This window comes from Aegilops tauschii, chromosome 4 (assembly GCF_002575655.3).
Source record: "Aegilops tauschii subsp. strangulata cultivar AL8/78 chromosome 4, Aet v6.0, whole genome shotgun sequence".
Taxonomy (NCBI): Eukaryota; Viridiplantae; Streptophyta; class Magnoliopsida; order Poales; family Poaceae; genus Aegilops; species Aegilops tauschii.
Window position 1 is genome coordinate 7,444,825 of NC_053038.3, and position 72,089 is coordinate 7,516,913.

The 72,089-nt window shown below is 45.8% G+C and overlaps 2 protein-coding genes and 1 pseudogene across 2 annotated transcripts; 2 read left to right on the top strand and 1 right to left on the bottom strand.

Moving 5' to 3' along the window:
• Positions 1 to 2,100: 2,100 nt before the first annotated feature.
• Positions 2,101 to 4,323, top strand: LOC109761053 (transcription factor NAI1). Its single transcript, XM_020319849.4, has 3 exons — positions 2,101 to 2,778; positions 2,861 to 3,274; positions 3,661 to 4,323. Exons 1-3 carry the CDS (start codon positions 2,182 to 2,184, stop codon positions 3,736 to 3,738), a joined length of 1,089 nt encoding a protein of 362 aa, XP_020175438.1. The 5' UTR covers positions 2,101 to 2,181; the 3' UTR covers positions 3,739 to 4,323.
• A 2,391-nt stretch (positions 4,324 to 6,714) lies between these two features.
• LOC141021587 (uncharacterized) lies at positions 6,715 to 7,113 on the bottom strand. The gene has a single exon (XM_073497430.1). The coding sequence runs from the start codon at positions 7,111 to 7,113 to the stop codon at positions 6,715 to 6,717; it is 399 nt and encodes a 132-aa protein (XP_073353531.1).
• Positions 7,114 to 8,159: 1,046 nt separating this feature from the next.
• On the top strand, positions 8,160 to 31,166 carry LOC109761055 (uncharacterized; annotated as a pseudogene).
• Positions 31,167 to 72,089: the final 40,923 nt, after the last annotated feature.

Genomic DNA, 72,089 nt, shown 5'->3' on the forward strand with positions numbered 1-72,089 from the left:
GCGAAATAGCCTTTTAATTCATAGCAAAGCGTTCGTGGTGAATTCGTCAATCCCCCTAGCTCCTCATTAGAGTATGGTATCTATAAATAAATGTGATATGCCCTACATACATCCATGGAGAAAGGCAGAAAAGCGTGAGGATGGATTGGGCAGGACGCACCCAAATCTCAGCTGATTTGGATTGGATGGCTTGCTCTTCCTACTACGTCTTCATGCAATCATTTGCTCGCAGCCGGGCTCTCCGTCTTCTTTCCACGAGGTACGTAATTGTGGCCGCCGGTCGCGTCCTGCTACCCATAGATAAATGGGCGCTGATAGGCGCCGGCAGTCCGGCTGAACAGTTCGGCCGGACTAGCCCCAGCCGCCCGATTGGGTCAATTTGATCCGTTCGATACATCGTTGTCTTCGTCAACGCACTTGTACGAATGAATCTTTTCTGCATCTCATCGCTCCAGTCCATCTCATCGGCCATGCGTGTTCTCCCGTCACCGCCTCTCGCCAGCCATCCTCGCCAGCCGTCCTCGCCGGCCGCCCTCTCCGGCCGCCGCTGGTCGCCGTCCTCGCCGGCCGTCCTAGTCGCCGGCTGCAGCCCTTGCCGGCCGGCCTCGTTGCAGGCTTCACCCATGCAAACAGACGCATTCCTGCGGGTTATAGCTCCTGTGCGGGACGGTTGCAGCTCCGGTGTGCGACGGCCACAGCTCGTCGGCGTGCTCGCTGGCGCTCATGCCCGATACCCCCGACGTAGCTCGCCATCCCCCATCGCCCATCATAGCAAAAGTCCTCACTAGTTAGTAGCTTTTGCGGTTGTCGGTTGAAGCAAAAAGCAACGCGGTTGTAGCACGGGGTCGACGCCGGTGATGGTTTGTAGCAAAACTAGGCATCGTTCGCCGTCCCGGCCGGGTCGTATCTCTGTCATGAATAGATGTAGCAAAAGAAACAGCCGGTTCCAGCAATAATTTACTCTGGTTCCAGCAAAAATCCCACGAACATCAAACTCCATCAAATTTGATTGTAGCAAAAGAAACAGCCAGTTCCAGCAACAAATTACTCTGGTTCCAGCAAAAATCCCACAAAACATCAAAATCCAACAAATTTGATTGTAGCAAGAGAAACAACCGGTTCCAGCAACAATTTACTCTGTTCCAACAAAAATCCCACAAACATCAAATCCAACAAAAGTTGATTGTAGCAACAATAACAGGAGGTTCCAGCAACAAAAAACAGTCGCCGGTCGCAGCTACCCGCGATGACAGTTGCAGCTTAACGACGAGATCACAGAAAAACGTTGCATCCGCAGGTCGCCGATGCTGGAACCACGCAGTAGAAAGCTACAACCGTATGTCGCGGTGCTGGAACCGGCGGGAGAAAAAGCTACAACCGCAAGTCACCGGTGTTGGAGCCGGGGAGAAGAAAAGCTGCAACCGCATGTCGCCGGTGCTGGAACCAGGCAGTAGAAAGCTACAACCGTATGCCACCGATGCTGGAACCATACAGTAGAAAAGTTGCATTGCAGTACTGGAAGAAGAAAAAGCTACAACGGTACTAGGAGGTGCAGGAGCCGGGGAGAAGAAAAGCTGCAACCGCATGTCGCCGTGCTGGAACCGAGCAATTGGTGACGTGTTTTGCTCCGACGGGAGGGTGATTTGCTGCGACCGACGACCGTCTTTGCTGGAACCAAATGAGCTATTTGCTGTGACCATCTAACTACAATGGCTGTGTTCGAACCATGGTCGTCGTCTCCCTCGGAGAGGCTTCACAGCAGGCTATGGATGTGTGGCCCGCTCGCGTCGAAGAGGGGCAGAGGGCGGGCGGCCTACCTGGCGGGGAGGGAAGGGGAAGGGTCTGTGCCCAGCTCTCCCGAGAGAGCCGGGTGCGGCGGCGGCGTGTGCAGGTAGTGACACCCCCATGAGGAATGAAGGAAGTCCGAGGTAGGAGATGACAGGAGAACGTGTGGACCAGAGCGACTCACGCGTGAATAAGGCTGAAAACTGTTTCGCGTGGAAACGTCCAGCAGACATACGATTATACTAGATCGCACGGCTCGCGCTTGACCGGCCGAATCACTCGGCCGGCATGCCGTACAGAAACATTTCCCTAGATAAATAGAGCGGTCCAAGCTCTGCATTTTCATGTGATTTCTTTTGGTGCGCGCAGCTCCATCAGGTGCTAGCTAGAAGCAGTATGTATCAGCTGGAGACCATGGACGACTCCAGCTTGTTCATGCAGTGGGCCGTGGACACGCTGCAGCACGACCACCCGCCGCTCGCCGCTGCCTACGCCGCCGGCGACAACTTCCCATCACTCGAAGAGCTCCGCCGCTCGGCGTTGCAGCACGGCACGGCTCCGGCGGGAATGGCGGTACAAGACGGCCACCGTCTCCTATCCACCGACAGCTGGAGCTCCGGCGACAGCGCCGGCCGTGAAAGCATGTCTGCCGCGGTCGTGGAGAACGACGTCAACTGCGCGACGACCTGCAGCGTCGGCAGCAGCAACAACTACCTGCCCATGAGCTGGAACTTCACCTCGGCCATGGCGCAGCCGAGCAACGAGGCGGCGCCAAGCCCCGCCACCGCTCCCTCAGCTGGAGCGCTCGACGGCCCCGGCGTGGTGGAGCAGGCCCACGTGTCGCCGCCGTCGAGGAGAGCCTCCGCCAAGAGCGCCGCCAGGGCTGGACACGCGCCGTACGCGCAGGACCACATCATGGCGGAGCGGAAGCGCCGGGAGAAGATCAACCGGCGATTCATCGAGCTCTCCACCGTCATCCCCGGCCTCAAGAAGGTCGATCCGCGCCTCTTCTTGCACATTGATATCATATCCAACAACAAAATAATGTCAACTGACTGGCCAACTAATCGCTCAGATGGACAAGGCGACGATCCTTTCGGACGCCGTCAAGTACGTCAAGGAGCAGCAGGAAAAGCTCAAGGCGCTCGAGGACCGCAACCTCAGGAGCGTCGCCGTCGAGTCGGTGGTGCTCGTCAAGAAGTCGCGCACCGCCGTGCCGCAAGACGATGACGTCGGCGGCTGCTGCCGGTCACCGTCTGCAGGTCCCGGGGCAGCAGCTGGAAGCACCACGACGACGACCGGGAGCGCGCTGCCGGAGATCGAGGCGAGGATCTCAGAGAGCAACGTGATGGTGAGGATCCACTGCGAGGACGGCAAGGGGGTGCTTATCAGGCTGCTCGCCGAGGTGGAGGGGCTACACCTGAGCATCATGCACGCCAATGCCGTCCCGTTCCAGGCTTGCACTGTCATCATAACCGTCATGGCAAAGGCAAGTTCGTTTAACTTGATTAATTTACTCCCAATATGCTGCTCATTCTTATTACAGTTTATGTACAAGCTTAAAGAGGACATTTTGCTCTGCTGTGACATCTTATGGCTACGGCTTCGATTACATGCATCTTTGGACGGAAGTTACTGTGTTTTACACACACAAAAAGTACCAGCATTTTTTTTTCCAGTAGTTTGTACGAGACTGACATTGTGGTTCGGAGAAGCAAAGTGTGTTTATCCTTACATTATTAAACAAATAGCTGCAGTTGAAGTGTTAACAATGCACGTGTCATGCATATTCACCTGTCGAGATCGTCAACTGAACTGAAAAAAACTTTATTTGGACACCAACTGATGGATGGAACGACATTGTTATCTTATCAGGTGGACGAAGGCTTCAGCGTCACGGCGGAGGAAATTGTTGGGAAGATAGAGGCGGCGTTGGCTGCACCCACGTCATAGGGCCGGGATAACAATACTCCGGTAGAGATCAAGGTTCAAGGAGCACGAAGCCGTTCAAAGATGCTGGCAGAGTGTCCGTCGCGGCAATTTTATGCAAATAAATTAGTTCTCGTCATGCGCGCATGATTCAACAGTGCATCGGGGCTTAAAATAATTACTGCATCTTTCAAGACAAAACTACGCTGTCGTTCTTGCACAAAAAAAAACTGTACACTTTCTGTGCTACTTCATCCGTCTCATAATACAAAAACATTTTTAAACTATGTTAGCTTGAGAAAGTTCTTGTATTGTGGGGCGGAGGGAGTAGTTTTTTGATGCACCGGACCGGAGCAGAGAGATGCTACATTTACAGGCAACTTTCTATGAATTTAAACTTACAGGCTTAAATGGAATCATTAGACTGGGAGGAGGAGGGATGAATTAGGCGCTGGCACATCTGTCCGTACAACAGTTTCTGTAAGCATCGTCCGTAAGTGAAGCAATTTCGGACCGGGGCACACCTCGTGATGCAACTAATTAGAGCATCTATAGCCGGACTTGACAAATCCGACCCCTCAAACACCCGCGGATAGTGACCGGACACGTCTCATATTTCTTTTTCACATACAACTCTCTCATGTTCATCCCCTAAATCCATACAAAATCATGCAGAATATATATAGCTATCGTACTACGTTCTATACTAATCAAATTTCGTCGTTGTCGGAGATGACCTGAGTCACCGGAGCCGGAGCCGCCAGCGCCGGAGCCTGGGCCGTCTCCATATGTTGCCGACAGTGACGCCTTGCCTCCGCAGCCGACTCTGAGCGGATGGAGCTCAGGATGGCGTGCTGCTCCGGCCACACGCACACGTCCTTCTCCATCGCCGGCGACTCCTCCTCCCCCACATCCAGCTTCGGCGCCTCCTCCGCCAACTCCTGCTCCTCCTCCTCTTCCTCGTCCGTCGGCTCCGGCTCCTCCTCCTCTTCCTCCATCGCCGGCACCTCCTCCTCCACCTTCTCTTCCTCCTCCCTAGTTCCAGACGTAGCCCCACTTCCCTACGGATCCGGATCTGCTCAAGGAGGAAGAGACGGTGTTGGACCGTGTAGTAGCAGCGGCGTGGGGCATGGCTAACGGGCTCGAGTGGCGGCGGATGGAGGGAAGAGGCGGCTGTGCTAGGGCTGGGGGCATCGGCCGGCTTAAATAGTCGGGCAAGGCACTATGCGGCCTGCCGGAGCTGCGCCACACGGTGTTCACACCGCGGCGACGGACGCGGCGTCCGTCGGACGGCCGGGTTTCCAGGCGTTCCCGTGTGGGGCCCTTCGTCAGGCCGACGTGGCGGGCGTGTCCGGGGATGCCGGTCAGCTCTGATCGGGATGCCGGTCAGCCCGGACGTTTGAGGGCCGTTTGAGACGCCCGTCTGAATCAAAAAATCATGACCGGACAGTGACCGGATGGTCTGCCCGGACATTTAAGACGGATTTGAGAGGTCTGTTTGTAGATGCTCTTAACGCTTTGTGTAATTGATCGCTTGGACCGGAGCACGTACACATAAATAAATGATTCTCCAATCCCAATCGAGCAAATGTACGGCCAACCCTTCAGGCCCTGTACGTAGTAGTGAGGTAAGGCCAACTCCACCGCACGACCTCAAGCAGACATTCGGTTTGGCTGGATTTTGTTCCTTTGGGGTGATAATGGGTTCGCCCATGTCCGCGTCTGTCCGTTGGGTCGTGGGTGCGCCCAGCGCGCGGCCGCACCCCAAATCTTGTCTGTGTTGGACGTGATTAAAAAAACATAAAAACTTAAATAAAATGACTTAAAAAAAGTAAATAAACGCAGTTAAAAAAACTTAAAACTTAAGTTAGGATCATGGCCACAAAACGGCCCAGTTTCACGGTTCACTTAACGCCCCAGTGCCATTAATTAAACATAAAAACAAAATTGAGATGACTGTTAATTTGGGTTAAACTTAGCACAGACAGTGGGATGTAGCAAAATTGAGGTTGTCTCCAACAATGAAGAAGTTGTTAATGCTTTGAAGGAAGGCTTTTCCAGTTCAGTGGCAAGTGCTATATTCGATGACTGTTATTACATGTCGCTAGACTTTAATCACGTTTTGTTTGATTCATGTATTAGAGATAATAATCAGGTAGCCCATAAATTGGCCAAGTTGGCCAAGTTCTCTCCTCCTAGTATCTGGATGGATTCACCTTCGGATGAGATTATACATTTTCTTGTAAATGATACAATTGTGATTGAATAAAGGAGGAGATGATTTGTCAAAAAAACATAAAAAACAAAATAAAAACGGCCGCCGCCCGCGCGCTCCTGCCGTGCCCGTCGTCGCCGTCGCCGTCGCCGTCTTCAGTGGCCACCGGTGTCGTTGTCGTCGCTGACGAGGTCGACGTAGGCCGGCGGCGTCCAGAGGTGGGCCGGCGGTGCGTGGTAGACGGGGGCGGGCTGGACGGCGGGAGGTGCCCGCACCACCTCCTCCCGCGGCGACGCCTCCCGCTCCGGTGACCGCGGCGAAGTGACGCACCAGTTCACGCCCACGGCGTCGGCCATCTCCGGAGCAGTGCACGACCAGCCCCACCCCTGGCCCGCCAGGCCCGGGTGGAACGCGGCCACCGGCTCCTCCTCCATCGCCTCCTCCGCGGCCACCATCTCCAGCTCGGGGATGGCGACCTCGCCGGCGGCGGAGCGGGCCATCATCTCCTCGAGGCCCTCCCATTGACGCTCGTCGTGCGTGTGCATGGAGTCCTCCATGACACGCGCCATGAGACGGGCCTCCTCCTCCGCTGTCATGCGAGGAGGTGGTGGTGGCGATGGAGATGGCGAAGGCGACGGCGTGGGCGTGAGGCCGCGCACCCGCCTACGCTCGCGCTCCTGGGGAGCAGGCGCTGCGCGCTCCCGACGTGGCCGCCGCGGCCCAGACGCCGTGCCGGCGAAGAAGGAGGCGCGCCGCACGTCGTGCTCGTCCCTGAGCTAGGTGTCCTAGAGGACGGAGTCGGGGGCGTACCTGTCGTCGTAGTACAGGTCGTCGGGGAGGAGGCGGCGACAGCGCTCGATCTCCTCATGGCGCGCACGGCCGCTCGCCGGAACCGGCGGGATCGGCACACGGTCGGCGGACAAGTGCCAGTTGTTGGGGAGGTGGACGTCGCTCCAGGGGAGCGGCGTCCTCGTCTCCCAATAACGGCGGCACACATCTGCGCGGATGTAGTGCCGGTCGCGCTCACCGGCGGACGTGGGGGCCATGGAGAACGCGGGCGGCGCGGGGGCCCGGCGTGGTGGTGATGCGGGCTCATCCTTCTTCACGGAGCCGGCGCGGCGTCCCGACGAGGAGCCGGCCTCGCGGTCGTGCTTCCCCTTGTGGCCTGGGTTCCAGAAGCCCATGGCTGCAAGGTGGCAGGCCGCCGAGCTTGAGGACGGGGAAGGGCCTAGGGTTTTCGCGTTGTTGGGTTTCGAGGACACCGCGGGATGGAGTGGGGTAGTGTGGACGACGATCGATCCACGGGTTCCCCATTTAAAAAGGACGGCGACCTTCCCCTGGACCGATGACAGGTGGGGCCGGCCGCCCGTGCACATTGATGTTGACGGGTGGGAGGTAGGTGGCCGCCCGCCACGCGACCCGACGCGAACGAGCGGCGCGTCCGTTCGGTGTCCGCGGCGACTCAAACCCGGCGCAAGTTTGCGCTCGAAATGGGTCGACCCGGATACAAAACAGACCAGATAGATACGGGCCGTCGCGCGCTGGGCCGATCTGTTTGTCTGTTTTACCCCAAACAGACGGAACCGGATAGAATGGAGTCGCTCGGTGGAGTTGGCCTAAATAATTCTGATGCGATGGGCAAAGCTAGCGTGCCGGTGACCGACGTGAATCTCGGAGCCACACCTTGAATGCGGTGTCTTGTGTCGGAGCAGAAGCATGCATACACAGTGCAGTGCGTACTTGCACAGCTCAAGATAATAATTGATCGCTTGGACGATAATAGTATCACTCGTACTTGCACAGCTCCAGATATAATAATACTGTACTACCAGTAGGAGTACCATACACACTACAAGTTGCGAGTTTTCATGCAAGTTGATCATACGTACGTATGCTTATACTAGTAGCAAGGGCAAATACACTTTCTTTTGTTATGCATGCGAGCGGCCGTGTATCATACACGTCGACGGGCTAGACTTGATTAATTCTAGATTCAGACTGATCAGTACTACTAAACGTGATCGATCGCGCGGTTACCGGGTTGACGTACGTATCTGCTTACCAGACTTGTCAGTATATATGTACTGCTAGTCAGATCCGTCTTGGTGTGTCCAAAAAAAAAAATTCCCCAAAACCTAGGGCTCCCTGGCGGCGCTAGGGTTTCGACGTGGAAACCGATCGGCGGCCACGGATCTCATCGGCGGGCCGCCCCAAGGACTCGGCGAGGGTGATGGCTACACCACCCGCGGCGGAGACGACGCAGGAGAACTCAGGATCGAACAACACCAGATCGGCGAGGGAGAAACTTGAGGAAGCGCTGGGAAAGTTGGACATACCCGAGGAGGAGGCGACTCCTCTCGTGATAGATGACCGTCTGGATGGTGCTCCGGTGAAGTGGTTGCTGGCGGGTAAGGTTCTGTACCGCAATCAGTATCATATACACACCATTGGCAATGCTTTGCGACCGGCTTGGGGAAACCCTAGAGGACTGCAGTTCCGCTCGACTGGAGCGAATATGTTTGTGGCTGAATTTGAGTCTCAGCGAGATCGTGACAGAGTTTGGGCAGGATCGCTTTGCCACATCAACAAGAATGCGGTCATCCTGGCCGAGTTTGAAGAGTGCATGCGCCCAGATGAGGTCAAGTTCGATCGCCTGCAGGTTTGGGCTAGGGTTCTTAATCTACCCTATAATTTGAGAGATGATGCATGGAGCCTCCCAATAGCCCGGATGATTGATAAAGAGGTTCAGATTGCTAAGTTTGATCACAACGGAGGCTACCTCCGAGCTAGAGTTTCGGTGGAGGTCAATAAACCACTTAGGAGATGGGTGCATATTGATTCGGCGAGGAGGAAGAAGGTGGATTCCTATGACATACAATATGAACAAATTCCATACTTCTGTTTCTCTTGTGGGCGGCTGGGCCATTCGGATCTTTACTGCTCTAACCCAAGAACATGTGATGAGAAGGGAGAGCTTCCGTTTGGGCCGACACTGCGAGCTCCTGATGAGAACAGGTATCCAGCAGGCAGCGAAAATTCTTCCAGGGGCCAGAAGTCTGACCATAACAGCAAACAAGAGACGAGGAATTCTAGAACAAAATCCAAGCAAGATGCGGGGGAGGAGGTGGTCTCGCCCTTGAAGAACAAAGAGAACACTCGCTATAAGAGAAAGGAGGGACCGACCGCAGTATATCAACCGAAGCAGTTGCTTCTTACAAGCACTGCAGGTGGAGAAGATGATGAGGATCTTGTACGGGAACCAAAGAAGAAGAGGCCTACGCCTGACAACTCGGCAGAGACCGGTGATCGGTCCTGCCCAGCCCAATGAGTTGCCTCTCATGGAACTGCCGGGGGCTTGGGAACCCCGAGGCGGTTCGAGAGCTTCGCAGCATTGTGAAGCTAGAAGGACCCACTCTTCTCTTTGTCGTGGAAACAAAAATTAAGGGGAAGAGAGTTGAGGACTTGCAAAGACATCTAGGCTTCGGAGGGTGCTTTGCAGTGGATAGTGTAGGCCTTAGTGGTGGCATCGGGCTTTTTTGGTCACATGATGTTATTGTCGATCTTAAAAACTATAGTTCTGGACATATTGATGCTACTGTTAAATACAAAGATCAAAACTCCTTTCAGTGGAGGTTTACTGGTTTTTATGGAGCGCCTCGAGCTGAAGATAGACATCATAGTTGGCGTTTCCTATGTACATTGTATTCCATGCCGCATGCGGCCTGGATTTGTATGGGTGATTTTAATGAAACTCTCTATGCTAATGAACACTTCAGTCAGGCAGCTAGGCCTGAGAGACAAATGAGAGCTTTCAGAGAAGTCACCGATGAAGTGGCCCTCCAAGATTTGGGGTGGTCAGGCACAGCTTACACCTGGGACAATCGGCAGGCAGGTGATGCAAATGTCAAGGCGAGGCTGGATAGAGCCTTTGACAATGACGAGTTCCGGCAACACTTTCAATACATCAGAGTCAGACACTTACCTTCTGTTGAATCTGATCATTGTTTTGTTGTAGCGGAGATAAAGGAAAAACTTACGAACATGTCACGAGCAAAGAGACAATTTAGATATGAGAACGTGTGGTCATCGCATGTGGACTATGACCGTATAGTTGCTGCAGCGTGGCAAGAGGCAAACAGAGGTCCGGGCCTCCAAGGTATTGCGGACTCACTGCATCATCTGAAGGAAACGCTTGAACCTTGGGGGTCTCGCGAGTTTGGCTGCTTAACTCGCCGAGTCAGACAGTTACAGAAAAGACTCGACAATCTTCGGTGTCGTTCGGTGGGACGAGGGCCAACGGAGGAGGAAAAAACTGTGGTTCGACAGCTGCGCGAGGCCCTTCACCAGGAGGAGATCTGGCAATGGCAGCGATCTTGTGTTCCTTGGCTGAGAGAAGGCGATCGTAACACTGCATACTTCCAGGCTCAGGCAGCTCAAAGGAAACGTATTAACAAAATACAAGGTTTATGTCGAGCGTATGGCTCGGTTTGTGCAAATGAAGAGGAAGATAAGAGCGAGGTTCAAACATTCTATAGGAATTTATATGAATCCCAAGGTTTTATGGATTCTACCGAGCTGCTCACTCATGTTCCAGTTAAGGTCACGGATGACATGAACGTGGAATTAATAAAACCCTATACGGCGGCGGAAGTCAGGGCAGCCTTGTTTCAAATGGCTCCCTCCAAAGCACCAGGGGTAGACGGCTTCACTGCAGGGTTTTATCAGCGTCACTGGAGCTTAGTAGGTGAGGCAGTAACCGGGGCAGTGTTGGATTTTCTAAACGGTGGAGAACTACCAGTGGGTTTGAACGACACTTCCATCACTTTGATCCCCAAGGTACGACACCCCCAGTTTATATCGCAGTATAGACCCATTGCATTATGCTCGGTTCTATACAAGATTGCTTCAAAGTGTGTGACGAACCGAATGAGAACATATATGGATGTGATAATCAGTGAAGAACAAAGCGTGTTCGTCCCTGGACGGCCCATAACTGACAATGTCCTAGTTGCATATGAGAGTGTGCACACAATGAGAAGGCGGAAAAAGGGAAGAACTATGCTTGTGCAATTAAACTAGACATGATGAAAGCGTACGACCGTGTCGAATGGCATTTTCTTGAGGCTATTCTCACAAAGTTGGGTTTCAACAGGGTCTTTGTCCGGCCGATCATGAAGTGTGTATCTTCGGTACGCTTCTCAGTCCGGGTAAACGGTGAGCTGCTGCCCTTCTTTACACCCTCGCGTGGGTTGAGACAAGGTGACCCGGCGTCACCTTTCCTTTTTTGCTCTGTGCGGAGGGTTTCTCCTCTTTGCTGAAATTTTACAATAATGGGCACATCGACAGAGGTATAAGAGTGAGCTACAGATCGCCATGGGTGTCACACTTGCTTTTCGCAGACGACAGCTTGATCTTCGTTAGTGCAACCACCCAAAGTGCAGAGAGATTGAATGACATCCTCAGAATTTACGGGGAAGCATCGGGTCAGTGTGTTAATCGTACTAAGAGTGCTATTTATTTCAGCTCCAACACGCCGGCCCAGCTCAAGCAGCAGCTAAAATCGGTTCTCAACATCGACGTCGAGGCCTTTAGCGAGCGTTACCTGGGGCTACCCATGGTGGTTGGCCGCATCACAAGCGGTACTTTCGACCACATTGGGGAGAGAGCTCGCGGGAAGATACAGGGATGGTCTGAGAAACAACTTGCATGCGCAGGTCGTGAAACATTGCTGAAATCAGTTGTTCAGGCGATTCCCACGTACTCAATGAGTACATTCTTATTGACAAAGAAGCTGTGCAAGAGTTTGACTTCACCAATGGCCAAATATTTCTGGAGCATCTCTATTGACAAAAATGCGTTGCATTGGGTTTCCTGGAAGAATTTGGCTACACCAAAGTGCCAAGGTGGTATTGAAGGAAATATGCCCTAGAGGCAATAATAAAGTTATTATTTATTTCCTTATATCATGATAAATGTTTATTATTCATGCTAGAATTGTATTAACCGGAAACATAATACATGTGTGAATACATAGACAAACAGAGTGTCACTAGTATGCCTCTACTTGACTAGCTCGTTAATCAAAGATGGTTATGTTTCCTAGCCATAGACATAAGTTGTCATTTGATTAACGAGATCACCTCATTAGGATAATGACGTGATTGACTTGACCCATTCCGTTGGCTTAGCACCCGATCGTTTAGTATGTTGCTATTGCTTTCTTCATGACTTATACATGTTCCTCTGACTATGAGATTATGCAACTCCCGTTTACCGGAGGAACACTTTGTGTGCTACCAAACGTCACAACGTAAATGGGTGATTATAAAGGTGCTCTACAGGTGTCTCCAAAGGTACTTGTTGGGTTGGCGTATTTCGAGATTAGGATTTGTCACTCCGATTGTCGGAGAGGTATCTCTGGGCCCACTCGGTAATGCACATCACTATAAGCCTTGCAAGCATTGTGACTAATAAGTTAGTTGCGGGATGATGTGTTACGGAACGAGTAAAGAGACTTGCCGGTAACGAGATTGAACTAGGTATCGAGATACCGACGATCGAATCTCGGGCAAGTAACATACTGATGACAAAGGGAACAACGTATGTTGTTATGCGGTCTGACTGATAAAGATCTTTGTAGAATATGTGGGAGCCAATATGGGCATCCAGGTCCCGCTATTGGTTATTGACCGGAGACGTGTCTCGGTCATGTCTACATAGTTCTCGAACCCGTAGGGTCCGCACGCTTAAAGTTACGATGACAGTTTTATTATGAGTTTATGTATGTTGATGTACCGAAGGAGTTCGGAGTCCCGGATGAGATCGGGGACATGACGAGGAGTCTCGAAATGGTCGAGACGTAAAGATCGATATATTGGACGACTATATTCAGACTTCGGAAAGGTTCCGAGTGATTCGGGTATTTTTCGGAGTACCGGAGAGTTACGGGAATACGTATTGGGCCTTATTGGGCCATACGGGAAAGAAGAAAAAGGGCCTCAAGGGTGGCCGCACCCCTCCCCTTGGTCTGGTCCGAATTGGACTAGGGAAGGGGGGCGCCCCCTTCCTTCCTTCTCTTTTTCCCTTCCTCTTTTCCTATTCCATATGGGAGGTGGAATCCTACTAGGACTAGGGAGTCCTAGTAGGACTCCACACTTGGTGCGCCCCCTCCTAGGGCCGGCCTCCTCCTCCCTTGCTCCTTTATATACGGGGGCAGGGGGGCACCCCAGAGACACAACAATTGATCCTTGAGATCTTTTAGCCGTGTGCGGTGCCCCTCTCCACCAAATTACACCTCGATAATATCATTGCGGAGCTTAGGCGAAGCCCTGCGTCGGTAGAACATCATCACCGTCACCACGCCGTCGTGTTGACGAAACTCTCCCTCAACACTCGGCTGTATCGGAGTTCGAGGGACGTCATCGAGCTGAACGTGTGTAGAACTCGGAGGTGCCGTGCGTTCGGTACTTGATCGGTCGGATCGTGAAGACGTACGACTACATCAACCGCGTTGTGATAACGCTTCCGCTGTCGGTCTACGAGGGTACGTGGACAACACTCTCCCCTCTCGTTGCTATGCATCACCATGATCTTGCGTGTGCGTAGGAATTTTTTTGAAATTACTACGTTCCCCAACAGTGGTATCCGAGCCTGGTTTTATGCGTTGATGCTATGCACGAGTAGAACACAAGTGAGTTGTGGGCGATATAAGTCATACTGCTTACCAACATGTCATACTTTGGTTCAGCGGTATTGTGAGATGAAGCGGCCCGGACCGACATTACGCGTACGCTTACGCGAGACTGGTTTCACCATTCGGAGCACTCGTTGCTTAAAGGTGACTGGCGGGTGTCTGTCTCTCTCACTTTAGTTGAACCGAGTGTGGCTACGCCCGGTCCTTGCGAAGGTTAAAACAGCACCAACTTGACAAACTATCGTTGTGGTTTTGATGCGTAGGTAAGAACGGTTCTTGCTAAGCCCGTAGCAGCCACGTAAAACTTGCAACAACAAAGTAGAGGACGTCTAACTTGTTTTTGCAGGGCATGTTGTGATGTGATATGGTCAAGACATGATGTGATATAATGTGTTGTATGAGATGATCATGTTTTGTAACCGAGTTATCGGCAACTGGCAGGAGCCATATGGTTGTCGCTTTATTGTATGAGATGCAATCGCCATGTAATAGATTTACTTTATCACTAAGCGGTAGCGATAGTCGTAAAAGCAATAAGTTGGCGAGACGACAACGATGCTACGATGGAGATCAAGGTGTCGCGCCGGTGACGATGGTGATCATGACGGTGCTTCGGAGATGGAGATCACAAGCACGGTGCTTCGGAGATGGAGATCACAAGCACAAGATGATGATGGCCATATCATATCACTTATATTGATTGCATGTGATGTTAATCCTTTATGCATCTTATCTTGCTTTGATTGACGGTAGCATTATAAGATGATCTCTCACTAAAATTTCAAGATAAAAGTGTTCTCCCTGAGTATGCACCATTGCAAAAGTTCTTCGTGCTGAGACACCACGTGTTAATCGGGTGTGATAGGCTCTACGTTCAAATACAACGGGTGCAAAACAGTTGCACACGCGGAATACTCAGGTTAAACTTGACGAGCCTAGCATATACAGATATGGCCTCGGAACACAGAGACCGAAAGGTCGAGCGTGAATCATATAGTAGATATGATCAACATAGTGATGTTCACCATTGAAACTACTCCATCTCACGTGTTAATCGGACATGGTTTAGTTGCTTTGGATCACGTAATCACTTAGATGATTAGAGAGATGTCTATCTAAGTGGGAGTTCTTAAGTAATATGATTAATTAAACTTAAATTTATCATGAACTTAGTCCTGATAGTATTTTGCAAATTATGTTATAGATCAATAGCTCGCGTTGTTGCTTCCCTGTGTTTATTTTTTGTTCCTAGAGAAAAATTATGTTGAAAGATGTTAGTAGCAAAGATGCGGATTGGATCCGTGATCTGAGGATTATCCTCATTGCTGCACAGAAAAATTATGTCCTTGATGCACCGCTAGGTGACAGATCTATTGCAGGAGCAGATGCAGATGTTATGAACGTTTGGCTAGCTCAATATGATGACTACTTGATAGTTTAGTGCACCATGCTTAACGGCTTAGAATCGGGACTTCAAAGACGTTTTGAACGTCATGGACCATATGAGATGTTCCAGGAGTTGAAGTTAATATTTCAAGCAAATACCCGAGTTGAGAGAGATGAAATCTCCAACAAGTTCTATAGCAAAAAGATGGAGGAGAATCGCTCAACTAGTGAGCATGTGCTCAGATTGTCTGGGTACTACAACCGCTTGAATCAAGTGGGAGTTTATCTTCCAGATAAAATAGTGATTGACAGAATTCTCTAGTCACCATCACCAAGTTAGTAGAACTTCGTGATGAACTATGGTATGCAAGGGATGACGAAAGTAATTCCCGAGCTCTTCGTGATGCTGAAATCGACGAAGGTAGAAATCAAGAAAAACATCAAGTGTTGATGGTTGACGAGACCACTTCAAGTGTTGATGGTTGACGAGACCGCTAGTTTCAAGAAAAGGGCAAAGGGAAAAAGGGGAACTTCAAAAAGAACGGCAAGCAAGTTGCTGCTCAAGTGAAGAAGCCTAAGTCTGGTCCTAAGCCTGAGACTAAGTGCTTCTACTGCAAAGGGACTGGTCACTGGAAGCGGAACTACCCCAACTATTTGGTGGATAAGAAGGATGGCAAAGTGAACAAAGGTATATTTGATATACATATTATTGATGTGTCCTTTACTAGTGTTTATAGAAATCCCTCGGTAATTGATACTGGTTCAGTTGCTAAGAGTAGTAACTCGAAACGGGAGTTGCAGAATAAACAGAGACTAGTAAAAGTGAACAAAGGTATATTTGATATACAGATTATTGATGTGTACTTTACTAGTGTTTATAGCAACCCCTCGGTAATTGATACTGGTTCAGTTGCTAAAGAGTAGTAACTCGAAAACGGGAGTTGCAGAATAAACAGAGACTAGTAAAAGGCGAGGTGACGATGTGTGTTGGAAGTAGTTCCAAGATTGATATGATCATCATCGCACACTCCCTGTACTTTCGGGATTAGTGTTGAAACTAAATAAGTGTTATTTGGTGTTTGCGTTGAGCATGAATATGATCTGATCATGTTTATTGCAATACGGTTATTCATTTAAGTTAGAGAACAATTGTTGTTCTGTTTACATGAATAAAATCTTTATGGTCATACACACCAACGAAAATGGTTTGTTGGATCTCGATCGTAGTGATACACATATTCATAATATTGAAGCCAAAAGATGCAAAGTTAATAATGATAGTGCAACTTATTTGTGGTACTGCCGTTTAGGTCATATTGGTGTAAAGCGCATGAAGAAACTCCATACTGATGGGATTTTGGAATCACTTGATTATGAATCACTTGATGCTTGCGAACCGTGCCTCATGGGCAAGATGATTAAAACGCCGTTCTCCGGAACTATGGAGAGAGCAACAGATTTGTTGGAAATCATACATACAGATGTATGTGGTCCGATGAATATTGAGGCTCGTAGCAGGTATCATTATTTTCTGACCTTCACAGATGATTTGAGCAGATATGGGTATATCTACTTGATGAAACACAAAGTCTGAAACATTTGAAAAGTTCAAAGAATTTCAGAGTGAAGTGGAGAATCATCGTAACAAGAAAATAAAAGTTTCTACGATATGATCGCAGAGGTAAAATATTTGAGTTACGAGTTTGGCCTTCAGTTAAAACAATGTGAAATAGTTTCACTACTCACGCCACCTGGAACACCACAGTGTAATGGTGTGTCCGAACGTCATAACCGTACTTTATTGGATATAGTGCAATCTATGATGTCTCTTACCAATTTACCACTATCGTTTTGGGTTATGCATTAGAGACAGCTACATTCACGTTAAATAGGGCACCATCAAAATCCGTTGAGACGACGCCTTATGAACTGTGGTTTGGCAAGAAACCAAAGTTGTCGTTTCTTAAAATTTTGGGGTTGCGATGCTTATGTGAAAATATTTCATCCTGATAAGCTCAAACCCAAATCGGAGAAATGTGTCTTCATAGGATACCCAAAGGAGACAGTTGGGTACACCTTCTATCACATATCCGAAGGCAAGACATTCGTTGCTAAGTATGGATCCTTTCTAGAGAAGGAGTTTCTCTCGAAAGATGTGAGTGGGAGGAAAGTAGAACTTGATGAGGTAACTGTACCTGCTCCCTTATTGGATCACAGAAATCTGTTCCTGTGACTTCTACACCAATTAGTGAGGAAGTTAATGATGATGATCATGTAACTTCAGATCAAGTTACTACCAAACCTCGTAGGTAAACCAGAGTAAGATCCGCACCAGAGTGGTACGGTAATCCTGTTCTGAAGGTTATGTTACTAGACCATGACGAACCTACAAACTATGAAGAAGCGATGGTGAGCCCAGATTCCGCAAAATGGCTTGAGGCCATGAAATCTGAGATGAGATCCATGTATGAGAACAAAGTGTGGACTTTGGTTGACTTGCCCGATGATCGGCAAGCAATTGAGAATAAATGGATTGTCAAGAGGAAGACGGACGCTGATAGTAGTATCACTATCTACAAAGCTAGAATTGTCGCAAAAAGGTTTTCGACAAGTTCAAGATGTTGACTACGATGAGAGTTTCTCACTCGTATCTATGCTTAAGTCTGTCCGAATCATGTTAGCAATTGCCGCATTTTATGAAATCTGGCAAAGGGATAAACAAAACTGCAGTCCTTGATGGATTTATTAAAGAAGAGTTGTATATGATACAACCAGAAGGTTTTGTCAATCCTAAAGGTGCTAACAAAATATGCAAGCTCCAGCGATCCATCAATGGACTGGTGCAAGCATCTCGGAGTTGGAATATACGCTTTGATAAGTTGATCAAAGCATATAGTTGTATACAGACTTGCGGTGAAGCCTGTATTTACAAGAAAGTGAGTGGGAGCACTACAGCATTTCTGATAAGTATATGTGAATGACATATTGTTGATCAAAAATAATGTAGAATTATTCTGCAAAGCATAAAGGAGTGTTTGAAAGGAGTTTTTCAAAGATAGACCTCGGTGAAGCTGCTTACATATTGAGCATCAAGATCTATAGAGATAGATGAAGACGCTTGATAAGTTTTTCAATGAGTACATACCTTCACAAGATTTTGAAGTAGTTCAAAATAGAACAGTCAAAGAAAAGAGTTCTTGCCTGTGTTACAAGGTGTGAAATTGAGTAAAGACTCAAAGCCCGACCACGGCAAAAGATAGAAAGAGAATGAAAGTCATTCCTATGCCTTGGCCATAGGTTCTATAAAGTATGCCATGCTGTGTACCAGATCTATTGTATACCCTACACTGATTTTGGCAAGGGAGTACAATAGTGATCTAGGAGTAGATCATTGGACAACGGTCAAAATTATCCTTACTGGAATAAGGATATGTTTCTCGATTATGGAAGTGACAAAAGGCTCGTCGTAAAAGGTTACGTCGATGCAAGTTTTGACACTAATCTAGATGACTCTAAGTCTCGGTCTAGATACATATTGAAAGTGGGAGCAATTAGCTAGAGTAGCTCCATGCAGAGCATTGTAGACATAGAAATTTGCAAAATACTTACGGATCTGAATGTGACAGACCCGTTGACTAAAATTATCTCACAAGCAAAACATGATCACACCTTAGTACTCTTTGGGTGTTAATCACATAGCGATGTGAACTAGATTACTGACTCTAGTAAACCCTTTGGGTGATGGTCACATGACGATGTGAACCATGGGTGTTAATCACATGGTGATGTGAACTATTGATGTTAAATCACATGGCGATGTGAACTAGATTATTGACTCTAGTGCAAGTGGGAGACTGAAGGAAATATGCCCTAGAGGCAATAATAAAGTTATTATTTATTTCCTTATATCATGATAAATGTTTATTATTCATGCTAGAATTGTATTAACCGGAAACATAATACATGTGTGAATACATAGACAAACAGAGTGTCACTAGTATGCCTCTACTTGACTAGTTCGTTAATCAAAGATGGTTATGTTTCCTAGCCATAGACATAAGTTGTCATTTGATTAACGAGATCACCTCATTAGGAGAATGACGTGATTTACTTGACCCATTTCGTTGGCTTTGTTGGAAATATGCCCTAGAGGCAATAATAAATAGGTTATTATTATATTTCCTTGTTCATGATAATCGTTTATTATCCATGCTAGAATTGTATTGATAGGAAACTCAGATACATGTGTGGATACATAGACAACACCATGTCCCTAGTAAGCCTCTAGGAGACTAGCTCGTTGATCAATAGATGGTTACGGTTTCCTGACCATGGACATTGGATGTCGTTGATAACGGGATCACATCATTAGGAGAATGATGTGATGGACAAGACCCAATCCTAAGCCTAGCACAAGATCGTGTAGTTCGTTTGCTAAGAGCTTTTCTAATGTCAAGTATCATTTCCTTAGACCATGAGATTGTGCAACTCCCGGATACCGTAGGAATGCTTTGGGTGTACCAAACGTCACAACGTAACTGGGTGGCTATAAAGGTGCACTACAGGTATCTCCGAAAGTGTCTGTTGGGTTGGCACGAATCGAGACTGGGATTTGTCACTCCGTGTAAACGGAGAGGTACCTCTGGGCCCACTCGGTAGGACATCATCATAATGTGCACAATGTGACCAAGGAGTTGATCACGGGATGATGTGAGTTACGGAACGAGTAAAGAGACTTGCCGGTAACGAGATTGAACAAGGTATCGGGATACCGATGATCGAATCTCGGGCAAGTAACATACCGATAGACAAAGGGAATTGTATACGGGATTGATTGAATCCTCAACATCGTGGTTCATCCGATGAGATCATCGAGGAGCATGTGGGAGCCAACATGGGTATCCAGATCCCGCTGTTGGTTATTGACCGGAGAGTCGTCTCGGTCATGTCTGCCTGTCTCCCGAACCCGTAGGGTCTACACACTGAAGGTTCGGTGACGCTAGGGTTATAGAGATATTAGTATGCGGTAACCCGAAAGTTGTTCGGAGTCCCGGATGAGATCCCGGACGTCACGAGGAGTTCCGGAATGGTCCGGAGGTAAAGATTTATATATGGGAAGTCTTATTTTGGTCGCCGGAAAAGTTTCGCACTTTATCGGTATTGTACCGGGAGTGCCGAAAGGGGTCCGGGGGTCCACCAAGGGGGTCCACCAGCCCCGGGGGGCCACATGGGCTGTAGGGGGTGCGCCTTGGCCTATATGGGCCAAGGGCACCAGCCCCAAAAGGCCCATGCGCCAAGAGATAAGAAAAAAGGGAGAGTCCTAAAAGGGGAAGGCACCTCCGAGGTGCCTTGGGGGGGAAGGACTCCTCCCTGGCCGCACCCTTCCTTGGAGGAAGGGCCAAGGCTGCGCCCCCCCTCTCCCTTGGCCCTATATATAGTGGGGGGGAGGGAGGGCAGCAGCAATCCAAGCCCCTGGCGCCTCCCTATCCCTCCCGTGACACCTCTCCCTCCCGTTAGTGCTTGGCGAAGCCCTACCGGGATCCCCGCTACTTCCACCACCACGCCGTCGTGCTGCTGGATCTCCATCAACCTCTCCTCCCCCCTTGCTGGATCAAGAAGGAGGAGACGTCGCTGCGCCGTACGTGTGTTGAACGCGGAGGTGCCGTCCGTTCGGCGCTAGGATCATCGGTGATTTGGATCACGACGAGTACGACTCCATCAACCCCGTTCTCTTGAACGCTCCCGCTCGCGATCTACAAGGGTATGTAGATGCACTCCCCTTCCCCTCGTTGCTAGATTACTCCATAGATTGATCTTGGTGATGCGTAGAAAATTTTGAATTTCTGCTACGTTCCCCAACAGTGGCATCATGAGCTAGGTCTATGCGTAGTTTCTATGCACGAGTAGAACACAAAGTAGTTGTGGGCGTCGATGTTGTCAATTCTTCTTGCCGCTACTAGTCTTATCTTGTTTCGGCGGCATTGTGGGATGAAGCGGCCCGGACCGACCTTACACGTACACTTACGTGAGACAGGTTCCACCGACTGACATGCACTAGTTGCATAAGGTGGCTAGCGGGTGTCTGTCTCTCCCACTTTAGTCGGAACGGATTCGATGAAAAGGGTCCTTATGAAGGGTAAATAGAAATTGGCATATCACGTTGTGGTTTTACGTAGGTAAGAAACGTTCTTGCTAGAAACCTATACAAGCCACGTAAAAAGTTGCAACAACAATTAGAGGACGTCTAACTTGTTTTTGCAGCATGTGCTATGTGATGTGATATGGCCAGAAGATGTGATGAATGATATATGTGATGTATGAGATTGATCATATTCTTGTAATAGGAATCACGACTTGCATGTCGATGAGTATGACAACCGGCAGGAGCCATAGGAGTTGTCTTTATTTTTTGTATGACCTGCGTGTCATTCTATAACGCCATGTAAATTACTTTACTTTATTGCTAAGCGTGTTAGCCATAGAAGTAGAAGTAATCGTTGGCGTGACAACTTCATGAAGACACAATGATGGAGATCATGATGATGGAGATCATGGTGTCATGCCGGTGACAAAGATGATCATGGTGCCCCGAAGATGGAGATTAAAGGAGCAAAATGATATTGGCCATATCATGTCACTATTTGATTGCATGTGATGTTTATCATGTTATGCATCTTATTTGCTTAGAACGACGGTAGTAAGTAAGATGATCCCTCACTAAAATTTCAAGAGACGTGTTCCCCCTAACTGTGCACCGTTGCGAAGGTTCGTTGTTTCGAAGCACCACGTGATGATCGGGTGTGATAGATTCTAACGTTCGAATACAACGGGTGTTGACGAGCCTAGCATGTACAGACATGGCCTCGGAACACATGCGAAGCACTTAGGTTGACTTGACGAGCCTAGCATGTACAGACATGGCCTCGGAACACAAGAGACCGAAAGGTCGAACATGAGTCGTATAGCAGATACGATCAACATGGAGATGTTCACCGATGATGACTAGTCCGTCTCACGTGATGATCGGACATGGCCTAGTTTGACTCGGATCATGTATCGCTTAGATGACTAGAGGGATGTCTATCTGAGTGGGAGTTCAATAATCAGATGAACTTCATTATCATGAACATAGTCAAAAGGTCTTTGCAAATTATGTCATACGCTTTAGTTCTACTGTTTAAGATATGTTCCTAGAGAAAATTTAGTTGAAAGTTGGTAGTAGCAATTATGCGGACTGGGTCCGTAAACTGAGGATTGTCCTCATTGCTGCACAGAAGGCTTATGTCCTTAATGCACCACTCGGTGTGCTGAACCTTAGCGTCGTCTGTAGATGTTGCGGAACATCTGACATACACGTTTTGATGACTACGTGATAGTTCAGTGCGTAATGCTAACGGTTTAGAATTGTGGCACCAAAGACGGTTTTGAAACTTCGCAGAACATATGAGATGTTATGAAGACTGAAATTGGGATTTCAGACTAGTGCCTACGTCAAGAGGTATGAGACCTCTGACAAGTTTCTTAAGCCTGCAAACTAAGGGAGAAAAGCTCAATCGTTGAGCATGTGCTCAGATTGTCTGAGTACCACAATCGCTTGAATCGAGTGGGAGTTAATCTCCCAGATGAGATAGTGATGGTTCTCCATAGTCACTGCCACCAAGCTAGTAGAGCTTCGTGATGAACTATAACATATCAGGGATAGTTATGATGATCCTTGAGCTATTCGCGATGTTTGACACCGCGAAAGTAGAAATCAAGAAGGAGCATCAATTATTGATGGTTAGTAAAACCACTAGTTTCTAGAAGGGCAAGGGCAAAAGGGATACTTCATGAAACAGCAAGTCATTTGCTGCTCTAGTGAAGAATCCCAAGGTTGAACCCAAACCCGAGACTAAGTGCTTCTGTAATGAGGGGAACGGTCACTGAAGCAGTACTACCCTAGATACTTGGTAGATGAGAAGGCAGGCAAGGTCGACAGAAGTATATTGGATATAAATTATATGAATGTGTACTTTACTAGTACTCCTAGCAGCACCAGGGTATTAGATATCGGTTCGGTTGCTAAGTGTTAGTAACTCGAAATAAAAGCTGCGAAATAAATGGAGACTAGCTAAAGGTGAGATGACGATGTATGTTGGAAGTGTTTCCAAGGTTGATGTGATCAAGCATCGCATGCTCCCTCTACCATCGAGATTGGTGTTAAACCTAAATAATTGTTATTTAGTGTTGAGCATAAACATGATTGGATTATGTTTATCGCAATACGGTTATTCATTTAAGGAGAATAATGGTTACTCTGTTTATTTGAATAATACCTTCAATGGTCTTGCACCTAAAATGAATCTCGATCGCAGTGATACACATGTTCGTGCCAAAAGATATAAAATAGTAATGATAGTACCACATACTTGTGGCACTGCCATTTGAGTCATATTGGTATAGAATGCATGAAGAAGCTCCATGTAGATGGATCTTTGGACTCAGTCGTTTTTGAAAAGATTGAGACATGCGAACCATGTCTATTGGTATATATGCATGAAGAAACTCCATGCAGATGGATCGTTTGGACTCACTTGATTTTGAATCACTTGAGACATGCAAATCATACCACATGGGCAAGATGACTGAAAGGCCTCGTTTTCAGTAAGATGGAACAAGAGAGCAACTTATTGGAAGTAATACATTTTGATGTATGCAGTCCAATGAGTGCTGGGGCATGCAGTGGATATCGTTATGTTCTTACTTCACAGATGGTTTGAGTAGATGCTGAGTGTATTTGCTTGATGAAACACAAGTCTGAATTATTCAAGTAATTTCAGAGTGAAGTTGAAGATCGTCGTGACAAGAGGATAAAATGTCTGTGATATGATCATAGAGATGAGTATCTGAGTTACGAGTTTGGCACACAGTTAAGACATTGTGGAAAGTGTTTCACAATTAATACCGCCTGGAACACCATAGTGTGATGGTGTGTCCGAACATCATAACTGCACCCTATTGGATATGGTGCATACCATGACGTCTCTTATCGAATTACCACTATCGTTTATGGGTTAGGCATTAGAGATAACCGCATTCACTTTTAAAGGAGCACCTCGCAATTCCGTTGAGACGACACCGTTTAGAGAAACCTAAGTTGTCGTTTCTTAAAAGTTTGGGGCTGCGATGCTTATGCGAAAAAGTTTCAGGCTGATAAGCTCGAACCCAAAGCGGATAAATGCATCTTCATAGAAAACCCAAAACAGTTGGGTATACCTCCTATTTCAGATCTGGAAGCAAAAGTAATTGCTCCTAGAAACGAGTCCTTTCTCGAGGAAAAGTTTCTCTCAAAAGAATTGAGTGGGAGGATGGTGGAGACTTGATAAGGTTATTGAACCGTCACTTCGACTAGTGTACAAGAAGTTGTTTCCTGTGGCACCTACACCAATTGAAGTGGAAGCTTATGATAGTGATCATGAAACTTCGGGTCAAGTCAGTACCAAACCTCGTAGGACGACGAGGATGCGTACTACTTCAGAGTAATGCGTAATCCTGTCTTGGGAGTCATGTTGTTGGACAACGATGAACCTATGAGCTATGGAGAAGCAATGGTGGGCCCATATTCCGACAAATGGTTAGAAGCCATGAAATCCGAGATAAATGGATCTTTAAGAAGAAGACGGACATGGACGGTAATGTAACCGTCTATGAAGCTCGACTTGTGGCAAAGAGAATTTTCACAAGTTCAAGGAGTTGACTACGATGAGATTTTCTCATCCGTAGCGATGCTTAAGTCCATCGGAATCATGTTAGCATTAGCTGCATTTATGAAATCTGGCAGATGGATGTCAAAACAAGTTTCCTTACCAGTTTTCGTATGGAAAGGTTGTATGTGATACAATCAGAAAGGTTTTGTCGATCCTAAGGATGCTAATAGGTATGCTAGCTCCAGCGATCCTTCCATGGACTAGAGCAAGCATCTCGAAGTCAGAATATACGTTTTGATGGAGTGATCAAAGTTTTTGGGTTTATACAAAGTTTGTTAGAAACTTGTATTTACAATAAAGTGAGTGGGAGCGCTACAACATTTCTGATAAGTATATGTGAATGACATATTGTTGATCCGAAATGATGTAAAATTTCTGGAAAGCATAAAGGGTTGTTTGAAATGAGTTTTTCAAAGGAAGACCTGGATAAAGCTGCTTACATATTGGGCATCAAGATCCATAAAGATAGATCAAGACGCCCGATGATACTTTCAAAGAACGCACACCTTGACATGATTTTGAAGGAGTTCAAAATAGATCAGCAAAGAAGGAGTTCTTGGCTTTGTTACAAGGTGTGAGTATTGAGTAAGACTCAAGACCTGACCACAGCAGAAGAGAGAGAAAGGACGAAGGTCGTCCCCTATGCTTCAGACGTAGGCTCTACAGTATGCTATGCTGTGTACCGCACATGAAGTGTGCCTTGCCATGAGTTGGTCAAGGGGTACAATAGTGATCCGGGAATGGATCACATGACAGCGGTCGAACTTATCCTTAGTATCTAGTGGACTAAGGAATTTTCTCGATTATGGAGGTGAAAAGGAGTTCGTCGTAAAGGGTTACGTCGATGCGAACTTTGACACTAATCCGGATGACTCTGAGTAGTAAACCGGATTCGTATAGTAGTGCAGTTATTTGAAATGGCTCCAAGTAGCGTGTGGTAGCATCCACAAGATGACATAGATATTCGTAAAGCACACACGGATCTGAAAGGTTCAGACCCATTGACTAATAACCTCTCTCACAAGCATAACATGATCAAACCAGAACTCATTGAGTGTTAATCACATAGTGATGTGAACTAGATTGTTGACTCTAGTAAACTCTTTGGATGTTGGTCACATGGTGATGTGACCTATGAGTGTTAATCACATGGTGATGTGGACTAGATTATTGACTCTAGTGCAAGTGGGAGACTGTTGGAAATATGCCCTAGAGGCAATAATAAATAGGTTATTATTATATTTCCTTGTTCATGATAATCGTTTATTATCCATGCTAGAATTGTATTGATAGGAAACTCAGATACATGTGTGGATACATAGACAACACCATGTCCCTAGTAAGCCTCTAGGAGACTAGCTCGTTGATCAATAGATGGTTACGGTTTCCTGACCATGGACATTGGATGTCGTTGATAACGGGATCACATCATTAGGAGAATGATGTGATGGACAAGACCCAATCCTAAGCCTAGCACAAGATCGTGTAGTTCGTTTGCTAAGAGCTTTTCTAATGTCAAGTATCATTTCCTTAGACCATGAGATTGTGCAACTCCCGGATACCGTAGGAATGCTTTGGGTGTACCAAACGTCACAACGTAACTGGGTGGCTATAAAGGTGCACTACAGGTATCTCCGAAAGTGTCTGTTGGGTTGGCACGAATCGAGACTGGGATTTGTCACTCCGTGTAAACGGAGAGGTACCTTTGGGCCCACTCGGTAGGACATCATCATAATGTGAACAATGTGACCAAGGAGTTGATCACGGGATGATGTGAGTTACGGAACGAGTAAAGAGACTTGCCGGTAACGAGATTGAACAAGGTATCGGGATACCGACGATCGAATCTCGGGCAAGTAACATACCGATAGACAAAGGGAATTGTATACGGGATTGATTGAATCCTCAACATCGTGGTTCATCCGATGAGATCATCGAGGAGCATGTGGGAGCCAACATGGGTATCCAGATCCCGCTGTTGGTTATTGACCGGAGAGTCGTCTCGGTCATGTCTGCCTGTCTCCCGAACCCGTAGGGTCTACACACTTAAGGTTCGGTGACGCTAGGGTTATAGAGATATTAGTATGCGGTAACCCGAAAGTAGTTCGGAGTCCCGGATGAGATCCCGGACGTCACGAGGAGTTCCGGAATGGTCCGGAGGTAAAGATTTATATATGGGAAGTCTTATTTTGGTCGTCGGAAAAGTTTCGCACTTTATCGGTATTGTACCGGGAGTGCCGAAAGGGGTCCGGGGGTCCACCAAGGGGGTCCACCAGCCCCGGGGGGCCACATGGGCTGTAGGGGGTGCGCCTTGGCCTATATGGGCCAAGGGCACCAGCCCCAAAAGGCCCATGCGCCAAGAGATAAGAAAAAAGGGAGAGTCCTAAAAGGGGAAGGCACCTCCGAGGTGCCTTGGGGGGGAAGATCTCCTCCGTGGCCGCACCCTTCCTTGGAGGAAGGGCCAAGGCTGCGCCCCCCCCCTCTCCCTTGGCCCTATATATAGTGGGGGGGAGGGAGGGCAGCAGCAATCCAAGCCCCTGGCGCCTCCCTATCCCTCCCGTGACACCTCTCCCTCCCGTTAGTGCTTGGCGAAGCCCTACCGGGATCCCCGCTACTTCCATCACCACGCCGTCGTGATGCTGGATCTCCATCAACCTCTCCTCCCCCCTTGCTGGATCAAGAAGGAGGAGACGTCGCTGCGCCGTACGTGTGTTGAACGCGGAGGTGCCGTCCGTTCGGCGCTAGGATCATCGGTGATTTGGATCACGACGAGTACGACTCGATCAACCCCGTTCTCTTGAACGCTTCCGCTCGCGATCTACAAAGGTATGTAGATGCACTCCCCTTCCCCTCGTTGCTAGATTACTCCATAGAGTGATCTTGGTGATGCGTAGAAAATTTTGAATTTCTGCTACGTTCCCCAACAGGCTTAGCAGCCGATCGTTTAGTATGTTGCTATTGCTTTCTTCATGACTTATACATGTTCCTCTGACTATGAGATTATGCAACTCCCGTTTACCGGAGGAACACTTTGTGTGCTACCAAACGTCACAACGTAAATGGGTGATTATAAAGGTGCTCTACAGGTGTCTCCAAAGGTACTTGTTGGGTTGGCGTATTTCGAGATTAGGATTTGTCACTCCGATTGTCGGAGAGGTATCTCTGGGCCCACTCGGTAATGCACATCACTATAAGCCTTGCAAGCATTGTGACTAATAAGTTAGTTGCGGGATGATGTGTTACGGAACGAGTAAAGAGACTTGCCGGTAACGAGATTGAACTAGGTATCGAGATACCGACGATCGAATCTCGGGCAAGTAACATACTGATGACAAAGGGAACAACGTATGTTGTTATGCGGTCTGACCGATAAAGATCTTTGTAGAATATGTGGGAGCCAATATGGGCATCCAGGTCCCGCTATTGGTTATTGACCGGAGACGTGTCTCGGTCATGTCTACATAGTTCTCGAACCCGTAGGGTCCGCACGCTTAAAGTTACGATGACAGTTTTATTATGAGTTTATGTATGTTGATGTACCGAAGGCGTTCGGAGTCCCGGATGAGATCGGGGACATGACGAGGAGTCTCGAAATGGTCGAGACGTAAAGATCGATATATTGGACGACTATATTCGGACTTCGGAAAGGTTCCGAGTGATTCAGGTATTTTTCGGAGTACCGGAGAGTTACGGGAATACGTATTGGGCCTTATTGGGCCATACGGGAAAGAAGAAAAAGGGCCTCAAGGGTGGCCGCACCCCTCCCCTTGGTCTGGTCCAAATTGGACTAGGGAAGGGGGGCGCCCCCTTCCTTCCTTCTCTTTTTCCCTTCCTCTTTTCCTATTCCATATGGGAGGTGGAATCCTACTAGGACTAGGGAGTCCTAGTAGGACTCCACACTTGGTGCGCCCCCTCCTAGGGCCCGCCTCCTCCTCCCTTGCTCCTTTATATACGGGGGCAGGGGGGCACCCCAGAGACACAACAATTGATCCTTGAGATCTTTTAGCCGTGTGCGGTGCCCCCCTCCACCAAATTACACCTTGATAATATCATTGCGGAGCTTAGGCGAAGCCCTGCGTCGGTAGAACATCATCACCGTCACCACGCCGTCGTGCTGACGAAACTCTCCCTCAACACTCGGCTGGATCGGAGTTCGAGGGACGTCATCGAGCTGAACGTGTGTAGAACTCGGAGGTGCCGTGCGTTCGGTACTTGATCAGTCGGATCGTGAAGACGTACGACTACATCAACCGCGTTGTGATAACGCTTCCGCTGTCGGTCTACGAGGGTACGTGGACAACACTCTCCCCTCTCGTTGCTATGCATCACCATGATCTTGCGTGTGCGTAGGAATTTTTTTGAAATTACTACGTTCCCCAACAGGTATGGGGTTTCGTGGCCCTCATCAGTTCAATCTTGCGCTGCTCGGGAAGCATGGTTGGCGCTTTATGACTAACCCTAATTCTCTTTGCGCAAGAGTAATGAAAGGCCGATACTTTCCTGACACAAATTTCTTGCATGCTTCTGTTCCAAAGTCAGCGTCAGTGACTTGGCGAGCCATCATTGCTGGCAGGGAAGCACTGCAAGCGGGCCTTATCAAGAGAGTTGGAGATGGGAGATCCATCGATGTATGGCAGGACAAGTGGATTCCGGGAACCATATCTATGTCACCTCTGCTAAAACCTCCAAACACGCCGATTCAGACAGTTTCGGACCTCATTGATACTGATAACTGGACGTGGAGGCAGGATCTGATTAGGACAACCTTCATCGCCCCGGATGCTGATTCCATTCTTAACATCCCAATCAGAAGGGGAGGAGGAGAGGATTTCTATGCTTGGGCTTTTGAACGATCAGGCAACTACACTGTTAAATCGGCGTACCGTGCTCTAATGACTCAGAATGAGCGCTTTGCTCTAAAGGAAGGGACGGCTACCGGCGCTTCTCGAGATGATAAACAGATGTGGACGGCCTTGTGGAAACTCAAAGTGATCCCAAAAGTTCGAGTGTTCTGGTGGCGGGTACTGAGAGGGATCCTACCGGACGAAAGCACTCTAAAGCATCGCCATATTGCAGTCTTAGATACTTGCAAAGTTTGTCTGGCAAGGGAGGAGGATCTCATGCATGCGCTCATTCAATGTTCCCATGCACGACGCTTCTAGAACGAAGCTTATGCTTGGTTTGATCCGAGGCTTCCTCGACTACACCCACACTCGTGGGCCACATCCTGTGTGGAGACCGGATCAGAGATGACGATCGAGCAAAGATTATTACCATCATGTGGACGATCTGGCATTCTCGCAATCGGATCAAGCATGGGGAAGAAGGGAGAGACCCAACAGCGGCCATCAGGTCGACGAGGGAGGCCCTAGCGCTGCTAGAATTACCGCGGAAAGAAGCTACACTTCTACCAGGCTTCGGATGGCAACCACCTGAACAAGGTATGATCAAAATATCAACAGATGGTGCACTCAATGTGGCGGATGGCCGAGGAGGCGCATGTGGTGTTGCTCGCTCCGCGTCAGCGCTACTGGGAGCATGGTGCAAGCCGTTCGGTGACATTTCAGATCCATTGATTATGGAAGCTTTATCATTGCGAGAAGGAGTGCTTTTTGCAAAACTTCGAGGCATATCGCATGTGATAATGGAGACCGACTGTCAGGAGTTAGTGCAACTCTAGAATTCTCGCCACAATTCACGTTCGATTGTGGCTCCTATCCTAGATGAAATAGGAGAGCAAGTTTTTGATTTTTCAGTTTTTGAGGTTCAACATGTAAACAGGGCAGCAAATTTACCGGCGCATCTCTGTGCAAAACGTGCATGCACTCTGAATGCGACCGATTGCGGGCTCGAAGAGACTCCTAGCTTCTTGGTGACCAGCCTCTTGGCTGATTGCCCGGAGAACACTTTTGTTGAATAAAGCTCTCTGATTTGCCCGGAAAAAAAAGATCCGTCTTGGTGTCTTCATCGGTTGTTTAATTGAGAGAGGATGTCAATTGCACCTACTATATTCATCCGTATGCATCATCTCCGGCCGAGTAGGACTGATATTGTATATACGTTTATACATTATTATGTTCTTGCCAAACGAGGACTGCGGTGTGCTTATATTATGCATAACTACGCACTCTCCAAGTTGGTTGGACACGCAAAGATATGATATCCGATAATGGATATGATATTGCGTTCCGTACGACTATATACGAGTACAACAAATAGTGCGTAAATCAGGGAGCACCTCCCAGGGGAGTTGGTAGACTAGAGCTCTCCGTTCGGACAATAAATACTCATACGGTATGTTAGGGAACAAGTATAGACAGTAAAAAAGACACAGAACACTAAACACTCATTGGTTTCCGTTATCATAAACCACCAATTCTTACAAGCAACAAAGAAAGAAAACCAAACATGTCCTAAGGCACCTACAGTAAACAAGCTGTGGCCGGACCCCCTCCACCACGATAAGTGACTAATAATTTCTAGGCTGGGGTGGGTGTCAAATTTAGTCATGAGCATGGCAAAGTGTAGGAACAAAAATTTGATTAAGCACATTTTCTATCCCCATGATGCAGAGGAGATTTCAAAGATTCGTGTTCACTCTTCGGGGGATGGAGATTTTATTGCTTACGTTAAAACTGTGTACAATTTTACGCTAATTTCAAGGATAGGCAGGATACGTTGGGCCAATCTAGTGGCGAACCAAATGAGGAAAAGAAGGCTCCGGGATTTTATTTGAAACGTTCATGTTCCCCCACAAGATCATGATTTTTGCGTGGCGTGCCACAACAAATATATTGGCGGTTTAGGTTAATAGAGCTACACACCATTAGACTAATTCATGTATGTGCTCTATTTGTGGTGAGAAAGATGATAGCACTCTTCACGGTCTCGTGAGTTGTCCTAAGGCTCGTGCTCTGCTTTGGTTTGAGGGCATGTGGAATATTCTTGAGGAAGAGCTTTTCAAGTTCTCAGGACCGGATTGGTTACTAGTTCGGTTGGATCGGTTCAGTTTGCAGTAGCAAGAGCAAATTATCTGTCTCTTCTGGCGAGTCTGGCATTTGAGAATGACTTAATTTTTGATAAGAGGAAGGAATTCATTAGTTTCTCTGTAAATTATGTCGATAATTATTGGTCATCCTCGTCTTGTCACGTAATGTTGAATTGGATTCTAATAACTAAAGTAAGGGAAGGGTTGGAGGGGTAAAGGCAGATTATGCACCATTAGAAGGTCCTGTGGTGCAACAACCTCCCCCTGTTGATTATATCAAGATCAATGTTGATGCCAGTTTTGCGTAGGGCATTAATGCCGCCAGTGTGGGGGTGATTGCTAGAAACTAGTCTGGCGAAGTCATTATTTCTTCTTGGGGTTTTATTGGACAGTGTACCAGTGTGAATGAAGCTGAGCTTCATGCTTGCCATGCCAGGCTTTATATCGGTCATCCTTCACCAATCTATTATTTTGAAAACTGGCTGTCCTTTTGTAGGTAATTTCCTTGCAAATGATAAGCTTGACATGTCTCCTCTCATCAATCTGAAGAAAGAGGTTTTGAGTATCCCTAGGCTGCTCTTCCGCCAAAAAAGGAGTATCTCTAGGCTATTCCAGAATTTTAACTTTTCTAAAATTAATCGGCTTGTCAATGAGGTGTCACTTGCGACGTTTAGCTTTTTTAGTATGTCTGATGAGGTTCTTAATAGTTTATGGCCCTACGTGAGTACACTGTAACGAATGATTCTCATATTGTTTGAGGGTCCGGCCCACGTTGCCCAACAGGTGCATTAGATCGGCTACAAAATTCTTGTTACATTTACCTTTTCTTTTTTTCTTTTAAATGATATCTTGTTACTCTTCCGATCCATATTACTTGTCGCTCAAAAGGATGTATTTAGACGTATTTAAATGCTAGATACATTGGTTTGAGCGACAGGTAATATGGATAGGAGAGAGTAATACATTTGCTTGTTCTACACTCTCATCGATAAACCACTGTTGCTAAAAAGCACAAGCAAAGCGTCATGATCCAGCTCGCTCCGCGCGCTACGAGCGGTAGCTAGTCTGCCATTTTCTTTAGCAGTGTTTCTCTATTTTCTATCCATTTTATAATGGTTTTTCGGGATAAAAACATATTGGGAAATGAAAACATGTATTGGAGCAAATTTTCATCTCAAATCTTGAAAAAACATGACTTTAAAAAGTTGGTGGTGCTTTTTTAAAAATGGTTGTGAATATTAAAAAAATCACGAATTCAAAAAATGTTTGCGAACTTTTAAAATGTTTTTTAAAATTTCACAAATTGTTAAAAATTGTGTTTTGTTTTTTCAAACTCTCACAAAATAAAATACTTACGTTTTTTAAAAAGACCTCACAAATATTAGTTATGTTCATCAATTCAGAAAAATGTTTATATTTTATAAAAGAAAAACATAAGAAAAAACACTAGCAAAGAGAAATATATGCAATAACATGGGAAGTACTCACAGTGATACAAGAAGTGCACCCGTTAATATAAGTACACGAAATTAAAGAATTACTGAAATATATCACTATGGGATTTAATTTCAACGATATCAACGCTAGGATTACAAGGCTGAAAACGGTTCATACTTCACACAAAAGTTTCAAAAGTGTTTTTTAGCTTGACTTTTTTTAAAGAAAAATGCACAAAAGTATGCATGTACCTCACCCTGCATGCATGCATGAAAAGTACACAACAACATAGGAAGTATAGCGCGAACCAACATGTGGTTGGATGGTTACGTGGACAGTGGTATGCCTAGCCCACCAGGGTTCAAGGCCTGATGCTCACATTTATTCTGAATTTATTTCAAGATTTCCGATGATGCGCGTTCAGTGGGAGGAGACGTTTCTGTCGACTACGAGGCGCCTACGATGACTTTGTAAAATCTCAAAATGATATGTCGGCTCTAACACGAGAACACACACAGAAATATGGGAAGTACGCTTTAGCTTAAAATTACACAAAAATATACCAACACATGATCTAATTCGTATAAAAAAACAGTACTACTACTACAAAGACCCCTGATCATGGCTAATATTTGGTTCGTAAATCACACGGATCGACAAAAATATTTATTTATTTATTTATTTATATTTTGGCAGATCCCTACTCTTTTTTTATTGGGAATTGATTTCCTTACCTACATCGATAAAAATAGCAAACTCGAGATCTCGCCCCTGTTCGCACCTCCCCTTTAAGAGCGAAGTGAACTGCAGTGTAAGAGCAAGTATAATAGCGGGCTATAAGCCTCTTACATGTCATTTTTGCCTATGTCACGAAGAGATAATTCTGCGATATTAATATATTCTCTTTGTCGAAAAAATATGAAGGAGAAAGACAAGCAATAGTAAGAGAGTAGGCTCTAATGTAAAAGCCAACTTCTACACGTGCTCCTAGGTAAAATGAGTAGATGAGGGAAGAGAGAAAGTGAGAAAATCCACTAGCCTAAGAGCCAATCTTATGGTCAACCCTACTGTATGAGTAAATGATATTGCTAACTGTTAGAAGGGAGAGAGAGGATTGGTGGAATAGTTTGTTGTATTGCTTGAGCCTCGTGGGCATATATATAGGAGTACATGATCAACTTTGGAGTACAACACAAACCAGAATAATTCCTAGTCTATCTCATGTTTCCTAACTAATCACGATACTCAACATCCCCCCGCAGTCACAACGGTAGCGACGCAGACGGTGAGACTGGAGAAGAATCCGAAGGCAAGCCGACGGACACCCCCCCACAGTCATAATGGTCGATGCATCGCGGAGTCGTGGCTGGAGTGGAATCCGACGAGGTTGCTCAAGCAGGGGTAGCCCTTTGTGCCGTTTGTCGATGTAGCCGAGAGCGTGTGTGGTGGAGCCGTGGTCGAGGTAGCCGTGCGAAGAATGCCGGGGTCGATGTCGAGTCGGGGTGACCGGTGTCGAGGAAGTCGCTGTTGAGCCACGGGCGCAAGGGGGCGCCGAATTAGCATGGGCGTAGTGGTGTCGAAGTAGTGGTGCGCCGGGAAGAAGATGTTGTTGACGACGCGTCGCGGCGGGTTTGCCAAGCCGGGCATGCGTAGACAGACGAAGAAGAAGTTGACGAAGCACCGCACCAGGCTTGCCAGGGCCGGGGACACGTCGTGGACGAAGGCACGCGTCGGTGTTGCCAGCACCGGTCATGCGTAGATGAGGGACCTGCACGAGCTGTACGCCATGTCGAATAAGTCGGACGGGCCAGCAGAGAAGAACACGACGACGGTTGCGGTGCCAATCGGCGCAAGGCCGATGTCGCCCGCGGTGGTCGGAGGAGACGAAGTGGTCGGGGTAGATGACGGCGACGCTGGTGACGGGCTAGTGATGGACGAAGACGAAGGAGGTGGACGGGCAGCGGCAGCAGCTACATGGGTAGCGGCGGCGGCGGCCTGGCGGCGGCGGCGGCCTTATTAGGAGCACGTCGGCGGTGCTCGAAGTAGGCGAAGAACCCTGACAGCGTGATGAAGACCGGCGCAGACGGTGGCGTTCCCGCGCCAAGGGAGACGGCGCGGTGCATACCACGGGAGGTCGACGCGGTGACGACGGAGTGGACCGCGGGCTGCGGCACTAGGACCCGAAGGGGCGACGCAGCGACGGCGGCAGGTCAGGGCGATGGCGGGGATCGCGGGCCGTGACGCTGCGGCCCGAAGGGGCGACGCAACGATGGTGCAGCCACAGGGACGGCCTTAGGACGGCAGCGTGGACAGCGTGCCACGCTCGCTGCGGCCGGATGGGGCGACGCAGCGGCGGCGCGAGGGTCGGTGCAGCCACGGGACGGCCTGGAGCGGATGGCCTCGGGGCGGCGGGGGACCGCGGGCCGCGACACTACAGCCCGAAGGGGCGACGCAGCGGCAACGCGGGTCGGTGCAGTCGGGAAAAGAACCACGGGGCGGCGGCGCTGCGGCCCGACGGGGCGGGGCGGCGGCGCTGCGGCCCGACGGGGCGGCGCAGCGGCAACCTGATGCTCGATCGGTGGAGAGGCGCGCTGAACTCGGGGACGATCTACACGGGGCTTGCGAAGGCGCGCGCAATCGACAGGCCAGGTCGGTCGCACGGCGTAGCTGAGGCGGATCGCGGCGGCGGGCGGGTGATCAATCCGATCGCGCACGTGGGCGGGGACGCCGCTTGGTGGAGGCGGGGTGGCGGCGGGGTCCGAGCTGAAGCCGGCGACGGCGGGCAGCTATGATTGGCCGCCGCATGGCGCGAGGCCGTCGGGTCGGGGTGATGCAGGAGTGCCGGTCGGAGCAGGGCGGTGATGGCTGGCGTAGATCGACGGGCGGGCCGGCGCGCGAACGGCGGCAGTGAAGGGCCGCCGTATGACGCGAGGCCGCCGGGTCGGGGCGACCGGCGGGCAAACGGGCGGACGACGCGCGAGACCTTCGGGTCGGTGAAGAAGCAGGCCGACCGCGCCGGTGTTGGAGTAGAGGCGCACAGAGTCGACGGCGGCGGTGGGCGACGCAAACCGATCAAACATAGATCAAAAAACCAAAAAGAAAACGCCGATCAAGATGACCGGCGGAAGAGAGAAAAACCCGGAGTAAGGGCTCGGGAAAATACTCTCTAGGGCAGCCGGCCAACACAGCAGGCGGACGAACCCTAGGTACGGGCGGCGTGGCCCCCGGCGGCGGTCATGAAGGCCGACCGCCCCGGGGACGGCGCGCGGAGCGGAAGCGACAGACGGTTAGGGTTTAGAATCCGGAAACTAATACCATGTTAGAAAGGAGAGAGAGGATTGGTGGAATAGTTTGTTATATATGCTTGAGCCTTGTGGGCATATATATATATATAGGAGTACATAATCAACTTGGAGTAAAAGACAAGCCAAAATAATTCCTAGCTATCTTCTATTTCCTAACTAATCACGAGACTCAACACTAACTCTTAGTAACACGACACTATATATTATTAAACATGCTCTGTAGGTTGTAGTGAGCAATCAGCGGTTGAAACGGAAACATTGACGGGTTTGCCTGCTGGCCGGGCACAAACAGAATCCACGTACGTGCAGGAAGACTGCACTCCTCGACTATTGGGCTGGTAGTAAGTACATCTGTGTTAATACTAGTATACTGGTCCTTCAGATCTCTCTTGCTATCTTCGGAGATATCAAGATACTGACGTGTTTGGACGTACGTCGCGCTGTGTATGTATGCATGCAGGATCGTCGATATATCCTACCAAGACGATATCCTATACAATACGATACGATTAAGCTGTACACTAGGAGTATATCCAAACTGTTACGTATTCCCTCCATTCAGAAATACTCGTCGGTAAAATGGATAAAAATGGATGTATCTAGAACCACTACTAGTAAACAAGGCTTTGGTTCAGGCCTGGCCAGCCCGTTAGTCCCAATTCAATCACAAACCGGGACCCATGAGGGCATACGTCCCGGTTCGTGCGCCTAGGGGACCGGCCGGGCCTCGTGAGGCATTGGTCCCGGTTCGTCTGGACCCTTTTGTCCCGGTTCCAGACACGAACCGGGACCAATGGGCCTCGCTCCTGGCCCACATCCATTGGTCCCGGTTCGTGTCTGGAACCGGGACCAAAGGGTGGCCTTTAGTCCCGGTTCCAGCCACGAACCGGGACCAATGATGTGGCTATATATACCCCTTGCCCGCGAGCAGAGCACTCCACTGCTCTATTTTTTTCTGGCCGGCGTGGGGAGGGCTTTGTGGTGCTCTAGCTCACCTCCTATGCACATGAGGTGTTCGATGAAATGCTCGAGCCACACTACTTAAGCTTTCACCTCTCCAAGCTCGACTCCAATCTCCATTTTCCTCAAGATTTGTCTAGGTTTAGCGGTCTGTCACATCTCGTCCCCGTCTTCACTGCCATCGGTCGCCCACGCCGATCCCGTGGTGAGCCTCTTGCTCTTATCTTCTTTCTAAAATATGCCCTCTAGGATTGGAGGTGCAGAAGATACATGGATGCCCTAATGACTGCATCCTCTACCGCGGTGCGTACGAGGATTTGAACGCATGCCCGATATGCGGTTCATTGCGGTATAAGATCATACGAGATGACCCTGGTGTTGGGAACGTAGTAATTTCAAAAAAAATCCTACGCACACACAGGATCATGGTGATGCATAGCAACGAGAGGGGAGAGTGTTGTCCACGTACCCTCATAGACCGAAAGCGGAAGCGTTAGCACAACGCGGTTGATGTAGTCGTACGTCTTCACGATCCGGCCGATCAAGTACCGAACGTACGGCACCTCCGAGTTCAGCACACGTTCAGCTCGATGACGTCCCTCGAACTCCGATCCAGCCGAGCTTTGAGGGAGAGTTCCATTAGCACGACGGCGTGGTGACGATGATGATGTTCTACCGACGCAGGGCTTCGCCTAAACGCTACGACATTATCGAGGTGGATTATGGTGGAGGGGGCACCGCACACGGCTAAGAGATCAAGAGATCAATTGTTGTGTCTAGAGGTGCCCCCCTGCCCCCGTATATAAAGGAGCAAGGGGGGAGAGGCGGCCGGCCAGGAGGAGGCGCGCCAGGGAGGAGTCCTACTCCCACCGGGAGTAGGACTCCCTCCTTTCCTAGTTGGAGTAGGAGAAGGGGGAAGGAGGAGGGAGAGATGAAGGAAAGGGGGGCGCCGCCCCCCTCCTTGTCCAATTCGGACTAGAGGGGGAGGGGGCACGCGGCCTGCCCTGGCCGCCCCTCATCTTCTCCACTAAGGCCCATCTTGGCCCATTAAACCCCCGGGGGGGTTTCGGTAACCCCCGGTACTCCGGTGAAATCCCGATTTCACCCGGAACAATTCCGATATCCAAATATAGGCTTCCAATATATCAATCTTTATGTCTCGACCATTTCGAGACTCCTCGTCATGTCCGTGATCACATCCGGGACTTCGAACTATCTTCGCTACATCAAAACACATAAACTCATAATATAACTGTCATCGAACTTTAAGCGTGCGGACCCTACGGGTTCGAGAACTATGTATACATGACCGAGACACGTCTCCGGTCAATAACCAATAGCGAAACCTGGATGCTCATATTGGCTCCTACATATTCTACGAAGATCTTTATCGGTCAAACCGCATAACAACATACGGTGTTCCCTTTGTCATCGGTATGTTACTTGCCCGAGATTCGATCGTTGGTATCTTAATACCTAGTTCAATCTCGTTACTAGCAAGTCTCTTTACTCGTTCCGTAGTACACCATCCCGCAACTAACTCATTAGTTGCAATGCTTGCAAGGCTTATAGTGATGTGCATTACCGAGTGGGCCCAGAGATACCTCTCCGACAATCGGAGTGACAAATCCTAATCTCGAAATACGCCAACCCAACAAGTACCTTCGGAGACATCTGTAGAGCACCTTTATAATCACCCAGTTACGTTGTGACGTTTGGTAGCACACAAAGTGTTCCTCCAGTAAACGGGAGTTGCATAATCTCATAGTCATAGGAACATGTATAAGTCATGAAGAAAGCAATAGCAGAATACTAAACGATCGATTGCTAAGCTAACGGAATGGGTCAAGTCAATCACATCATTCTCCTAATGATGTGATCCCGTTAACCAAATGACAACTCATGTCAATGGCTAGGAAACATAACCATCTTTGATCAACGAGCTAGTCAAGTAGAGGCATACTAGTGACACCCTGTTTGTCTATGTATTCACACAAGTATTATGTTTCTGGTTAATACAATTCTAGCATGAATAATAAACATTTATCATGATATAAGGAAATAAATAATAACTTTATTATTGCCTCTAGGTCATATTTCCTTCAGTCTCCCACTTGCACTAGAGTCAATAATCTAGATTACACAGTAATAATTCTAACACCCATGGAGCCTTGGTGTTGATCATGTTTTGCTCATGGAAGAGGCTTAGTCAATGGGTCTGCAACATTCAGATCCGTATGTATCTTTCAAATTTCTATGTCTCCCACCTGGACTTGATCCCGGATGGAGTTGAAGCGTCTCTTGATGTGCTTAGTTCTCTTGTGAAATCTGGATTCCTTTGCCAAGGCAATTGCACCAGTATTGTCACAAAAGATTTTCATTGGACCCGATGCACTAGGTATGACACCTAGATCGGATATGAACTCCTTCATCCAGACTCCTTCATTTGCTGCTTCCGAAGCAGCTATGTACTCCGCTTCACACGTAGATCCCGCCACAACGCTTTGTTTAGAACTGCACCAACTTACAGCTCCACCGTTCAATGTAAATACGTATCCGGTTTGCGATTTAGAATCGTCCGGATCAGTGTCAAAGCTTGCATCGACGTAACCATTTATGATTAGCTCTTTGTCACCTCCATAAACGAGAAACATATCCTTAGTCCTTTTCAGGTATTTCATGATGTTCTTGACCGTTGTCCAGTGATCCACTCCTGGATTACTTTGGTACCTCCCTGCTAAACTTATAGCAAGGCACACATCAGGTCTGGTACACAGCATTGCATACATGATAGAGCCTATGGCTGAAGCATAGGGAACATCTTTCATCTTCTCTCTATCTTCTGCAGTGGTTGGGCATTGAGTCTTACTCAACTTCACACCTTGTAACACAGGCAAAAAACCTTTCTTTGCTTGATCCATTTTGAACTTTTTCAAAACTTTGTCAAGGTATGTGCTTTGTGAAAGTCCAATTAAGCGTCTTGATCTATCTCTATAGATCTTAATGCCTAATATATAAGCAGCTTCACTGAGGTCCTTCATTGAAAAACTCTTATTCAAGTATCCCTTTATGCTATCCAGAAATTATATATCATTTCCAATCAGCAATATGTCATCCACATATAATATCAGAAATGCTACAGAGCTCCCACTCACTTTCTTGTAAATACAGGCTTCTCCAAAAGTCTGTATAAAACCATATGATTTGATCACACTATCAAAGCGTTTATTCCAACTCCAAGAGGCTTGCACCAGTCCATAAATGGATCGCTGGAGCTTGCACACTTTGTTAGCTCCCTTTGGATCGACAAAACCTTCTAGCTGCATCATATACAACTCTTCTTCCAGAAATCCATTCAGGAATGCAGTTTTGACATCCATTTGCCAAATTTCATAATCATAAAATGCGGCAATTGCTAACATGATTCGGACAGACTTAAGCATCGTTACGAGTGAGAAAGTCTCATCGTAGTCAATCCCTTGAACTTGTCGAAAACCTTTTGCAACAAGTCGAGCTTTATAGACAGTAACATTACCGTCAGCGTCAGTCTTCTTCTTGAAGATCCATTTATTCTCAATGGCTTGCCGATCATCGGGCAAGTCAACCAAAGTCCACACTTTATTCTCATACATGGATCCCATCTCAGATTTCATGGCCTCAAGCCATTTTGCGGAATCTGGGCTCACCATCGCTTCTTCATAGTTCGTAGGTTCGTCATGGTCTAGTAACATAACCTCCAGAACAGGGTTACCGTACCACTCTAGTGCGGATCTTACTCTGGTTGACCTACGAGGTTCAGTAACAACTTGATCTAAAGTTTCATGATCATCATCATTAACTTCCTCACTAATTGGTGTAGGTGTCACAGGAACCGGTTTCTGTGATGAACTACTTTCCAATAAGGGGGCAGGTACAGTTACCTCGTCAAGTTCTACTTTCCTCCCACTCACTTCTTTCGAGAGAAACTCCTTCTCTAGAAAGGATCCAAATTTAGCAACAAAAGTCTTGCCTTCAGATCTGTGATAGAAGGTGTACCCAACAGTTTCCATTGGGTATCCTATGAAGACACATTTCTCCGATTTGGGTTCGAGCTTATCAGGTTGAAGCTTTTTCACATAAACATCGCAGCCCCAAACTTTAAGAAATGACAACTTTGGTTTCTTGCCAAACCACAGTTCATAAGGCATCGTCTCAACGGATTTTGATGGTGCCCTATTTAACGTGAATGCAGCCGTCTCTAAAGCATAACCCCAAAACGATAGCGGTAAATCAGTAAGAGACATCATAGATCGCACCATATCTAGTAAAGTACGATTACGACGTTCGGACACACCATTACGCTGTGGTGTTCCGGGTGGCGTGAGTTGCGAAACTATTCCGCATTGTTTCAAATGAAGACCAAACTCGTAACTCAAATATTCTCCTCCACGATCAGATCGTAGAAACTTCATTTTCTTGTTACGATGATTTTCTACTTCACTCTGAAATTCTTTGAACTTTTCAAATGTTTCAGACTTATGTTTCATTAAGTAGATATACCCATATCTGCTTAAATCATCTGTGAAGGTGAGAAAATAACGATACCCGCCGCGAGCCTCAACATTCATCGGACCACATACATCTGTATGTATGATTTCCAACAAATCTGTTGCTCGCTCCATAGTTCCGAAGAACGGCCTTTTAGTCATCTTGCCCATGAGGCATGGTTCGCAAGTACCAAATGATTCATAATCAAGTGGTTCCAAAAGTCCATCAGTATGGAGTTTCTTCATGCGCTTTACACCAATATGACCTAAATGGCAGTGCCACAAATAAGTTGCACTATCATTATCAGCTCTGCATCTTTTGGCTTCAATATTATGAATATGTGTATCACTACTATCGAGATTCAATAAAAATAGACCACTCTTCAAGGGTGCATGACCATAAAAGATATTACTCATATAAATAGAACAACCATTATTCTCTGATTTAAATGAATAACCGTCTCGCATCAAACAAGATCCAGATATAATGTTCATGCTCAACGCTGGCACCAAATACAAATTATTTAGGTCTAAAATTAATCCCGAAGGTAGACGTAGAGGTAGCGTGCCGACCGCGATCACGTCTACTTTGGAACCATTTCCCACACGCATCATCACCTCGTCCTTAGCCAATCTTTGCTTAATCCGTAGTCCTTGTTTCGAGTTGCAAATATTAGCAACAGAACCAGTATCAAATACCCAGGTGCTACTGCGAGCATTAGTAAGGTACACATCAATAACATGTATATCACATATACCTTTGTTCACCTTGCCATCCTTCTTATCCGCCAAATACTTGGGGCAGTTCCGCTTCCAGTGACCAGTCTGTTTGCAGTAGAAGCACTCAGTCTCAGGCTTAGGTCCAGACTTGGGTTTCTTCTCCTGAGCAGCAACTTGTTTGCTGTTCTTCTTGAAGTTCCCCTTCTTCTTCCCTTTGCCCTTTTTCTTGAAACTGGTGGTCTTATTGACCATCAACACTTGATGCTCCTTCTTGATTTCTACCTCTGCAGCCTTTAGCATTGCGAAGAGCTCGGGAATCGTCTTATCCATCCCTTGCATGTAATAGTTCATCATGAAGCTCTTGTAGCTTGGTGGCAGTGATTGAAGAATTCTGTCAATGACGCTATCATCCGGAAGATTAACTCCCAGTTGAATCAAGTGATTGTTATACCCAGACATTCTGAGTATATGCTCACTGACAGAACTATTCTCCTCCATCTTACAGCTGTAGAACTTATTGGAGACTTCATATCTCTCAATCCGGGCATTTGCTTGAAATATTAACTTCAACTCCTGGAACATCTCATATGCTCCATGACGTTCAAAACGTCGTTGAAGTCCCGGTTCTAAGCCGTAAAGCATGGCACACTGAACTATCGAGTAGTCATCAGCTTTGCTCTGCCAGACGTTCATAACATCTGGTGTTGCTCCTGCAGCAGGTCTGGCACCTAGCGGTGCTTCCAGGACGTAATTCTTCTGTGCAGCAATGAGGATAATCCTCAAGTTACGGACCTAGTCCGTGTAATTGCTACCATCATCTTTCAACTTTGCTTTCTCAAGGAACGCATTAAAATTCAACGGAACAACAGCACGGGCCATCTATCTACAATCAACATAGACAAGCAAAATACTATCAGGTACTAAGTTCATGATAAATTTAAGTTCAATTAATCATATTACTTAAGAACTCCCACTTAGACAGACATCCCTCTAATTCTCTAAGTGATCACGTGATCCAAATCAACTAAACCATGTCCGATCATCACGTGAGATGGAGTAGTTTCAATGGTGAACATCACTATGTTTATCATATCTACTATATGATTCACGCTCGACCTTTCGGTCTCAGTGTTCTGAGGCCATATCTGCATATGCTAGGCTCGTCAAGTTTAACCTGAGTATTCCGCGTGTGCAACTGTTTTGCACCCATTGTATTTGAACGTAGAGCCTATCACACCCGATCATCACGTGGTGTCTCAGCACGAAGAACTTTCACAAGGGTGCATACTCAGGGAGAACACTTATACCTTGATAATTTAGTGAGAGATCATCTTATAATGCTATCGTCAATCAAAGCAAGATAAGATGCATAAAAGATAAACATCACATGCAATCAATATAAGTGATATGATATGGCCATCATCATCTTGTGCTTGTGATCTCCATCTCCGAAGCACCGTCATGATCACCATCGTCACCGGAGCGACACCTTGATCTCCATCGTAGCATCGTTGTCGTCTCACCAACTTATGCTTCTACGAATATCGCTACCGCTTAGTGATAAAGTAAAGCATTACAGGGCGTTTGCATTGCATACAATAAAGCGACAACCATATGGCTCTTGCCAGTTGTCGATAACTCGGTTACAAAACATGATCATCTCATACAATAAAATATAGCATCATGCCTTGACCATATCATATAACAACATGGCCTGCAAAAACAAGTTAGACGTCCTCTACTTGTTGTTGCAAGTTTTACGTGGCTGCTACGGGCTGAGCAAGAACCGTTCTTACCTACGCATCAAAACCACAACGATAGTTTGTCAAGCTAGTGCTGTTTTAACCTTCTCAAGGACCGGGCGTAGCCACACTCGGTTTAACTGAAGTTGGAGAAACTGACACTACCAGCCACCTGTGTGCAAAGCACGTCGGTAGAACCAGTCTCGCGTAAGCGTACGCGTAATGTCGGTCCGGGCCGCTTCATCCAACAATACCGCCGAACCAAAGTATGACATGCTGGTAAGCAGTATGACTTATATCGCCCACAACTCACTTGTGTTCTACTCGTGCATATAACATCTACGCATAAAACCAGGCTCTGATACCACTGTTGGGGAACGTAGTAATTTCAAAAAAATTCCTACGCACACACAGGATTATGGTGATGCATAGCAACGAGAGGGGAGAGTGTTGTCCACGTACCCTCATAGACCGAAAGTGGAAGTGTTAGCACAACGCGGTTGATGTAGTCGTACGTCTTCTCGATCCGACCGATCAAGTACCGAACGTACGACACCTCCGAGTTCAGCACACGTTCAGCTCGATGACGTCCCTCGAACTCCGATCCAGCCGAGCTTTGAGGGAGAGTTCCGTCAGCACGACGCCGTGGTGACGATGATGATGTTCTACCGATGCAGGGCTTCGCCTAAGCACCGCTACGATATTATCGAGGTGGATTATGGTGGAGGGGGGCACCGCACACGGCTAAGAGATCAAGAGATCAATTGTTGTGTCTAGAGGTGCCCCCCTGCCTCCGTATATAAAGGAGCAAGGGGGAGAGGCGGCCGTCCAGGAGGAGGCGCGCCAGGGAGGAGTCCTACTCCCGGTTCCCTCCTTTCCTAGTTGGAGTAGGAGAAGGGGGAGGAGGAGGGAGAGAGGAAGGAAAGGGGGGCGCCGCCCCCCCTCCTTGTCCAATTCGGACTAGAGGGGGAGGGGGCGTCCGGCCTGCCCTGGCCGCCCCTCCTCTTCTCCACTAAGGCCCATCTTGGCCCATTAAACCCCCGGGGGGTTCCGTTATCCCCCGGTACTCCGGTGAAATCCCGATTTCACTCGGAACAATTCCGATATCCAAATATAGGCTTCCAATATATCAATCTTTATGTCTCGACCATTTCGAGACTCCTCGTCATGTCCGTGATCACATCCGGGACTCCGAACTATCTTCGGTACATCAAAACACATAAACTCATAATATAACCGTCATTGAACTTTAAGCATGCGGACCCTACGGGTTCGAGAACTATGTAGACATGACTGAGACACGTCTCCGGTCAATAACCAATAGCGGAACCTGGATGCTCATATTGGCTCCTACATATTCTACGAAGATCTTTATCGGTCAAACCGCATAACAACATACGTTGTTCCCTTCGTCATCGGTATGTTACTTGCCCGAGATTCGATCGTCGGTATCTTAATACCTAGTTCAATCTCATTACTGGCAAGTCTCTTTACTCGTTCCATAATAAATCATCCCGCAACTAACTCATTAGTTGCAATGCTTGCAAGGCTTATAGTGATGTTCATTACCGAGTGGGCCCAGAGATACCTCTCCGACAATCGGAGTGACAAATCCTAATCTCGAAATACGCAAACCCAACAAGTACCTTCGGAGACACATGTAGAGCACCTTTATAATCACCCAGTTACGTTGTGACGTTTGGTAGCACACAAAGTGTTCCTCCGATAAACGGGAGTTGCATAATCTCATAGTCATAGGAACATGTATAAGTCATGAAGAAAGCAATAGCAGAATACTAAATGATCGATTGCTAAGCTAATGGAATGGGTCAAGTCAATCACATCATTCTCCTAATGATGTGATCCCGTTAATCAAATGAAAACTCATGTCAATGGCTAGGAAACATAACCATCTTTGATCAACGAGCTAGTCAAGTAGAGGCATACTAGTGACACTCTGTTTGTCTATGTATTCACACAAGTATTATGTTTCCGGTTAATACAATTCTAGCATGAATAATAAACATTTATCATGATATAAGGAAATAAATAATAACTTTATTATTGCCTCTAGGGCATATTTCCTTCACCTGGTGATGTTGACGGCGAGCCCCCCAGGAAGAGGGTTCCTACCAAGGTGATGTGGTATGCTCCTATAATACCACGGTTGAAACGTCTGTTCAGAAACAAAGAGCATGCCAAGTTGATGCGATGGCACAGAGAGGACCGTAAGAAAGACGGGAAGTTGAGAGCACCCGCTGACGGGCGTAGTGGAGAAAAATCGAGAGAAAGTACCGGGCTGAGTTTGCAGGTGCCCCAAGGAACGTATGGTTTGGTTTAAGAGCGATGGCATTAATCCTTTCGGGGAGCAGAGCAGCAATCACAACACCTGGCCCGTGACTCTATGTATCTATAACCTTCCTCCTTGGATGTGCATGAAGCGGAAGTTCATTATGGTGCCAGTTCTCATCCAAGGCCCTAAGCAACCCGGCAATGACATTGATATGTACCTAAGGCCATTAGTTGAAAACTTTTACAGCTGTGGAATGGAAACGGTGTACGTATGTGGGATGAGCACAAACAGGAGGAATTTGACCTGCATGCGTTGCTGTTTGTAACCATCAATGATTGGCCTACTCTCAATAACCTTTCAGGACAGACAAACAAGGGATACCACACATGCACGCACTGTTTAGCTGACACCGAAAGTATATACCGGGACAAATGCAGGAAGAATGTGTACCTGGGGCATCGTTGATTTCTTCCGACCAACCATCAATGTTGAAAGAAAGGCAAGCATTTCAAAGGTGAGGCAGATCACCGAAAGAAGCCCGCCATGCGTACCGGTGATCACGTACTTGCTATGGTCAATGATTTACACGTAATCTTTGGAAAGGGTCCCAGCAGACTATCTGTTCTGAATGACGATGAGTGACGCGCACCCATGTGGAAGAAGAAATCTATATTTTGGGACCTACCCTACTGGAAAGACCTAGAGGTCCGCTCTTCAATCGACGTGATGCACGTGACGAAGAACCTTTGTGTGAACCTGCTAGGCTTCTTGGGCGTGTATGGGAAGACAAAAGATACACCGGAGGCACAGGAGGACCTGCAACTTTTGCACGAAAATGACGTCATGCCATCGAAGTAGTATGAAGGTCCTGCCAGCTACGCTCTTACCAAAGAAGAGAAGGAAATCTTCTTTGAATGCCTTCTCAGTATGAAGGTCCCGTCTGGCTTCTCATCAAATATAAAGGGAATAATAAATATGGCCGAGAAAAAGTTTCAGAACCTAAAGTCTCATGACTGCCATGTGATTATGACGCAACTGCTTCCTGTTGCATTGAGGGGGCTTCTACTGGAAAACGTTCGATTAGCCATTGTGAAGCTATGTGCATTCCTCAATGCAATCTCTCAGAAGGTGATCGATCCAGAAATCCTACCAAGGCTAAGGAGTGATGTGGTGCAATGTCTTGTCAGTTTCGAGCTGGTGTTCCCACCATCCTTCTTCAATATCATGACGCACGTCCTAGTTTATCTAGTCGACGAGATTGTCATTCTGGGCCCCGTATTTCTACACAATATGTTCCCCTTTGAGAGGTTCATGGGAGTCCTAAAGAAATATGTCTGTAACCGCGCTAGGCCAGAACGAAGCATCTCCATGGGCCATCAAACAGAGGATGCCATTGGGTTTTGTGTTGAGTTCATTCATGTCCTTAAGAAGATTGGTCTCCCTCAATCGCGGTATGCGGGGAGACTGACTGGAAAAGGCACGCTTGGAGGGGACTTAATAATATGTAGGGACGGGCTTTCTTGGTCTCAAGCACACTACACAGTTCTACAGAACTCTACCTTGGTGACCCCGTATGTCGATGAACACAAGAACTGTCTGCGCTCCAAACACCCGGAGCAGTGTGACGACTGGATTACATGTGAACACATCAGGACTTTTGGCAGTTGGTTGGAAACACGTCTCAAAGGTGACAACACTGTTTTTGATGAGCTGTACTCGTTGTCCAGGGGACCATCTTTGACTGATTGACTTACAAAGGATATGAGATAAATGGGAATACATTTTACACGATCGCCCAAGATCAAAAGAGCACCAACCAAAACAGCAGTGTCCGCTTTGATGCAGCAACCAAGAGGGGAAAGGACACATATTATGGTTACATAGTGGACATGTGGGAACTTGACTACGGACATGATTTTAAGGTCCCTTTGTTTAAGTGCAAATGGGTCAATCTGTCAGGAGGCGGGGTACAGGTAGACCCACAGTACGGAATGACAACAGTGGATCTGAACAATTTTGGATACACAGACGAACCATTCGTCCTAGCCAATGATGTGGCGCAGGTTTTTTATGTGAAGGACATGTCTACCAAACCGAGAAAAAAGAAAATATAAGGAAGCGAATACATCATACGATGAGCCAAAGTGCCACATAGTTCTTTCAGGAAAAAAAGACATCATGGGATTGGAGGGCAAGACATACATGTCTAAAGATTATGAAAAGTTTCATGAAATTCCTCCCTTCAAAGTCAAGGCTGAGCCAAGCACCCTGTTAAGCGATGAAGAATATCCATGGTTACGTCGCAATAAGCAAAGGACACAAGCGAAGAAATTGTGAAGACTTTTTCTCCACAACTATTATGATGATGCCTTTGATCTAGAACATCACTGCAGTTACATGTGAAGAAATGAAATGCCTTTTGTAACAGACGAGTTTCTGTATGAAACCCTGATACTTCGAAAGAGATTGTTCGTTTTGTACACGAAGTGCATCCAGTTTTTGCCGTAACCCTCTCAACTTTTTAGCACGTGCTATGTGGGTGAAATGATGATATCATGCCAAATTTCAACCTCTTCAGAGTTCATTTGAAGTGCTTTTTAATTTCAGGGTCATTTAGCTCAAAAAATCAGTAAGTGCATGAAAAATAACAAATGAAGTCAGAAAGGGTTGAAAATTGATGATGTGGCTTTGAATGGTGCATTTTGAACACACAAAAAGTCTGAAGTTCAAATAAGTTCAAAAAATGAAATCCCTTTGTAACAGATGAGTTTCCGTATGAGACCGTGATACTTCGAAAGAGATTCTCCTTTTGTACACGAAGTGCATCCAGTTTTTGCCGTAACCCTCTCAACTTTTTAGCACATGCTATGTGGGTGAAATGATGATACCATGCCAACTTTCAACCTTTTCAGAGTTCATTTGTAGTGCTTTTCAATTTCAGGGTCATATAGCTCAAAAAATCAGTAAATGCATGAAAAATAACAAATGAAGTCAGAAAGGGTTGAAAATTGAAGATGTGGCTTTGAATGGTGCATTTTGAACACACAGAAACTCTGGAGTTCAAATAAGTTCAAAAAAATGAAATCCCTTTGTAACAGATGAGTTTTCGTTCGAAACCCTGATATTTCGAAAGAGATTACCCATTTTATACACGAAGTGCATCCAGTTTTTGCCGTAACCCTCTCAACTTTTTAACCTTGCCAACTTTCAACCTTTTCAGAGTTCATTTGTAGTGCTTTTCAATTTCAGGGTCATTTAGCGCAAAAAGAATGAACTAATAGCAAAAAGAATGAACTTAAAATAATCAATTAAAATATTCTATTATGATCAACTAAAACAAAACTTAATATTCTTCAATAGCAAAAAGAATCAACTAAAAAGCTTTTATAAAACTCTAAAGAGGAATCAACTAAAAAGCTTTTATAAACCTCTAGTATTTTTTAAACAAAAAATATATAAAATTTATGCAACTAAAATTATCAAAGTATTTTCCGTTCAAACATTAATGGCAAAAAGAATTTTCATAAAGAAATTTTTGGTTAGAAACTTTAATAGCAAACTAAAATGACAAAATCTATTCTTGATTAAAACAGACAATGAAAATAACCTAAAAATTACCAAATTTAATATAATGATAAAACACAATAATATTAAATAGCAGGAAAAAGAATCACTCAAAAATCTATTTTTATAGTAAAGTTATTCACAAACTAGTGATTCACACAAATTTAAAAGAATTCAAATTTAAACCATTCAAATTTGAAAATTAATGGCACTAATAGAAAGTCTATAATTTTTGTGACCTAACAGCAAAAAGAATCACTGGAAATCTGGAAAAAAAGCAAAAAAAAAAATAAAGCAAAAAAGAAAAGAAAAAAAGAAAAAAAAGAAAAAAATGCCACCTACTGGGCCACCATGGCCTGAATACGACTAGAAACCCAGCTAGTTGGGCCAGGATTCAGGCCCGCAGAAGGCCCAGCAGGCCCACAAGCATAGCAGTGTCATATTAGGCCCATAGGCCTGCAGTTCAGATGAGTTCGAGAGGGAAGAGGCAGCGGAGCTTATAAACAGGTGCGGGGCGCTCTCAACTAGCGAGGTGGGACTAAACTCCCACCACCAGGTCGCTGTGCAAGGCCATTGGTCCAAAGGTCTCCTTTTCCCGCCTTTGGGCTGCTGAAAGGAGACCTTTGGTCCCGGTTGGTGGAACGAACCGGGACCAAAGGTGGGCATTGGTATTTTTATGATATAGATTAGAAAGTAAAGATTGCAAAATAAAAGACGGAAGGAATAGTAAATTGATAGGAAAATAATATGATGGAAAATAGACCCGGGGGCCATAGGTTTCATTAGTGGCTTCTCTCAAGATAGCATAATTTACGGTGGGTGAACGAATTACTGTCGAGCAATTGATAGAAAATCGCATAGTTATGAGAATATCTAGGCATGATCATGTATATAGGCATCACGTCCGCGACAAGTAGACCGAAACAATTCTGCATCTACTACTATTACTCCACACATCGACCGCTATCCAGCATGCATCTAGAGTATTAAGTTCATAAGAACAGAGTAACGCATTAGGCAAGATGACATGATGTAGAGGGATAAACTCAAGCAATGTGATATAAACCCCATCTTTTTATCCTCGGTGGCAACAATACAATACGTGCCTTGCTGCCCCTGCTGTCACTGGGAAAGGACACCACAAGATTGAACCCAAAGCTAAGCACTTCTCCCATTGCAAGAAAGATCAATCTAGTAGGCCAAACCAAACTGATAATTCAAAGAGACTTGCAAAGATAATTAAATCATGCATAAAAGAATTCAAAGAAGATTCAAATATTGTTCATAGATAATCTTGATGATAAACCCACAATTCATCGGATCTCGACAAACACACCGCAAAAAGAATTACATCGAATAGATCTCCAAGAGAATCGAGGAGAACTTTGTATTGAGATCCAAAGAGAGAGAAGAAGCCATCTAGCTAATAACTATGGAACCGAAGGTCTATGGTAAACTACTCACACATCATCGGAGAGGCTATGGTGTTGATGTAGAAGTCCTCCGTGATCGATTCCCCCTCCGGCAGAGCGCCGGAAAAGGCTCCAAGATGGGATCTCACGGGTACAGAAGGTTGCGGCGGTGGAAATAGGGTTTCGTGGTGCTCTCGGATGTTTTTAGGGTATATGGGTATATGTAGGAGGAAGAAGTAGGTCGGTGGCGCCACGAGGGGCCCACGAGGGTGGGGGCGCGCCCTCCTGCCTCATGGCCTCCTTGTTTCTTTCTTGACATCCACTCCAAGTCTCCTGGATTGCATTTGTTCCAAAAATAACTCTCCCGAAGGTTTCATTCCGTTTGGATTCCGTTTGATATTCCTTTTCTGCGGAACACTGAAATAGGCAAAAAAAACAGCAATTTGCATTGGGCCTTCAGTTAATAGGTTAGTCCCAAAAATAATATAAAAGTGCATAATAAAGCCCATTAAACATGCAAAACAGATAATATAATAGCATGGAACAATCAAAAATTATAAATACGTTGCAGACGTATCAAGCATCCCCAAGCTTAATTCCTGCTCGTCCTCGAGTAGGTAAATGATAAAAAGAGAATTTTTGATGTGGAATGCTACCTAGCATATTTCTCAATGTATTTTTTCTTATTGTGGCATGAATGTTCAGATCCGAAAGATTCAAGATAAAAGTTTAATATTGACATAAAAATAATAATACTTCAAGCATACTAACAAAGCAATCATGTCTTCCCAAAATAACATGGCCAAAGAAAGTTATCCCTACAAAATCATATAGTCTGGCTATGCTCTATCTTCATCACACAAAGTATTTAATCATGCACAACCCCGATGACAAGCCAAGCAATTGTTTCATACTTTTGATGTTCTCACTTTTTTTCAATCTTCACGCAATACATGAGTGTGAGCCATGGACATAGCACTATATGTGGAATAGAATGGTGGTTGTGGAGAAGACAAAAAGGAGAAGATAGTCTCACATCAACTAGGCGTATCAACGGGCTATGGAGATGCCCATCAATAGATATCAATGTGAGTGAGTAGGGATTGCCATGCAACGGATGCACTAGAGCTATAAGTGTATGAAAGCTCAACAAAAGAAACTAAGTGGGTGTGCATCCAACTCGCTTGCTCACGAAGACCTAGGGCATTTTGAGGAAGCCCATCATTGGAATATACAAGCCAAGTTCTATAATGTAAAATTCCCACTAGTATATGAGTGTGACAACATAGGAGACTCTCTATCATGAAGATCATGGTGCTACTTTGAAGCACAAGTGTGGTAAAAGGATAGTAACATTGTCCCTTCTCTCTTTTTTCTCTCTTTTTTTTGTTTGGGCCTTTTTTTCTTTTTTTAAGGCCTCTTTTTTTTCTTTTTTTTTCTTTTCGTCCGGAGTCTCATCCCGACTTGTGGGGTAATCATAGTCTCCATCATCCTTTCCTCACTTGGGACAATGCTCTAATAATGATGATCATCACACTTTTATTTACTTACAACTAAAAAATTACAACTCAATACTTAGAACAAAATATGACTCTATGTGAATGCCTCCGGCGGTGTACCGGGATATGCAATGAATCAAGAGTGACATGTATGAGAGAATTATAAAGGTGGCTTTGCCACAAATACGATGTCAACTACATGATCATGCAAAGCAATATGACAATGATAAAGTGTGTCATAATAAACGGAACGGTGGTAAGTTGCATGGCAATATATCTCGGAATGGCTATGGAAATGCCATAATAGGTAGGTATGGTGGCTGTTTTGAGGAAGGTATATGGTGGGTGTATGATACCGGCGAAAGGTGCGCGGTATTAGAGAGGCTAGCAATGGTGGAAGGGTGAGAGTGCGTATAATCCATGGACTCAACATTAGTCATAAAGAACTCACATACTTATTGCAAAAATCTATTAGTTATCGAAACAAAGTACTAAGCGCATGCTCCTAGGGGGATAGATTGGTAGGAAAAGACCATCGCTCGTCCCCGACCGCCACTCATAAGGAAGACAATCAATAAATAAATCATGCTCCGACTTCATCACATAACGGTTCACCATACGTGCATGCTACGGGAATCACAAACTTTAGAACAAGTATTTCTAAAATTCACAACTACTCAACTAGCATGACTCTAATATCACCATCTTCATATCTCAAAACAAATATAAAGAATCAAACTTCTCATAGTATTCGATGCATTTTATATGATAGTTTTTATTATACCATGTTGTTCTATAAGGCTCTCAAAATAATATAAGTGAAGCATGAGAGATTAATTATTTCTATAAAACCACCACCGTGCTCTAAAAATATATAAGTGAAGCACTAGAGCAAAATTATCTAGCTCAAAAGATATAAGTGAAGCACATAGAGTATTCTAATAAATTCCGATTCATGTGTGTCTCTCCAAAAGGTGTGTACAGCAAGGATGATTGTGGTAAACTAAAAAGCAAAGACTCAAATCATACAAGACGCTCCAAGCAAAACACATATCATGTGGTGAATAAAATATAGACTCAAGTAAAGTTACCGATAGACGAAGACGAAAGAGGGGATGCCTTCCGGGGCATCCCCAAGCTTAGGCTTTTGGTTATCCTTGAATTCTACCTTGGGGTGTCTTGGGCATCCCCAAGCTTAGGATCTTGCCACTCCTTATTCCATAATCCATCAAATCTTTACCCAAAACTTGAAAACTTCACAACACAAAACTCAACAGAAAATCTCATGAGCTCCGTTAGTATAATAAAACAAATCACCATCATAAGGTATTGTAATGAACTCATTGTTTATTTATATTGGTGTTAAACCTACTGTATTCCAACTTCTCTATGGTTTATACCCCCCGATACTAGCCATAGATTCTTCAAAATAAGCAAACAACGCACGAAAAAAAAAGAATCTGTCTAAAACAGAACAGTCTGTAGTAATCTGTATCAAACGTATACTTCTGTAACTCCAAAAATTCTGAAATAAATTTGTGAACGTGAGGAATTTGTCTATTAATCATCTGCAAAAATAAAATCAACCTAAAAGCACTCTCCAGTAAAAAATGGCAGCTAATCTCGTGAGCGCTAAAGTTTCTAATTTTTACAGCAAGATCATAAAGACTTCACCCAAGCCTTCCCAAAGGTTCTACTTGGCACAAACACTAATTAAAACATAAAACCACATCTAAACAGAAGCTAGATGAATTATTTATTACTAAACAGAAACAAAAATAAAATTGGGTTGCCTCCCAACAAGCGCTATCGTTTAACGCCCCAAACAAAAATAAAATTGGGTTGCCTCCCAACATGAAAGACAAGAATTGAAGCACAAAAAGAGCATCATAAAACACGTGACAAACACATCTATGTCTAACATACTTCCTATGCATAGGCATATTATAGGCAAACAAATTATCAAGGCAAGCAAAAACTAGCATATGCAAGGAAGCGGAAAGAAACAATAGCAATCTCAACATAAGAGAGGTAATTTAGTAACATGAAAATTTCTACAACCATATTTTCCCATCTCATAATAATTACATGTAGGATCATAAGCAAATTCAACAATGTAGCTATCACAAAACATATTCTTAACACCATCCACATGTATGCAAAGTTGACACTCTTCCAAAATAGTGGGAATAACATTAACTAAAGTCATGACCTCTCCAAACCCACTTTTATCAAAAACTTCATAAGATTGAACATTCTCCAAATATGTGGGATCTAAAGTTTACACTCTTCCAAACCCACTTTCAATATTATTGCAAACATTATTATCAATCTCATATTCATCATCAGGCTTAAATAAATTTTCAAGATCATAAGAAGAAACACCCCAATCATGATCATTGCAACAAGTAGAGGATATAGAAAAACTAGCATCCCCAAGCTTAGGGTTTTGCATATTATTAGCACAACTGACATTAATAGAATTTATAATACCATCTTTGCAATCATGCTTTTCATTCAAAGATCTACCATGAATCACTTTATAAAGTACTTCATCACAATTTCCAGATTCATGGATTTCAAGCAAAACCTCATAAAGATAATCTAGAGCACACAACTCACTAGCAATTGGTTCATCATAATTGGATATCCTAAAAATATTAGCAAGGGGATGAGGATCCATAAAAATAGATTTTTAGCAAGCAAAGATGCAAGCAAATAGAAGGCACATGGAAACACAAACAAAGATACATACGGGAGGAGGGCGAACGGAAAAAGAGGGCGAATAAAACGGCAAGGGTGAAGTGGGGGAGAGGAAAACGAGAGGCAAATGGCAAATAATGTAATGCGAGGGATAAGAGTTTGTGATGGGTACTTAGTATGTCTTGACTTGGCGTAAGCCTCCCCCGCATCGGCGCCAGAAATCCTTCTTGCTACCTCTTGAGCATGCGTTGGTTTTCCCTTGAAGAGGAAAGGGTGATGCAGCAAAGTAGCCTAAGTATTTCCCTCAGTTTTGAGAACCAAGGTATCAATCCAGTAGGAGACCCCACATAAGTCGCCTCGTACCTACACAAACAAATAAGAACCTTGCAACCAACGCGATAAAGGGGTTGTGATAACCCACAAGTATAGGGGATCGTAACAGTTTTCGAGGGTAGAGTATTCAACCCAAATTTATTGATTCGACACAAGGGGAGCCAAAGAATATTCTCAAGTATTAGCAGTTGAGTTGTCAATTCAACCACACCTGGATAACTTAGTATCTGCAGCAAAGTATTTAGTAGCAAAGTAATATGGAAGTAACGGTAATGATAGCAAAAGTAATATTTTTGGGTTTTGTAGTGATTGTAACAGTAGCAACGGAAAAGTAAATAAGCGAAGAACAATATGTGAAAAGCTAGTAGGCATTGGATCGGTGATGGAGAATTATGCCGGATGCGGTTCATCATGTAACAGTCATAACATAGGGTGACACAGAACTAGCTCCAATTCATCAATGTAATGTAGGCATGTATTCCGAATATAGTCATACGTGCTTATGGAAAAGAACTTGCATGACATCTTTTGTCCTACCCTCCCGTGGCAGCGGGGTCCTAATGGAAACTAAGGGATATTAAGGCCTCCTTTTAATAGAGTACCGGAACAAAGCATTAACACATAGTGAATACATGAACTCCTCAAACTACGGTCATCACCGGGAGTGGTCTCGATTATTGTCACTTCGGGGTTGCCGGATCATAACATATAGTAGGTGACTATAGATTTGCAAGATAGGATCAAGAACTCACATATATTCATGAAAACATAACAGGTTCAGATCTGAAATCATGGCACTCGGGCCCTAATGACAAGCATTAAGCATAGCAAAGTCATAGCAACATCAATCTCAGAACATAGTGGATACTAGGGATCAAACCCTAACAAAACTAACTCGATTACATGATAGATCTCATCCAACCCATCACCGTCCAGCAAGCCTGCGATGGAATTACTCACGCACGGCGGTGAGCATCATGAAATTGGTGATGGAGGATGGTTGATGATGACGACTGATGTCTACTACGCAACCTTCTTCTTGTATATGTTGTTGGGCCTCCAAGTGCAGAGGTTTGTAGGATAGTAGCAAATTTCCCTCAAGTGGATGACCTAAGGTTTATCAATCCGTAGGAGGCGTAGGATGAAGATGGTCTCTCTCAAGCAACCCTGCAACCAAATAACAAAGAGTCTCTTGTATCCCCAACACACCCAATACAATGGTAAATTGTATAGGTGCACTAGCTCGGCGTAGAGATGGTGATACAAGTGCAATATGGATGGTAGATATGGGTTTTTGTAAGCTGAAAATATAAAAACAGCAAGGTAACTAATGATAAAAGTGAGCACAAATGGTATTGCAATGATAGGAAACAAGGCCTAGGGTTCATACTTTCACTAGTGCAAGTTCTCTCAACAATAATAACATAATTGGATCATATAACTATCCCTCAACATGCAACAAAGAGTCACTCCAAAGTCACTAATAGCGGAGAACAAACGAAGAGATTATGGTAGGGTACGAAACCACCTCAAAGTTATTCTTTCCAATCAATCCGTTGGGCTATTCCTATAAGTGTCACATACAGCCCTAGAGTTCGTACTAGAATAACACCTTAAGACACAAATCAACCAAAATCCTAATGTCACCTAGATACTCCAATGTCACCTCAAGTATCCGTGGGTATGATTATACGATATGCATCACACAATCTCAGATTCATCTATTCAACCAACACATAGAACCTCAAAGAGTGCCCCAAAGTTTCTACCGGAGAATCAAGACGAAAACGTGTGCCAACCCCTATGCATAGGTTCATGGGCGGAACCCGCAAGTTGATCACCAAAACATACATCAAGTGAATCACGTGATATCCCATTGTCACCACAGATACGCACGGTAAGACATACATCAAGTGTTCTCAAATCATTAAAGACTCAATCCGATAAGATTACTTCAAAGGGAAAACTCAATCCATTACAAGAGAGTAGAGGGGGAGAAGCAACATAAGATCCAACTATAATAGCAAAGCTCGCGATACATCAAGATCAAATCATCTCAAGAACACGAGAGAGAGAGAGAGAGATCAAACACATAGCTACTGGTACATACCCACAGCCCCGAGGGTGAACTACTCCCTCCTCGTCATGGAGAGCGCCAGGATGATGAAGATGGCCACCGGTGAGGGATTCCCCCTCCGGCAGGGTGCCGGAACAGGGTCCCGATTGGATTTTGGTGGCTACAGAGGCTTGCGGCGGCGGAACACCCGATCTATCTTGTTCCCCGATCGTTTTAGGGTATATGGATATATATAGGCGGAAGAAATACGTCAGGGGAGCCACGAGGGGCCCACGAGGGTGGAGGGCGCGCCCTGGGGGTGGGTGGGCGCACCCCCCCTCCCTCGTTGCTTTCCTGACGTGCACTCCAAGTCTCCCGGGTTGCTTTCCTTCCAAAAATAACTTCTCCAGAAGGTTTCATTCCGTTTCGACTCCGTTTGATATTCCTTTTCTTTGAAACACTGAAACAAGGGAAAAAACAGGAACTGGCACTGGGCTCTGGGTCAATAGGTTAGTCCCAAAAAATAATATAAAAGTGCATAATAAAGCCCATAAACATCCAAGACGGATAATATAATAGCATGAATACTTCATAAATTATAGATACGTTGGAGACGTATCAGCATCCCCAAGCTTAATTCCTGCTCGTCCTCGAGTAGGTAAATGATAAAAGAAATAATTTATGAAGTGTGAATGCTAGCAGGTGCACAAGTCTGATCAATGATAATTTCAATCACCTTTTCTAGCATCATCATATGTCATAACAGTAGGTCAACTCATAGAACTTTGCATGATTAAGTAACAAGCTCTTCACATGTTAAAGTATAGATCATAAACTTTCTTTAAAACTAACAAACCGTGTTATCAGTCATCAAACAATTACAATTCATCTTATTTTTAGTAAGAGTCTATGTCAGAGCTTTGATTCCGCAAACTTCACATACTCAACTATCATTTAGTCTTCCATGATTGCTACCACTCAAAGCATATTTTTAGGACAAATAGTATTCATCGAACATAGAGAAAGATAGGGGCTTAATGTTTCGCCTCCCAACCTTTTACCTCAAGGGTAATGTCAACAGTAATAATTCATGCTCAAATATATTTGAATGGCCATATATGCTTAGATCTTTCCATCACATGATGCTTGCAACTAAAGAGTAGGTTGGAATGAGAAGGAATACTACTGACTCTTGCATAAAAGTAAAAGATAGGCCCTTCGCAGAGGGAAGCAGGGATTTGCAAAGGTGCCAGAGCTCGAAGCAAAAACAGAGATGAAAATAATTTTGAGAGTTATGCTTTCATTGTCAACATAACGACCAAGAGTTCCCAATATCTTCCATACTACATACATTATAGGCGGTTCCCAAACAGAAAGGTAAAGATTTTTACTCCCCCTCCACCAACAATCATCAATCCATGGCTTGCCCGAAACAACGGATGCCTCCAACTAACATCAAACCTGGGGGAGTTTTGTTTGCAATTATTTTTTATTTGATTTTGATCTTTTGATCATGGGACTGGGCATCCCAGTTACCGGCCATTTTCTCATGAATGATGAGCAGAGTCCAGTCATCGTGAGAATAACCCACCTAGCATGGAAGATACTGCTAACCCGTAGTCGCTACATGAGCGATTCGGGCATACAAAACAGATTATTATTTGAAGGTTTAGAGTTGGCACATGCAAATTTACTTGGAACTGCAGGTAAATACCGCATATAGGTAGATATGGTGGACACTCATGGAAGAAACTTGGTTCAAGGATTTGGATGCACAAGCAGTATTCCCGCTTAGTATAGATATTTTGGCTAGCAAAGGATTCTAAATAGCAAGCACCACATGTTAGAGGATCCATAACAATATAACTTCTATACAAATATACCCAAGCATAACTCATTATGTTGTCTTCCTTGTCCAACTTCAACTAATTTGCTCAGGTTTGAAAATAATTAATGGGGCTCACAATCATAGAAGATGTCCAAGATAGTATATTTATATGTGAAATCTCTCTTCCTTCAATATTCTTTCATGAATTGTTCAAGTGACCAATACAATGTTTGCTAACCTTCAAAAAAATTACCACCTCTACTTCTTATATGTGAAGGAATTATTCCCCATGGGATAAGCATATGAAACATATATAATTTCAGATTTATGACATTCAAATCATTCAACCATTTACTCATAGGATATAAGCGAAACACACGAGTAAATGACAAACTACTCCAAAAAGATATAAGTGAAGATCAATGAGTAGTTAAATAATTATGTAGCTATGTGAAGACTCTCTCACATTTAAGTATTTCAGATCTTGGTACTTTATTCAAAAAGCAAGCAAAGCTAAAGAAAATAAAATGACGCTCCAAGCAAAACACATATCATGTGGTGAATAAAAATATAGCTCCAAGTAAAGTTACCGATGAACAAAGACGAAAGAGGGGATGCCATCCGGGGCATCGCCAAGCTTAGATGCTTGTTTATCCTTGAATATTACCTTGGGGTGCCTTTGGAATCCCCAAGATTAGGCTCTTGCCACTCCTTATTCCATAGTCCATCGAATCTTTACCCAAAACTTGAAAACTTCACAATACAAAACTTAACAGAAAACTCGTAAGCTCCGTTAGCGAAAGAAAACAAAACACCACCTCAAGGTACTGTAATGAACTCATTATTTATTTATATTGGTGTTAAACCTACTGTATTCCAACTTATCTATGGTTTATAAACTATTTTACTAGCCATAGATTCATCAAAATAAGCAAGCAACACAATGAAAACAGAATCTGTCAAAAACAGAACAGTCTGTGGTAATCTGTATCAAACGCAAACTTCTGGAACTCCAAAAATTCTAAAATAAATTGGTGGACCTGAGGAATTTGTCTAGTAATCATATGCAAAACGAATCAACTAAATATCACTCTCCAGTAAAAAGTTTTAGCTAATCTCGTGAGCGCTAAAGTTTCTGTTTTTTACAGCATGATCATAAAGACTTCACCCAAGTCTTCCCAAATGTTCTACTTGGCACAAACACTAATTAAAACACAAAACCACATAAAAACATAAGCTATATGGATTATTTATTCCTAAACAGAACCAAAAAGCAAGAAACTAAAATAAAATGGGGTTGCCTCCCAACAAGCGCTAACGTTTAACGCCCCTAGCTAGGCATGATAATTTCAATGATGCTCACATAAAAGATAAGACTTGAAACATAAAGAGAGCATCATGAAGAATATGACTATCACATTTAAGTATAACCCACTTCCTATTCATAGGGATTTTCTGAGCAAACAACTTAGGGGAACAAGAATCAACTAGCATAGGAAGGCAAAACAAGCATAACTTCAAAACTTTAAGCACATCGAGAGGAAACTTGATATTATTGCAATTCCTACAAGCATATATTCCTCCCTCATAATAATTTTCAGTAGCATCATGAATGAATTCAACAATATAACCAGCACCTAGAGCATTCTTTTCATGATCTACAAGCATAGAATTTTTACTACTCTCCACATAAGCAAAATTCTTCTCTTTCGAAATAGTGGGAGTATCATATGAAACTCGAATACTATAAATTGTTTCCAAATTAAAAGAGTAATGTTCAGAAAAAGGGTAATCATAATCATGACAAGTTTTATAAATATAATCATCACTACTTTTTATAGCATAAGTTTCATCACAATAATCATCATAAGTAGCAACTTTGTTCTCATCATAATCAATTGAAACCTCTTCCGAAATAGTGGATACATCACTAAATAAAGTCATGACCTCTCCAAATCCACTTTAATAAATATTATAAGATTCAACATCCTCCAAAATAGTGGGATCACTACTTCCTAAAGTTGACACTCTTCCAAACCCACTTTCATCAATATAATCATCATAAGTAGGAGGCATGCTATCATTATAACAACTTTGCATATCAAAACTTGGGAGGCTAAAAATATCATCTTCATTAAATGTAGCATCCCCAAGCTTGGGACAAACATTAATTGTAGCAAATATATTCTCAAAAACATCATCTTCATCAAACATTGCTTCCCCAAGCTTGGGACTTTTCATATCATAAGCATAATCATCCTCATCATTAATAGTATGGATAGCACCAATAGTATAGCAATTATCATCATCACAATGAGTAGTAGGAGCAACATCATTTGGGAGGGATACCTTTTTACCTTTGGTTCTCCGTCTTTTCTTTTTCTTCTTCTTCACATCATGTGCAGGTTTATCCCTCTTTTTGGAGCTCTTTATTAATGAGATTGGTTGAATAGAAGGCTCCTCCTCATTACCTGATTCATCATAAGAAATAATAGGAGGATATTGGGAAGTCTCTTCCCTTTCATTAGTATTCTCTTAATCCTCTATTTGTTTTCTTTTCTTTATGTAATTGGCAATATAAGGGTTTTCAGTGCAATTCACCGCACAATTGTGACGCCCCCGATTTGACCGTACACTAATCATACACGCAAATGTGTACGACCAAGATCAGGGACTCACGGGAAGATATCACAACACAACTATAAAACATAAATAAGTCATACAAGCATCATAATACAAGCCAGGGGCCTCGAGGGCTCGAATACAAGTGCTCAATCACAGAAGAGTCAGCGGAAGCAACAATATCTGAGTACAGACATAAGTTAAACAAGTTTGCCTTAAGAAGGCTAGCACAAACAGGGATACAGATCGAACGAGGCGCAGGCCTCCTGCCTGGGATCCTCCTAACTACTCCTGGTCGTCGTCAGCGGCCTGCACGTAGTAGTAGGCACCTCCAGTGTCGTAGGTGTCGTCGTCGACGGTGGCGTCTGGCTCCTGGACTCCAATATCTGGTTGCGACAATCAGATAGATAGGAAGGGGGAAAGAGGGAGAGAAGCAACCGTGAGTACTCATCCAAAGTACTCGCAAGCAAGGAGCTACACTACATATGCATGGGTATATGTGTAAAGGGGCATATCAGTGGACTGAACTGCAGAATGCCAGAATAAAAGGGGGATAGCTAGTCCTGTCGAAGACTACGCTTCTGGTCATCTCCATCTTGCAGCAGATAGAAGGGAGTAGATTGAAGTCCTCCAAGTAGCATCGCATAGCATAATCCTACCCGGCGATCCCCTCCTCGTCGCCCTGTTAGAGAGCGATCACCGGGTTGTATCTGGCACTTGGAAGGGTGTATTTTATTCAGTATCCAGTTCTAGTTGTCATAAGGTCAAGGTACAACTCCGGGTCGTCCTTTTACCGAGGGACACGGCTATTCGAATAGATAAACTTCCCTGCAGGGGTGCACCACATAACCCAACACGCTCGATCCCATTTGGCCGGACACACTTTCCTGGGTCATGCCCGGCCTCGTAAGATCAACGCGTCGCAGCCCCACCTAAGCACAACAGAGCGGTCAGCACGCCGGTCTAACCCTATGCGCGCAGGGGTCTGGGCCCATCGCCCTATGCACACCTGCACGTTGCGTACGCGGCCGGAAGCAGACCTAGCCTAGTGGCGTTCCAGTCCAATCCGGCGCGCGCCACTGAGTCGCTGACGTCAAGAAGGCTTCGGCTGATACCACGACGCCGGGATACCCATAACTACTCCCGCGTAGATGGTTAGTGCGTATAGACCAAATGGCCAGACTCGGATCAAATACCAAGATCTCGTTAAGCGTGTTAAGTATCCGCGAACGCCGACCAGGGCCAGGCCCACCTCTCACCTAGGCGGTCTCAACCTGCCCTGTCGCTCCGCCACAAAGATCCACTTGCGGGTACTCCTACGAGCCGACCCGACTTCAGTCATCACATGTGTCATGTATGTAGTACATAAGTATATACCCGTGATCACCGCCCAGGTGATCACGGCCCGATAGTATAGCACAGCAGACGGACAAGAATGTAGGGCCACTGATGGAAATCTAGCATCCTATACTAAGCATGTAGGATTGCAGGTAAAGGTAACAACAGTAGTAGCAAGGATAGGCTATGCATCAGGATAGGATATCGGAAAACAGTAACATGCTACACTACTCTAATGCAAGCAGTATAGAGAAGAATAGGCGATATCTGGTGATCAAGGGGGGGGGCTTGCCTGGTTGCTCTGGCAAGTAGGAGGGGTCGTCAACTCCGTAGTCGAACTGGGCAGCAGCAGTGTCGGTCTCGTAGTCTACCAGAGAGAAGAGGGGGAAGAAACAGTAAATACAATGCAAACATAAGCATGACGATGCGTGACATGACAATGAACGGTGCTAGGTGTGTCCTAATGCGACAGTAGGTGGTACCGATGAAGGGGGGGAACATCCGGGAGGTATTCCCGATGTTTCGTGTTTTCGGACAGACGGACCGGAGTGGGGGGAAAGTTGTTAGTTCGATAGGTTAGGGAGGTGTGGTGGACGAACGGACTGCGTATTCGGATTCGTCTCGTCGTTCTGAGCAACTTTCATATAGAAAACATTTTCATCCGAGTTACGGTTTAAAAGATATGAATTTTCAAAGTTTATTTGAATTTCTGAAATTATTTAAATTAAGCAAAAATGAATTATGACATCAGCATGAGGCAATGCTGACGTCAGCAGGTCAACAGGTCGGCTGACCAGTCAAACCAGACGGGTGGGTCCAGTGGGACCCACATGTCAGCCTCTGTTAGCCTAATATTAATTTAAACTAAACTAACAGTCTAATTAGAGGGGTGGGCCCCATATGTCAGTGAGTGATTAGTTAATCTAATTATTTTTATTTATAAAACATTTTTCTTTTTCTTTTTCTTTTCAATTTTGCGGCGGGGCCCGCATGTCAGTGGCTGGGCCTGCCCAGTCAGCACGTTGACTGGGTTGACCCAGTCAACGGGGCCCACGGGGCCCACTGGCAGTGGCACTGGGGGTGGCCCCAGGCCAGCCACGTCGGCCGCCGGCGCCGGAGCGGCTCCGGCGAGCCAAACGTGGCGGCGCGGCACGGGAGGGACGCGGGTTTCACGTACAGGGGGTTTGCGGGGTCGTGGCTGGGCGCGTTCGACGCGGCTCGGCGTCGCGCGTCCAACGGTGGTGGCCGGAGGGGCTGGAACGGGTGGGGGCGAGTGCTACGAGCTCGCCGGCGGCGAGGTGCTACGGGCTAGGGCGGGTGCGGCGTTAGAGCGCGCGAGCGGCCGAACTAACTAGCTAGGCGGGTGCGGCACGACGCGGTCGAGCTAGCGGGCCTACGCCCGTGACCATTAGGTCACCGGAGACCCGCCGGCGGCGAGCTCCGCGGCGCGGCGTTCGGGCGCGCGTGGGGGAGCAGCTAGGGAACGGGGGCGAGCTAACGGAGAGGGGGAGGAGAAGCGGGAGCTCACAGCAGAGCCGTAGGGAGTGGCAGTGAGCTCGGGGAGGGCGCGGGGTAGCCGGAATCGGCGACGAACGCCGGCGACCCGAAGGTTGAAGACGAGCTCGTGGAGGGCGGAGCAGAGGCGCTCGGCTCGTTCCTGATGGCGTAGTCGACGTAGTCGACGGCGGGGAGCCGTTCGGGCACGTCGTCGGGGCAATCGGGGCACGGTGGCCGCGAGTACGACGGTGAACGGCGGCGAGCGCGCTCGGGCAGAGGGGATCGAAGGGGAGAGGGAGGTGGATCTGACGGGGGGGAGGCGCAGAGGCCGAGAGGGAGCGGGGGGTGAGTGGGAGAGAGGCCCGAGGAGGCGGGGGTGCTGGCGCCCTTATCCTCCCCCTCGCCGGCGAGGGGGTGCGGCGGGGACGGCCCCTGTTCCGACCCCGATCGGGGGAACAGGGAAGGGGACGCGGGGGAGAGGTGGGCTGGGCCGGGGGGGTCGGGGGTGGCGGCCCAGTTTGGGCCGGGGTCCAGTGGGGGGGGGAAGGGCCTTCTCCTTTTTTTTCTTTTCCTTTGTCTGATCTGTTTTCTGTTTTCTTTTTATTTGCTTATTTTCTTTTCTGTTTTATTTCATTTAAAAGTATTTAGGTATTTTATAAAAATGTGTTTTCTCCACAATAATTATCAGTGCAATTTCTGGCAGGGCCCGAACATTTTTGTTCAAATTTTTGAAAACTTTTATTTTCCACTTTGATTTTAATTGAAGTTTGAACTAGGAGTTTGAAAAGAAATTTGATGCAATTGTGATCAAGCCCTGTTTAGCAACATGATTATCTTAATCACAGAGAGCTACTGTAGCATGATTCTCGGGGTGTTACAAATCTCCTCCACTACAAGAAATCTCGTCCCGAGATTTAGGAGCGGGAGCAAGGGGGAAGGGATTTGGTTACGAAATTCTAATGGGTCTTCTCGGTGTTGGTTGCTCTTCTCGAAGAGGTCTATCCACTACGTTGATGTCTTCATTTCTCTGCTTCAGGTCGTTATGATAAAGTTGTCGTCCTTTCTTCGGGAACTACATCGTACTTACGACAGAGTAAGGGGGTATTCTGGAAGAACGGACTTCTGCAGGGTTTACTATCTGGTCAATATCATCGGGGAAGGTGGCGGAAAGTATCTCTCGAACTAAACCTTAAGAAAAGCCGAGAGCAAGTAAGAAAGTACCATGAGAAGTTTCAAACGGGTAGGCAATCGTTCGAAGCCTGAAACAAAGTGTGAAAGGGGTTCAAAGCAATCGGAATAAGTATTATGTCTGATGCCAGTATAGATCAGTAGGACGGTGGTCCGTGAATTACATACGAGGCCACGCACGATGAATAAATTTGGGAACAGGGGGTGCACAGGAGAGTCAGGTTTCGATCCTGTGGAACTGTGGGTTATGGGCCCACCATGTGGTTAAAGTAGGGAGGGCGGTGACATCTTGTACGATCATGATAGCAAGTCATGTCAAAGGGTAGCTTGTCTGTTATATGTCAGCAACATCGTCGGTACCAAGGGCGAGGGACGAAGAGAACCATTTTCCTGCTCGCTGAACGAGGCGGACCAATAGGCAAAGTTCTCATCCATCGGTGGTTACCGGAATGCTATAACAAATGCAACAGGGTCTTACTGATACGGTCGTACATCAAGGTGTTTAGATAAGCAGAAAAATATTACTGCTTAGATCATATGGATCACAAGAAACGTTAAACCAACCAATGGAAAGGAAAATATGATTATCAGATTAAACAGAAGAATGGAAAGGAAAATGTGTTAAAAGACATATTTCAAGGGTATATTCTTCCCAAGGGTAAGCAGAGCATGATATCCATGACGGGATATAACGTAGAAAACTCTTTAGGTAAGGGGAAGGAAATTTCATGACATTACCCATACAACGGTGTTTGGATAATTGTGCAGGAAGCAATTAGCTTTGGGCTTCAAATGTTCCTGTTGAAAATCAGAGTACCATAGACATGTTTCGAGATAGCATTGTCATGATCAATAGGTAAGATCAGGCCATGGATTCACAAAGGATCCATCAGGAACAACTTATGGAATAAGTCTTACAATTTCCTCATGGAAGAATGGATAACCTTGCTGAAAGGAAGAACTATAACAATAGGTCCTCCGGCCAGTTGTGCTAGGCGTGACATCACCCTACCGGGTCATATAAAGACCAATGTATAACTCTTGGAAATATGTTCCAACCATCATATCTGACCGAGGTTCAGATCTGATTGGTGTCAGGATACCTCAGACTCAGGATGTCTGAGAAGAAAGGTGCAACACAAATTGATGGGATGACATTGCAAGATTCTCGGGAAATGAACTATGAAAGCAAGTTCCGAAACAAGAGTTCATCATTAAACCAAGGAGAGGATGAGGGGGTCGCTGATGGACTCAGCGACAATTCCTCGAGATTTCCAAAAGGAGGGATTTCCACACTTATGTGAACAAGGAGATAACATTTGTCAGATCAAATGATATAGTGAGGTATGCTCGAGGAAAACATACTCAATTAAACATTGGTTGAAAGGTGCACCCGAATATGGGCTTAGGTAGCATGATCAAGGTTAGAATGGTGATTCGATAACCAATACACAAGGAATGAACTATCGTTCATTAACTTACAAGTAATAGGGTTGCTGGAAGTTTTGAATTTTACACATCACAGTTCATTTGTGGGTACTTTGGTTAAAATCAACATGGGGACCAAGAACTGAATGTAGACGGCAAGATGTATTACTATCTCAAGAATTCTAAAGAGGTGGTGAAATTCTCACGACATTCTTGATATAAAATTTGGTAATACTCCAAAGTAAAGGGGAACAAATGCTGGATAGCAAGGATCTCAAGGTATAACACATAACACGAACAAGTTTGTGTTGGAGGGGGGCAGTAAAGTGGCCGATGATAACACAAATCATCAAGGGAAAGGATGGTCTTCCTCATCATGAATTCAATCGATATTCCGGAAGGACTCAGAATGCTCATGATGATCACGACACATTTGTCGAGAGATTCCATGAAGATGCAATCACTCGGCGATGACATCAAGTCAAAGGAATGATGAAGCGAAAGGTTATTGGAACCCTGGGTACGACACAACTCGGAATCAAGCTTGTTGTTCAAGGCGAAATGATATGACGAGGAAAGTCGGCGTAAGCTTAGCTCATCGTCGAAAATCGTGCTTCGGAAAGAAGGACCAGATAGCACAGTTAAAAAGTTGCATGATAATGATATAGCCGATCGGTCTAGGAATGACTTGAAGGGTTATTAAATCATAAGCAACGAAAATTACTTAGAGTTATTGAATCGGAGTGCGGAACCGATTCACTTAACGGTGTTCTCGAGTGACTAATAATTTAGAACCCGAGGGAAATTGGAATTGGCGAGAATAATAGTTGACGAAGAACTCATAAGAGGTTATGTAGTTCCGTGGTATTCTTGAGATACCAGAGTGTAATGCTCGACGGTAGATCAAAGTAGAGGTAGGTCTGGGGTATTACGCTGCAGAAGACAAGTGCTTAAACTTGCACGAGAAATGGTATTTAAAGGAGAACATGGTTAGAACCATGATTGAAAAAGGCCAGATCCCAGATATAAGATGAACTTATACCAAAGGAATAATTAATTTAAGAAAAGCTTTAATGATAAGATCTACATCGTGTCCATGGGCATGAACGCAAAGTTCAAGGTCGACTCCCACTTCTCCAATGCATAACCTTTCATTTACTTCTCGCTTTCGATGAAGTTGTATGGTAGAAAATTATCTGGTAAAATACCAGAAGGGTATGGCTTGTGAAAACCTTCGGGTTCATACGGTTTTTAGGGAAGGTATAGGTTCAATCCATCGGGGCATCTTAGAAACATATACCTCAAACTTCAAGAGTAAAATCACCAGCTCAAAAGTAGAGTATGGTTATCAAGTAGAGGATACAATTTACCAAAGGCATTATATACCCATGGAAAGACTCACAAGGTTATTCAATAGGAAGGACACTGTCGGATAAAATCCAACAAAGGAACCGATGGTCCACAAGGGATCTGATGTGAGCATCGATACTCAACCAGAGGAAGAAGAATGCCAGGAGATCTGATTATAGAAACAACTGACTAACTCAAAGTTCAAATGCAAAAGAATTATGATTTCCAAATCAGGGGGTCAGAAGCAACGCTCTGATCAAGGATGGATAAGTTCAGTAGGCTTAGGGGTACAATCGATGGCAATTTGATAGGCCGAGATCCAGCTCACGTTTAAAACGACGTCTGAGCCGGAAGGACGAATTCTAGGATATGATTGAGGATTGAGAGCATTCGCAACAAATTGAATCAACGGACTCAAAATGATAATGACAAGAGATGCTAATAAGATTACGAGACTTATGGGATTAACCATAATGCAAGCAAACAAGAATTTCAAGAGCAATAGGCTCTTGAGGATTTTCGGAAGATCGAATAGTATTTTGAAGACTATTGTGAAATACTTGAATCAACTGGGGATGACCGGATACTCGGTAAGTGCGAGAATTATCCGTAGGGGTATTCAGGTGACAAAGAACAGCAAGGTAGTAATCTCAAAGGATTCTCGGAACAACAGAGAGAATTTCGGGGTATCTTGCAATAACAAGATCAACTGGGAAACATTGTATGAATGGCGGGTATACGTGGTTATCTATAGGAGTTTATCGATGAAAGGGAATTGCAAAAGCGATGAACACAAGTTCTCGGGTTATCAGCGTAGAGTATCTTCAGGGTCTTCACGTGCAACAGACGATCATCAGTAATAAGGGGCTCTCCGGGTGAAAGTGATAACGAGATCCTAATACCACCCAATGGTGACGTGGGCCCGTGAGCCACACAGCCATGTTAGTAAAACAGTTTTCACTGACTAGACTCAACTTCGGCCAAGGAGTTGGAAAGGGGGATTCCTACAGGCAGTTGGCTCTGATACCAACTTGTGACGCCCCCGATTTGACCGTACACTAATCATACACGCAAATGTGTACGACCAAGATCAGGGACTCACGGGAAGATATCACAACACAACTCTAAAACATAAATAAGTCATACAAGCATCATAATACAAGCCAGGGGCCTCGAGGGCTCGAATACAAGTGCTCGATCACAGACGAGTCAGCGGAAGCAACAATATCTGAGTACAGACATAAGTTAAACAAGTTTGCCTTAAGAAGGCTAGCACAAACAGGGATACAGATCGAACGAGGCGCAGGCCTCCTGCCTGGGATCCTCCTAACTACTCCTGGTCGTCGTCAGCGGCCTGCACGTAGTAGTAGGCACCTCCAGTGTCGTAGGTGTCGTCGTCGACGGTGGCGTCTGGCTCCTGGACTCCAATATCTGGTTGCGACAATCAGATAGATAGGAAGGGGGGAAAGAGGGAGAGAAGCAACCGTGAGTACTCATCCAAAGTACTCGCAAGCAAGGAGCTACACTACATATGCATGGGTATATGTGTAAAGGGGCATATCAGTGGACTGAACTGCAGAATGCCAGAATAAAAGGGGGATAGCTAGTCCTGTCGAAGACTACGCTTCTGGTCATCTCCATCTTGCAGCAGATAGAAGGGAGTAGATTGAAGTCCTCCAAGTAGCATCGCATAGCATAATCCTACCCGGCGATCCCCTCCTCGTCGCCCTGTTAGAGAGCGATCACCGGGTTGTATCTGGCACTTGGAAGGGTGTATTTTATTCAGTATCCAGTTCTAGTTGTCATAAGGTCAAGGTACAACTCCGGGTCGTCCTTTTACCGAGGGACACGGCTATTCGAATAGATAAACTTCCCTGCAGGGGTGCACCACATAACCCAACACGCTCGATCCCATTTGGCCGGACACACTTTCCTGGGTCATGCCCGGCCTCGTAAGATCAACGCGTCGCAGCCCCACCTAAGCACAACAGAGCGATCAGCACGCCGGTCTAACCCTATGCGCGCAGGGGTCTGGGCCCATCGCCCTATGCATACCTGCACGTTGCGTACGCGGCCGGAAGCAGACCTAGCCTAGTGGCGTTCCAGTCCAATCCGGCGCGTGCCACTCAGTCGCTGACGTCAAGAAGGCTTCGGCTGATACCACGACGCCGGGATACCCATAACTACTCCCGCGTAGATGGTTAGTGCGTATAGACCAAATGGCCAGACTCAGATCAAATACCAAGATCTCGTTAAGCGTGTTAAGTAGCCGCGAACGCCGACCAGGGCCAGGCCCACCTCTCACCTAGGCGGTCTCAACCTGCCCTGTCGCTCCGCCACAAAGATCCACTTGCGGGTACTCCTACGAGCCGACCCGACTTTAGTCATCACATGTGTCATGTATGTAGTACATAAGTATATACCCGTGATCACCGCCCAGGTGATCACGGCCCGATAGTATAGCACAGCAGACGGACAAGAATGTAGGGCCACTGATGGAAATCTAGCATCCTATACTAAGCATGTAGGATTGCAGGTAAAGGTAA

Coding starts and splice junctions, on each gene's coding strand:
- LOC109761053 (XM_020319849.4), top strand. CDS start 2,182: ATGTATCAGCTGGAGACCATGGACGACTCCAGCTTGTTCATGCAGTGG. Junction 2,779..2,860: donor TCATCCCCGGCCTCAAGAAG/GTCGATCCGCGC, acceptor CTAATCGCTCAG/ATGGACAAGGCGACGATCCT. Junction 3,275..3,660: donor TCATAACCGTCATGGCAAAG/GCAAGTTCGTTT, acceptor TTATCTTATCAG/GTGGACGAAGGCTTCAGCGT.
- LOC141021587 (XM_073497430.1), bottom strand. CDS start 7,113: ATGGGCTTCTGGAACCCAGGCCACAAGGGGAAGCACGACCGCGAGGCC.